Source organism: Trachurus japonicus, chromosome 11 (assembly GCF_045865225.1).
Source record: "Trachurus japonicus isolate A0001 chromosome 11, Traja_1.0".
Taxonomy (NCBI): domain Eukaryota; kingdom Metazoa; phylum Chordata; class Actinopteri; order Carangiformes; family Carangidae; genus Trachurus; species Trachurus japonicus.
Genome location: NC_140917.1, coordinates 3,636,476 through 3,707,401, shown reverse-complemented (window position 1 = coordinate 3,707,401; position 70,926 = coordinate 3,636,476). Strand labels below are relative to the sequence as shown.

Below are 70,926 nucleotides of genomic sequence, written 5' to 3'. Positions count from 1 at the left end.
ATATGAACATTGTCTCTGCAGTGGTTGATTCTGATTAATTGAAGCAGGACAAAATTATTGAGATTTTACTACAAAATATTCAGGCGAACTTTCCAAAATGTCAGTTTTTGGAACCACTTGCCATTATAAACCATTGTTTAATCTTTATTTTCACAGAATTTGCATAAACTAACTGAAAATGAATCAACCAGGACTGAATAAGAGTTGCATTCCTAACAGGATCAATTCACTGACTTTTCCCTTTAGGAAATAAACAACATTATGAATGTGATCATCCTCTTTAACTCTAACTGCTCTGCTCCACTGTCACTGACACCTTTACTGGAAACAGCTTCAATGGGATGTTTTCACCACAGGGAATGTATGGAAACATCTTCTGAGTGAAAGTGTGTGTGAAGGTGTGTATGTGTGTGTTAGTATCAGGATCAGAGAACGACAGTTTTCCTCTGTTGAAGTCCAGATTCACTCTGATCCTCTGGAGCTTCTTCTGCTCTGGGAGATCAGTGAATGAAGTTGATGGTGACTTTGCTGAGTAATTATCTCCATAGAACCATAACACCCACGATCCAGACAGTATCTTGCCTCCCTTCCTCTGCACAGACTCTGTTAACACACCCAGTGCCCAGTGTGTATTGTCTCCAACCTCGACATCCCAGCTGTGAGTCCCTGAGTTAAAACCCTCAGAGCCCAGGACAGAGCAGTAATAATCAATCCTCTCTGGATTGTCAGGAAGCTGCTGTTTGTCTCCTCCTAGTCTCACACTGGTCAGATCTCCAGACAGGATGAGTCCTGGATGAGCAGTGTTTGGGTCCACAACCACAGGACTGTAGGAGACCATGTCCTTCATCTTGTTCCAGATGTTGAAGGTCAGGTTGCCCAGGTGTTTGGCCTGGTCTATCAGAGCTCCTGAGTCCAGCTGTGGATCCTCCAGCAGGGGGTGCTGCTGGACTCTTTCCACTGCAGCCTTGTAGTTGAGCAGGAATGAGACGTCTTCAGCTCTCAGCTTGTCCTCTGTGGCTCTGACTGTGTGTGAAAGAACTGCTATCTCTCTGCTCAGAGCCTCCATCTTCTCCTTCATCCTCTGACTCTTCTGCTCCTCTTCCTCCCTCAGTGCAGCCATCCTGGCCTCCTCTTCCTCTACTAGAAACTGGTGAAGCTTCTTAAACTGCTCCTTAATCTGCCTCTCTGTGTGTCGGGCCTGGACCTTAATGTGTTCTGCTGTTTGACCAAACTCCACCTGAACTTCGTCAAAACCCTTTAACTTCTTCTTTAAGGGCTCCAGAGTTTCCTCAAGTTCCTTCTTGAGTTGTGAAGCAACTTCATCGATGGGGTTGGTGTGTGTTTCTGCTTCATTGATGGGTCTGAATCTGTGGTTGGTGTGTGTTTCTGAATCTCTGCAGATGAGACACACTGGCTGCTGATGGTCCAGACAGAAGAGTTTGAGTTTCTCAGAGTGCAGACTGCAGAGAGCCTCTGAAGATATCTGCTCCCTCTCTAGTAAGAAGCTCTCACACAGGTTCTTCAACACCAGGTTACAGGGTGGTTTCTTTCTTGAACATCTTGTCTTACAAACTGGACACAGTGGATCTTGTTTCACTCTCCACCAGCTCTGCAGACAGTCTTTACAAAAGCTGTGGCTGCAGGACAAAACAACAGGATCTCTGAAGATCTCCTTACAGACCGGACAGCAGAGATCCTCCTCTGATCTGGAAGCCATTTAGTCTGTGAGCGAAGCTGAAAACACAGCAGCCAGAAAATGGAGTCAGTCATGGCCCTCCCTCCTCTACTGACTAGACTTTAGTTTACTGTGACTCTGAGTCCAGGTTTTAGTCAAACTCACCTTCAGTGTGTGGAGTGTCAGCAGGTTGAAGCAGCAGTGTTGTAGCTGGACTCACTCTCAGGAAGTTGTTTGTTTGGTCCGAAGCTGAATCTGATCGTCTCTTCTTCAGTCTGCTTTTCCGGGACTGAAGAAGTGCAAGGAACTGTATCTTTGTCTCTGGTGAGTTATGTGAGGGGGCGGAGCTTTGAAAAGTGACTGAAGGTCAAACAGCTCAGTCCAGATGAATGTAGAGGATCAGTTCTAAGTCTCGTATTAAAAAAGCCTTTTCATGTGTTTTTAATAAATACAAAAATACATTTATTTACTGTCGTGCATATGGTTTCTGTGCAACGTCATCGCAGATGTGCACGCACAGCCTGGGGGCAGAAAGCGGGACATTTATCATTGTTTACAAGCGGAGTCAAGCAGCAAACAAAAAGGACAAGGAGTTGTTGTGTTGCACAAACCGGCAAAAAGATGGATGGAAATTGTATAATAAACCGAGGGGATCTCATCCGTTTGCCAAAAAAGAAGATTACGACTGCAGGCCATTAAAAGGGAGGATTGGGGTCCCGAAGGTCCTAAAGGCGGCGAGAGTCTGTGCATCACCGGTGTCATAAAACTAAAAATAATATACATTTTTTTGGCAACACTCGGATACTGCCCAAGCCGATCGAGTACTCAAATACTCGGATATCGGCTGCAGCCCTACAAATAAGCTGCAGACAGGAAGTAGAGTCAATCAATCAATCAACCAACCAACCAATCAATCAATCAATCAATCAATCAATCAATCAATCAATCAATCAATCAATCAATCAATCAATCAATCAATCAATCAATCAATCTTTATTTGTCCCCAAGGGGGTGATTAATTTTGGAACAGCAGGAACAGCAAGTTACAATAAATTACAAATCACAATACAGACCCAAGATAGAAAACCGTTATAGTTAGAAGGGAAGGCTATTTCACCCTGACTACCTTTCCCCCTGGCATTTAAAAGAAGAACAGCAGAAGGTACAAATGAGTGTTTATATCTGTTTGTCTTTGCAAATGAGAGTCTAAGCAGTGAACCTGATGGTAAAAACCGAAACTGTTTATGTCAAGGATGAGAGAGCAGTCGGACAAGATGGAGCTTGATTTCTTGATCAGCTGTTTGTTAAGTCATGACTCCCCTCTCTCCTCTACCGACTCGACTGAAGTTTACTGTGACTCTGAGTCCAGGTTTTAGTCAAACTCACCTTCAGTGTGTGGAGTGTCAGCAGGTTGAAGCAGCAGTGTTGTAGCTGGACTCACTCTCAGGAAGTTGTTAGTTTGGTCCGAAGCTGAATCTGATCGTCTCTTCTTCAGTCTGCATCTCTGTGACTGAAGTGGAAGTGCAACTGTTTCCTGGTTTTTGAGTCATGTGAGGGAGTGGGCCTTTGCCAGACTGAAATTTCTGCTTTTTCTTAAATCTGTGGTTTTCTGAACAGAGTTGTGTCCCTACAGATTTCTTCAGAGGCCTGTTCACAGACCACCTAACTCTAAACAACCCCCAGTACAATATGCCAATTCAGCAGTTCACACATTATGGATGGATGGATCCTCCTGCAGTCAGATCTGGACTCTGATCACATGGATGAGTTTTGGCTCACATGAGTCGGCCAGCTTCTTTAGGACTCTACCTGACGGACCTCAGAACCAGGCCAAGGAGCAGTGGTGATGGGATTTCTCTCACTGAAGGTTTACTGTGCCATGCTTAAATATTAAGGTGGTTCTTTGTAAATGGTCCGGGTCCTATATGTTAAGTTGTTACTGTTACTGGTCGACCATGTGCAGCACTGTCAAAACACCTACGGAAACAAACGTGGCTTTGTAGGAGACAAAGGCCTTTAACTCACTGATGGACAGACCTAAGAAAATTTAGTCCGTTTTTAAATACTTATACTTAAATTTAGACAAAATTCTTCATATATTCTACATTACAGAGGAAATATTGTCGCTCACATTAAGTTACTTAACACAGCATACCGGTTTCCCCCCGTGTGAACTGACTAGGAGCTTTATTTTGCTTGTATGTGTAAATAAAAGGCCACATAACAAATTAATGTGCAACAAGTCACATCTCTAAATGAATAAGAATTCAAAACGAACTGTACATTAACCAGTTAATCATTACAATGTAGAAATCAGTCAGACTGAGTTTTTCTACTTTCAGTACATTTACGTTAATAGACAGAAATATTTCAGACTCCAAAGTGTTCTTTTTTACATCTTTAGATTAAGATGTAAGACGTGTTGTGTATTCAGTGATGGAGGAACATCAGAGAACTGTTTACCTGTAATGATCTGAAATCTGATTTGAGAGAGTCTTAATTCATTAGTGGAGAACTTCAAACACAGGCCTGCAGTGAAGACATGATACCTGAGAGATGTAGAGTTAGTTCAAGACACCATGACAACAGAAACACAGCATTTATCAACGCTAATCCTTTTGCAGGATGTGCTTCATTTACAACTAGAAAAATAAATACATTTATACTAAATATGAACATTCATTCCTAGTCAAGTTTTGAGGAACTTGTACTGAAACTACTCCACAACATTTATTGTTATGTAGATACAGGAGACGTTAAAGACGAAGCTGAATATGAATTCAAGACAAGACAACATTTAATTACAGTAAGTTGATTAAAGACAGGAACGGATGTACATTCAGCTTTTGTGATGAACTGACACGTTGAAACATCTTAGATCATTTCATATAAACAGATACAAACTTTTTACATTAAACCAGAAATACATTTTAACTTTTCATGTTTGACATTTTATCATCTTGAGAAGAATTGAAAATAAAGATTGATCAATGATCACCTGATCAAATGTTCAGTAATTTATAATTTTTTAGCTCATCATTCCACAAAAAGTCATAATAAGAAACGTAATGTGAAATGACTCATAGAGATAAAAAGGGTGAAAATATTTTACAGATTAAAAGTAGTATAAAAGGAAAAGTGTAATAACGAGGCAGCAGGAGGACAGGTGCAGTTTAATTTTAAAAACCAAGCTTATTATTTAGGCCCCTTCCCGAAAATTGCATATCCATAATAAAATGAGTATATCTCTGCAACCACAAGGTCTATTTGAATACTTTTGGTGTCATAGTAAAGGGAAAAAATTGAATAATTGCTGAGATGTGTAAATTTCAGTATATCTGTTACTGGTGAAGAGTAAATGAAGATGACACACAGAAAAAAAATAATATAAAATATTATATTTTTTATATTATTATTTTTTATAATATAAAAAAAAATCATATTTTTGATGAGTGCCCTTTAGAATAATGCTAATGAAGCTCAAACTCTCTATAAAATCATTGTACAACATATGAACATTGTCTCTGCAGTGGTTGATTCTGATTAATTGAAGCAGGACAAAATTATTGAGATTTTACTACAAAATATTCAGGCGAACTTTCCAAAATGTCAATTTTTGGAACCACTTGCCATTATAAACCGTTGTTTAATCTTTATTTTCACATAATTTGCATAAACTAACTGAAAATGAATCAACCAGGACTGAATAAGAGTTGCATTCCTAACAGGATCAATTCACTGACTTTTCCCTTTAAGAAATAAACAACATTATGAATGTGATCATCCTCTTTAACTCTAACTGCTCTGCTCCACTGTCACTGACACCTTTACTGGCAACAGCTTCAATGGGATGTTTTCACCACAGGGAATGTATGGAAACATCTTCTGAGTGAAAGTGTGTGTGAAGGTGTGTATGTGTGTGTTAGTATCAGGATCAGAGAACGACAGTTTTCCTCTGTTGAAGTCCAGATTCACTCTGATCCTCTGGAGCTTCTTCTGCTCTGGGAGAACAGTGACTGGAGTTGATGGTGAATATGCTGAGTAATTATCTCCAATCAACCATATTCCCCATAATTCAGACAATATCTCGTCTCCCTTCCTCTGCTCAGACTCTGGTAACACACCCAGTGCCCATGTCGTACTGTCTCCAACCTCGACATCCCAGCTGTGAGTCCCTGAGTTAAAACCCTCAGAGCCCAGGACAGAGCAGTAATAATCAATCCTCTCTGGATTGTCAGGAAGCTGCTGTTTGTCTCCTCCTAGTCTCACACTGGTCAGATCTCCAGACAGGATGAGTCCTGGATGAGCAGTGTTTGGGTCCACAACCACAGGACTGTAGGAGACCATGTCCTTCATCTTGTTCCAGATGTTGAAGGTCAGGTTGCCCAGGTGTTTGGCCTGGTCTATCAGAGCTCCTGAGTCCAGCTGTGGATCCTCCAGCAGGGGGTGCTGCTGGACTCTTTCCACTGCAGCCTTGTAGTTGAGCAGGAATGAGACGTCTTCAGCTCTCAGCTTGTCCTCTGTGGCTCTGACTGTGTGTGAAAGAACTGCTATCTCTCTGCTCAGAGCCTCCATCTTCTCCTTCATCCTCTGACTCTTCTGCTCCTCTTCCTCCCTCAGTGCAGCCATCCTGGCCTCCTCTTCCTCTACTAGAAACTGGTGAAGCTTCTTAAACTGATCCTTAATCTGCCTCTCTGTGTGTCGGGCCTGGACCTTAATGTGTTCTGCTGTTTGACCAAACTCCACCTGAACTTCGTCAAAACCCTTTAAAGCAGATAACAGCGGCACGGCCGTTTCGGCTAATGCTGTGTTCAAGGCAGGCTTTTAAAACCGTAAGTTACAGCTTCAAGTCACAACTACGACTTGGTAGCGTTCCAGGTAACCCGTAGCTCGTGTTTTTACCGTCCTGTTGTCTGTGAAAGTTCCCTATAACGGCCACTCGTAACTTCCGACCCGTGAACTCGTACCAGATCGAACTGGTATGACTTCACAGGAAGGAAAAACACAAAGTACGAGTTTCCTTGAACGCACCATGAGTTAGCAGCCCCCGCCCTTGTCAGGCATCAATTGGTCCTCGTGCTACGTCACCACATTCACGCGCATCCCTTGGCTGCAGACACAGCCCTTCATGCCGTTCTCTCCCCTCATTGGATAACACTTGTATCCCACAAGGAAAATTTTCTCCTCGGGTTACAGCAGAGCAGAGTGACGGAGAGACTCGTGTTTAGGCTGAAATACTTCATGTAAGTGATTGCTGACGGAAAATAGGACTATTTAGGACTTATATTAACAAAAACATTCCACTGATATCTGCTTTAACTTCTTCTTTAAGGGCTCCAGAGTTTCCTCAAGTTCCTTCTTGAGTTGTGAAGCAACTTCATCGATGGGGTTGGTGTGTGTTTCTGCTTCATTGATGGGTCTGAATCTGTGGTTGGTGTGTGTTTCTGAATCTCTGCAGATGAGACACACTGGCTGCTGATGGTCCAGACAGAAGAGTTTGAGTTTCTCAGAGTGCAGACTGCAGAGAGCCTCTGAAGATATCTGCTCCCTCTCTAGTAAGAAGCTCTCACACAGGTTCTTCAACACCAGGTTACAGGGTGGTTTCTTTCTTGAACATCTTGTCTTACAAACTGGACACAGTGGATCTTGTTTCACTCTCCACCAGCTCTGCAGACAGTCTTTACAAAAGCTGTGGCTGCAGGACAAAACAACAGGATCTCTGAAGATCTCTGAAGATCTCCTTACAGACCGGACAGCAGAGATCCTCCTCTGATCTGGAAGCCATTTAGTCTGTGAGCGAAGCTGAAAACACAGCAGCCAGAAAATGGAGTCAGTCATGGCCCTCCCTCCTCTACTGACTAGACTTTAGTTTACTGTGACTCTGAGTCCAGGTTTTAGTCAAACTCACCTTCAGTGTGTGGAGTGTCAGCAGGTTGAAGCAGCAGTGTTGTAGCTGGACTCACTCTCAGGAAGTTGTTTGTTTGGTCCGAAGCTGAATCTGATCGTCTCTTCTTCAGTCTGCTTTTCCGGGACTGAAGAAGTGCAAGGAACTGTATCTTTGTCTCTGGTGAGTTATGTGAGGGGGCGGAGCTTTGAAAAGTGACTGAAGGTCAAACAGCTCAGTCCAGATGAATGTAGAGGAGCAGTTCTAAGCCTCGTATTAAAAAAGGCCTTTTCATGTGTTTTTAATAAATACAAAAATACATTTATTTACTGTTGTGCATATGGTTTCTGTGCAACGTCATCGCAGATGTGCGCGCACAGCCTGGGGGCAGAAAGCGGGACATTTATCATTGTTTACAAGCGGAGTCAAGCAGCAAACAAAAAGGACAAGGAGTTGTTGTGTTGCACAAACCGGCAAAAAGATGGATGGAAATTGTATAATAAACCGAGGGGATCTCATCCGTTTGCCAAAAAAGAAGATTACGACTCCAGGCCATTAAAAGGGAGGATTGGGGTCCCGAAGGTCCTAAAGGCGGCGAGAGTCTGTGCATCACCGGTGTCATAAAACTAAAAATAATATACATTTTTTTGGCAACACTCGGATACCGCCCAAGCCGATCGAGTACTCAAATACTCGGATATCGGCTGCAGCCCTACAAATAAGCTGCAGACAGGAAGTAGAGTCAATCAATCAATCAATCAATCAATCAATCAATCAATCAATCAATCAATCAATCAATCAATCAATCAATCAATCAATCAATCAATCTTTATTTGTCCCCAAGGGGGTGATTAATTTTGGAACAGCAGGAACAGCAAGTTACAATAAATTACAAATCACAATACAGACCCAAGATAGAAAACCGCTATAGTTAGAAGGGAAGGCTATTTCACCCTGACTACCTTTCCCCCTGGTATTTAAAAGAAGAACAGCAGAAGGTACAAATGAGTGTTTATACTGTATCTGTTTGTCTTTGCAAATGAGAGTCTAAGCAGTGAACCTGATGGTAAAAACCGAAACTGTTTATGTCAAGGATGAGAGAGCAGTCGGACAAGATGGAGCTTGATTTCTTGATCAGCTGTTTGTTAAGTCATGACTCCCCTCTCTCCTCTACCGACTCGACTGAAGTTTACTGTGACTCTGAGTCCAGGTTTTAGTCAAACTCACCTTCAGTGTGTGGAGTGTCAGCAGGTTGAAGCAGCAGTGTTGTAGCTGGACTCACTCTCAGGAAGTTGTTAGTTTGGTCCGAAGCTGAATCTGATCGTCTCTTCTTCAGTCTGCGTCTCTGTGACTGAAGTGGAAGTGCAACTGTTTCCTGGTTTTTGAGTCATGTGAGGGAGCGGACCTTTGCCAGACTGAAATTTCAGCTTTTTCTTAAATCTGTGGTTTTCTGAACAGAATTGTGTCCCTACAGATTTCTTCAGAGGCCTGATCACAGACCACCTAACTCCAAACAACCCCCAGTACAATATGCCAATTCAGCAGTTCACACATTATGGATGGATGGATCCTCCTGCAGTCAGATCTGGACTCTGATCACATGGATGAGTTTTGGCTCACATGAGTCGGCCAGCTTCTTTAGGACTCTACCTGACGGACCTCAGAACCAGGCCTAGGAGCAGTGGTGGTGGGATTTCTCTCACTGAAGGTTTACTGTGCCATGCTTAAATATTAAGGTGGTTCTTAGTAAATGGTCCGGGTCCTATATGTTAAGTTGTTGCTGTTACTGGTCGACCATGTGCAGCACTGTCAAAACACCTACGGAAACAAACGTGGCTTTGTAGGAGACAAAGGCCTTTAACTCACTGATGGAAAGAACTAAGATAATTTAGTCCGTTTTTAAATACTTATACTTAAATTTAGACAAAATTATATTCTACATCACAGAGGAAATATTGTCGCTCACATTAAGTTACTTAACACAGCATACCGGTTTCCCCCCTTGTGAACTGACTAGGAGCTTTATTTTGCTTTTATGTGTAAATAAAAGGCCACATAACAAATTAATGTGCAACAAGTCACATCTCTAAATGAATGAGAATTCAAAACGAACTGTACATTAACCAGTTAATCATTACAATGTAGAAATCAGTCAGACTGAGTTTTTCTACTTCCAGTACATTTACGTTAATAGACTGAAATATTTCAGACTGCAAAGTGTTCTTTTTTTACATCTTTAGATTAAGATGTAAGACGTGTTGTGTATTCAGTGATGGAGGAACATCAGAGAACTGTTTACCTGTAATGATCTGAAATCTGATTTGAGAGAGTCTTAATTCATTAGTGGAGAACTTCAAACACAGGCCTGCAGTGAAGACATGATACCTGAGAGATGTAGAGTTAGTTCAAGACACCATGACAACAGAAACACAGCATTTATCAACGCTAACCCTTTTGCAGGATGTGCTTCATTTACAACTTGAAAAATAAATACATTTATACTAGATATGAACATTCATTCCTAGGCAAGTTTTGAGGAACTTGTACTGAAACTACTCCACAACATTTATTGCTATGTAGATACAGGAGACATTAAAGACGAAGCTGAATATGAATCCCAGTCAAGACAACATTTAATTAAGTTGATTAAAGACAGGAACAAATGTACATTCAGCTTTTGTGATTAACTGACATGTTGATACATCTTAGATCATTTCATATAAACAGATACAAACTTTTTACATTAAACCAGAAACACTTTTCAGCTTTTCATGTTTGACCTTTTATCATCTTGAGAAGAATTGAAAATAAAGATTGATCAATGATCACCTGATCAAATGTTCAGTAATTTATATTTTTTTTGCTCATCATTCCACAAAATGTCATAATAAGAAACATAATGTGAAATGACTCATAGAGATAAAAAGAGTGAAAATATTTTACTGATTAAAAGTAGTCAAAATGGAAAAGTGTAATAATGAGACAGCAGGAGGACAGGTGCAGTTTAACAGGATTAATTCACTGACTTTTCCCTTTAAGAAATAAACAACATTATATATATGATCATCCTCTTTATCTCTAACTGCTCTGCTCCACTGTCACTGACACCTTCACTGGTAACAGCTTAAATGGGATGTTTTCACCACAGGGAATGTATGGAAACATCTTCTGAGTGAAAGTGTGTGTGAAGGTGTGTATGTGTGTGTTAGTATCAGGATCAGAGAACGACAGTTTTCCTCTGTTGAAGTCCAGATTCACTCTAATCCTCTGGAGCTTCTTCTGCTCTGGGAGATCAATGACTGGAGTTGATGGTGAATATGCTGAGTAATTATCTCCAATCAACCATATTCCCCATAATTCAGACAATATCTCCTCTCCCTTCCTCTGCTCAGACTCTGGTAACACACCCAGTGCCCATGCTGTACTGTCTCCAACCTCGACATCCCAGCTGTGAGTCCCTGAGTTAAAACCCTCAGAGCCCAGGACAGAGCAGTAATAATCAATCCTCTCTGGATTGTCAGGAAGCTGCTGTTTGTCTCCTCCTAGTCTCACACTGGTCAGATCTTCAGACAGGATGAGTCCTGGATAAGCAGTGTTTGGGTCCACAACCACAGGACTGTAGGAGACCATGTCCTTCATCTTGTTCCAGATGTTGAAGGTCAGGTTGCCCAGGTGTTTGGCCTGGTCTATCAGAGCTCCTGAGTCCAGCTGTGGATCCTCCAGCAGGGGGTGCTGCTGGACTCTTTCCACTGCAGCCTTGTAGTTGAGCAGGAATGAGACGTCTTCAACTCTCAGCTTGTCCTCTGTGGCTCTGACTGTGTGTGAAAGAACTGCTATCTCTCTGCTCAGAGCCTCCATCTTCTCCTTCATCCTCTGACTCTTCTGCTCCTCTTCCTCCCACAGTGCAGCCATCCTGGCCTCCTCTTCCTCTACTAGAAACTGGTGAAGCTTCTTAAACTGCTCCTTAATCTGCCTCTCTGTGTGTCGGGCCTGGACCTTAATGTGTTCTGCTGTTTGACCAAACTCCACCTGAACTTCGTCAAAACCCTTTAACTTCTTCTTTAAGGGCTCCAGAGTTTCCTCAAGTTCCTCCTTGAGTTGTGAAGCAACTTCATTCATGGGGTTGGTGTGTGTTTCTGCTTCATTGATGGGTCTGAATCTGTGGTTGGTGTGTGTTTCTGAATCTCTGCAGATGAGACACACTGGCTGCTGATGGTCCAGACAGAAGAGTTTGAGTTTCTCAGAGTGCAGACTGCAGAGAGCCTCTGAAGATCTCTGCTCTCTCTCTAGTAAGAAGCTCTCACACAGGTTCTTCAACACCAGGTTACAGGGTGGTTTCTTTCTTGAACATCTTGTCTTACAAACTGGACACAGTCGATCTTGTTTCACTCTCCACCAGCTCTGCAGACAGTCTTTACAAAAGCTGTGGCTGCAGGACAAAACAACAGGATCTCTGAAGATCTCCGTACAGACCGGACAGCAGAGATCCTCCTCTGATCTGGAAGCCATTTAGTCTGTGAGCGAAGCTGAAAACACAGCAGCCAGAAAATGGAGTCAGTCATGGCCCTCCCTCCTCTACTGACTAGACTTTAGTTTACTGTGACTCTGAGTCCAGGTTTTAGTCAAACTCACCTTCAGTGTGTGGAGTGCCACCAGGTTGAAGCAGCAGTGTTGTAGCTGGACTCACTCTCAGGAAGTTGTTTGTTTGGTCCGAAGTTGAATCTGATCGTCTCTTCTTCAGTCTGCTTTTCCGGGACTGAAGAAGTGCAAGGAACTGTTTCTTATCTCTGCTGAGTTATGTGAGGGGGCGGAGGTTTGAAAAGTAACTGAAGGTCAAACAGCTCAGTCCAGATGAATGTAGGAGCAATTCTAAGCTCGTATTAAAAAAGGCCTTTTCATGTGATTTTAATATACAAAAATACATTTATTTACTGTTGTGCATATGGTTTCTGTGCAACGTCATCACAGATATGCACGCGCAGCCTGGGGGCAGAAAGCGGGACATTTGTCATTGTTTACAAGTGGAGTCAAGCAGCAAACGAAAAGGACAAGGAGTTGTTGTGTTGCACAAACCGGCAAAAGGATGGATGCAAATTGTATAATAAACCGAGGGGATCTCATCCGTTTGCCAAAAAAAGAAGATTACGACTCCAGGCCATTAAAAGGGCGGATTGGGGTCCCAAAGGTCCTAAAGGCGGCGAGAGTCTGTGCATCACCGGTGTCATAAAACTAAAAATAATATACATTTTTTAAAAATTAAAAAGTTTTGCACATACAGGGCCCTAGTTTCCTAGACCGAGCGAAGTCTAAGCTCAGCGCAGCTTCGCCACGCCAACGAGGCGTGTCCAGGTCCATTTCGCAAGTTTGGTGAGCAGCGCAGTCCGATCCAGGCCAGCGCAAGCCCTCCCCTCGTCCCTCCTACCGGCGCAAACGGCAAAGGGGGAGGAGAGAGGGCGGGAGGGAGACAGGAGGAGGAGAGAAAGGCCGATTCGGATCTTCACCAATCAAATGAGCTCCTCTCCTCACCTTTAACTGCGCCGCGGGCGATGCGCGCTGCAAGTTTGTCATTTTTTATACTTTGACATGGACGGAGGAGACAGCGACGCCAGTGGCCGAACCTCTCCAAGGAGGAAACAGCTGTTTTGGTCCGGAGGTCCGAGCTCAGAGTGACCAATAATGAGTTTACTAATATCCTTAATCAGGTTTGATCTGATATACTGAGAACGGCTGCCCAGTGTAAAAAACAACAACTAATAAACTAATAAAGAAACTCACATTTATTCAATTCAATTTATTATTCCCTGTGTAAGACAGATGAGAGGTGTACACTAATCACAACATAAACAAACACCATGCGGGATGAAATCAGCGTAAAGGACGCTCTCTCTCTCTCTCTCTCTCTCTCTGTCCTCCTCTCTTTTTTTTCTGTGATGAGAGATGCTTAGTATAGGCTATATACTGACTATCTGACACCGAGGATGTTGTGGTGGGCTAAGAGAGATGATGATTTGTGTTTTGTTTTTCGCCCTCTAATAAATTAATAAGTAAATAAATAAAGCGGATCATCACAACGGCACAGTGCGTAGTCTCAACACGGCAGCAAAATGCAGTCATCCACCCTGCTATTGGGACATCCACAGCTGCTTTTCAGTGCCAGTTTGTCCCTGCTGTGTTAATTCAGGTGGAGTTTCCATTACGCGTGCCGACAGCCTTCGATCTCTGCTTTGATCTGACGTCAGATGTGACGGGACAAGCTATATAGATATAAATTAACGTGTTGGTTCCATTAGTTGCATTAAATAGTGGTTATTGTGGATATTTATTGCATTGAAATGTGCCTGCGCTGAGAGTAGACCTGGTTTGAGGTGGCGAGCTTTCAGCGCAACCTCGGCGGGACATTTTCGCACGAAACTTCCACTGCACCAAGCTGAATCTGTGACGCCTCCCCCTGCTGCGCGGCCACGCCTATCTCAGCGCAGCGCGATCTGCCAATCTGCCAATCTGACTTTGCGCTAGGCTGCGCTGGTCGAAACTTGCATTACACCGGCTGCGCTACCTTGCGCCACCTGCGTTGCGCCACCTGCGCTGCGCCACCAAACTAGGGCCCACAGACTTATATGCACCCAAATTGTCATTTGTGTCCATACTGGGCTTCTCTGTGAGATAACTGTAAATGTCGGGCCATATGCTCTGGCCTTTTGGACATATCTGAAATTCATTTGTCGCGGGGAATATTATCATATCATATTATATTATATAATATTATATGGGTCTGGCGAAAACGAAACTTATCAACCAGCGCATCCAAATGAGTTTAAACGAGTCTGTGGCGGCTGGCGACTCTCTCACACACAGACCCTTACACACACGGGCAGATGGACAGGTCGCGTTGTGACGGTAACATGCTAATGCTAGCTGTGTTCAAATTGCTATCCGCCCCCCATCAGACCGTCCAATGGTGGGGGGGGGGGGCACTGCTCCTCAGGGATGGGTTAAATGTAGAGAAAGAATTTCACTGTACTAGCTGTATATGTGACAAATAAAGTACCTTTACCTTTACCTTTACTCGGATACCGCCCAAGCCGAGCGAGTACTCGAATACTCGGATATCGGCTGCAGCCCTACAAATAACAGTTCACTCCGAAGCAGTCTTTTGCCCCCTGGTTGCGTGCGCACCTTGTATTGTTTGTACACAAGAAACCCGTCAATATTTTCAGTGACAAACTAGCCACAAGTCCTGGCAGTTAGCAGTGTTTACAAAATGGCGGAAATGTTTTCTGAATTTCTTTGTGCTTGTGTGAATGTGTTACAGTTAATATGAAACCTGCTGATTCACCAGCTTGTAGGCTACATAACTTAAAGCAGAAGTAAGCGATCCAGTCGTTTTGGCTAACTTCTTGTCAGCCGATGAAGTTAGCAGTCCCCGCCCTCGTCCCTACGTCACCACATTCACACGCATCCCTTGGCTGCACACACAGAGAGGACCGCCCCTTTATGCCGTTCTCTCTCCTCATTGGATAAAGGTTGTAGGATACAAGGAAAGTTTTCTCCTTGGCTTACAGCAGAGCAGAGCAGACAGACTCGTGTTTCAGACCAAACACTCTATATAAGTGATTGCTGTCTGAAGATATAACTATTTAAGACTTATATTAACACAAACATTCCGCTTACTTCTGCTTTAATGTAATTATTTTTGTGTTAAATTTTCAATTCATTTTTACAGGTGTAGGCTACTATGGCTAATAGGACGTTAGTGATATTCATTAAATTCACATATTCTTCATTTTCGTCTTTGACAACACGAAACCACCCACATGTAATAAACTTGGAAATTATCATCCTTTACTATTAAGGTAATTATAAACAGGGTGCAAACTCATGAGGGGTAAAAAAGGTGCCCATATACCAACCCCCTAGGGGGGTCCAGGGGCAAGCTCCCCGGGGAAATATTTTTAAAAAACGACTTTAAAGGTGAATTTACAGTCAATTTTAGCATGAGACTAGGGTCCAGATTTACTCAGCTTTGCACAGCTTTTGCTCGTGTTAAACCTGCACAATCTGTCTCTCTGTGTTTGGTTTTGAAACATGTGAAGAGGGTCTTCAAAGAGGGGCAGATTGCTCAGCCTATGCAGGTTTAGCATGAGCAAAAGCTGTGCAAACCTTAATGAATTTGTCCCTAGATGTCCATCAGATGAACCTTGCAAAAAAGTGGTTTTGGAAATCAATTGTTGAGGCATCCCAAAGGTGCCAGCTCAGGCTCAGCCTTACTCAAGCAGGAAAAGAGGTCTTGGATCTTTTAAAAAAAAAATGTATTAGTGCTTAACGTGTTAACGCCGTTAGTGCTGCGTTAACGCGAGACTCTTATCGCTCGTTAAGGAAATTATCGCCGTTAATCTATTCTCAAAGTTGCACAAAAAAACAAGAGTCGCATAGAATTTCCCTCCGCTGTGTTTTTTATTTCAATTAAATGACAGGTAGACCGCTCGGTTCATTGCTGAACATTAATTTATTGGCGTAACATGGTGATTTCTACAGCGCACCGAGGCTGTGCTGCTCTTCTGTCCAGTAAGTTTCACTTTTCACTTTTCATTCAAACAAACTCATGCGGCTTCCACAGTTGTTAGGTTTCATCAATGAGACCAACATTAATCTCCTAAAAAGAATTAAACCAGCCAGTGGTAAACCTCTAAAAACCTGCGGGTAAGTTACTCGGCTCGTTTTCTCCCCGCGGGATGACGGCAACGACGCAGGCTGACCATCACGTCAACAGACCGGTGTCACCGGCAGCAGCTACCTCTGTGACGAGCTGCTGCTGCTGCTGCTACTGCTGCTCCCGGTCGGCTGCTCCCACGTCGGAGCAAACAGGCGTTATTTGGATAAACTAACCACAAACTAGGGATCTACACGATTAGATTCTCTCCGAAAAAAATATTAAAACGTAATAAAGTGACATATTAACAGCTCTACAGCGGGAATTTAAACATCTTTTAGTTGCTTTACCACTGTCGCTTGGAGCGAATCACACATTCAGTACAGTAGCCTACATAGTACAGTCGATAAATATCCGCGCATGTACTTATACCTCCTCATGTGCTTTAGGTTGAATATGTATTTCTTATGCATAAAAACTTGAATATGAATCTTGTTATTTGTTCACGCACCTTGTAAAGCCGCATTATGTAATAATGTAATAAATCTTCAAGTCATTATGTAATAACGCCGCATTTTGTAATAATCTGCCACATTTTGTAATAAAAATCTTGAACGCAATATGTAATAAACTTTGCCGCATTTTGTAATAAGTTGTTACATTTTGCGTCACTTATTACAAATTGCAGGTGTTGCACTTTTTTATGAAGAAAATGTAATAATTTGGTGCATTATGTAATAAACCACCAACACCCGCCAATGTGTGGCACAGTAGCCTATATGAATATCTACATGGACCGGACCATGGACTCCCAATTAGGGATGCACATTTAGAATTTTCTTTCTGACCGATAACCGACGCCCATTAAGCGAATAAACCGATGAGATTACAACGCTTGCGGGGGCGATCGCTTTTTCTTTTTTGCCGTTAAACATACACGTGCTCTGCAACAGCTGATTGCCACATCCACTAAGCTCTGTCTCAGCTGATCGCACTCATATGGAGGTTAAATCATCCAATGTTTAACTGTTTTTATACTAAATGCAGCCAAACACCAGGCTGAAGAGAGAGGAACAGTTATTATTGCGCAGCACTGTTATTACAGGTGATGCACTTCTACTGTATGTCTGTGTAGGCTACATTTGTTGTCTGATCTTCCTTCACGGGGACTGCACAGCACATAGGCTACTGTCAGTCCTCCTGTATAACTTTTTGCTGGGAAATATGACTGAAGGCACATGGAAGTCTGCATGTGTTGACACGCCCCCATGAGTTGACGATATATAGCTAATTAAAAAAATAAAAAAATAACCGGTCAAAGTTCTTGTTATCAGTTAAACGGTTAAACATGTGCATCCCTACTCCCAACTGATTTGATTGTTCCTCTTGTTCCTGCATGTGGAATTGTGTGTGTACCGGTATGTTTGAGTGTGGAGCGCAAGGGGCATTGTTGGTTGACGCACATATACTTTGGTGTTGTTATGTTTGATGCCCTGCTCTCCTTGTGCTGCAGGTGAGAAAAGGAGGAGAGAAAAAAGCTTGAATGAGAATGAAAGCAGTACACAGGGGATGTAGCCTATTATAATGAATAAAGTTATATTTGATTTAGTTTAGACCATCCTATGGCTTCAGAAATGAATTCATGCTGGCAGTGTTGCTCTGATGGTCCTTATGATTTTTTTCCTTCTAATTCAGACATCCATTTTGGTGGTTTATTACATAATGCACCAAATGATTACATTTTCTTCATAAAAAAGTGCAACACCCACAATTTGTAATAAGTGACGCAAAATGTAACAACTTATTACAAAATGCGGCAAAGTTTATTACATATTGCGTTCAAGATTTTTATTACAAAATGTGTCAGATTATTACAAAATGCGGCGTTATTACATAATGACATGAAATTTTATTACATTATTACATAATGCGGCGTTATTACATAATGCGGCTTTACACGCCGTTGTTTCATCCACTTGTTTTCATCCAGATAAGGTGCACACGCCTTGAAGAGACAGGTGCATTGCCTCGCCTTTCTGCATCAGCACTGGCATGATGGATTAGCCAACATTCCTGATGATATATTCAGTATTATAAATGATAAATGGTAAATGGTCTGTATTTATATAGCGCTTTACTATACCTGAACGATACCCAAAGCGCTTTACAGTACATCGCATTCACCCATTCACACACACATTCACACACTGATGGCGGAAGCCGCCATGCAAGGCGCTAACCACGACCCATCAGGAGCAAGGGTAAGGTGTCTTGCCCAAGGACACTACGGCAGCAACCGGGACAGAGCGGGATTCGAACCGGGACAGAGCGGGAATAAAAACGGAATGGAAGAAATAAAGCATAAAGCCTTATCACAGTTAGGCTATCACTCCGCGTCAGGCACGTATGACTGGTGTGAATGGAAGTTATTGTCATGTCTCCATGACAACGGACTGTTGCAGTCCGTAGCAAAAGACAGCTGATGTTTTTATGATGTTAAAAAATGGACTAAAGTAGTTGAATTCACACGTTTAATGTTAACTTTCACCTCCGGGGAGGGTTAATAATGGTAGACTGGACCGAGCAGTGACTTTCACCTGAAAAAAAAGCGGAGGAAAAGACGAGATGCAGAGCTAACTTGGAGCTAACGTCTGGAGAGGTGGGACTATTTTTTTCACAGTGGGGCTATTTTATTGGATAATATGTATTTCTGGTTGAATAAAACTACATGAAATTGATTGCATATCCGTCTGTCATATTACTTTTATTGGTAACCGTTTTAAGCAATATATCACTCCAGTCTAAGGGGGTTGTCGTCCCTCCACTTTGCGTCTGGCCGAACAACGCCCCTTAGCGGACTGGAGTGATATATTGCTTAAATATTCAGTGCAGTACTTGTACCTGTGTGGTGTTAGTACTTCATCTCAACACTTCCTTCACCTCTGCTGCTAATTATAAAGAGAATGGGATGTTGTGTAGATGCGGGAGACGTATGACGAAGCTGAATATGAATCCAAGTCAGGACAACATTTTATATGTATGGATCGATGATCAACTGATCAAATGTTTATTAACATCATTATTTTAAACTCCACACAAAGTCAAACAAACGTAATGTAAAATGACTCATAAAGATAACAAAGACTGAAAATATTTTACATATTAAAAGTAGTAAAAAAGGAGATGTGTAATAATGAGACAGCAGGAGGACAGGTGCAGTTTAACAGGTTCAATTCACTGACTTTTCCCTTTAAGAAATAAACAACATTATCCTCTTTATCTCTAACTGCTCTGCTCCACTGTCACTGACACCTTCACTGGTAACAGCTTCAATGGGAGTTCATCACCAATGTTAATGTATGGAAACATCTTCTGAGTGAAAGTGTGTGTGAAGGTGTGTATGTGTGTGTTAGTATCAGGATCAGAGAACGACAGTTTTCCTCTGTTCAAGTCCAGATTCACTCTGATCCTCTGGAGCTTCTCCTGCTCTAGTACAACAGTTACAAGAGTTGATGGCGAAAATGCTGAGACATTATCTCCATTATCTCCTATTCCCCATAATCCAGACACTATCTTCTTTCCATTCCTCTGCACAAACTCTGTTAACACACCCAGTGTCCACCGTGTACTGTCTCCAACTTCGACATCCCAGCTGTGAGTCCCTGAGTTAAAACCCTCAGAGCCCAGGACAGAGCAGTAATACTCAATCCTCTCTGGATTGTAAGGAAGCGGCTGTTCATCTCCCAGTCTCACACTGGTCAGATCTCCAGACAGGATGAGTTCTGGATGAGCAGTGTTTGGGTCCAGAACCACAGGACTGTAGGAGACCATGTCCTTCATCTTGTTCCAGATGTTGAAGGTCAGGTTGCCCAGGTGTTTGGCCTGGTCTATCAGAGCTCCTGAGTCCAGCTGTAGATCCTCCAGCAGGGGGCGCTGCTGGACTCTTTCCACTGCAGCCTTGTAGTTGAGCAGGAATGAGACGTCTTCAGCTCTCAGCTCGTCCTCTGTGGCTCTGACTGTGTGTGAAAGAGCTGCTATCTCTCTGCTCAGAGCCTCCATCTTCTCCTTCATCCTCTGACTCTTCTGCTCCTCTTCCTCCCTCAGTGCAGCCATCCTGGCCTCCTCTTCCTCTACTAGAAACTGGTGAAGCTTCTTAAACTGATCCTTAATCTGCCTCTCTGTGTGTCGGGCCTGGACCTTAATGTGTTCTGCTGTTTGACCAAACTTCACCTGAACTTCTTCAAAACCCTTTAACTTCTTCTTTAAGGGCTCCAGAGTTTCCTCAAGTTCCTTCTTGGGTTTCAAAGCAGCTTCATTGATGGGTCTGAATCTGTGGTTGGTGTGCGTTTCTGAATCTCTGCAGACGAGACAAACTGGCTGCTGATGGTCCAGACAGAAGAGTTTGAGTTTCTCAGAGTGCAGACTGCAGAGAACCTCTGAAGATCTCTGCTCTCTCTCTAGTAAGAAGCTCTCACACAGGTTCTTCAACACCAGGTTACAGGGTGGTTGGTTTCTTGAAGATCTTGTCTTACAAACTGGACACAGTGGATCTTGTTTCACTCTCCACCAGCTCTTCAGACAGTCTTTACAGAAGCTGTGGCTGCAAGTCAGAACAACAGGATCTCTGAAGATCTCCTTACAGACCGGACAGCAGAGATCCTCCTCTGATCTGGAAGCCATTTAGTCTGTGAGTGAAGATGAAAACACAGCAGACATGAAGTAGAGTCAGTCATGGCTCCCCTCCCCTCCCTCCTCTACTGACTAGGCCAGAGGTCGGCAACCTGCAGCTCCTCTTTTGTCCCTCTGTTGTGGCTCTTATGGTTTAGAGAGGACAAGCTCATTTGGGGGAAAAAAAAAAGATAGGAGGCTAAATAATGGCCATTCATTTTTTTTGTCCATTGTAATAGTTATTTCTTTGGACATTCAGGTGCTCATGTGACATTAAAATAAAACTTGTTTCAATATTTTGTCAATCAAAATATGCGATGAGATGTCAGATGAGAGCTTGCAATCGTGATAATCAAAGTGACGTCTTACAACCCGTGCAGTGAAGTTCAGAGGCTCTGAATGGGTTTTGATATGGTGGGAAAGGGCCCAAATGGCTCTTTTAATGCTAAAGGTTGCCAGGGGCCTCATGTATCAATGTTGCGTACGCACAAAAAAGTGGCGTACGTCATTTTCCACGCCAACGTTCAGATGTATCAAAAGTGAAATGACCGTGGAAAAGTGCGGTGGCCCACGCCAACTCCATAGCTGGCGTACGCACGTTTCTACAGCCATTGTTCCTTTGGCGACACTTAGAGGTGAAGCTGTGAAACTGTTAATAATGTGAAAACAATTAGTCCTCAGAGTAATGTGCACATCAGAGACACATTTATGAACAACTAACCCATCCACATGTTGCAATTAGATAGGTGGATAGAAAAGCACGCGCAAAGTGGTACCGTCAGCTTTAGTTTTAAGATATTGCAGATGCTGCAGTGCGAAGTGAATGTACAGATGCATCACATATTAAAAAACATTGAGGCGAGATGGCTGGTTCAGCGCACGATTCATTCATTCAGCATAGTTGGGAACAGATTACAGGCTGGCACTGCAAAGTAAATGTATTTGTTTAATTGTCCTATAACCCCCGATGCACACTGAGCATGTCCGCCCAGATATCACACTGTCAGTGACTTTCTTTTTTTGCTGGTTAAACTACACAGACTGTGTGAAGTACTTAATGTCAATAAACACATGCGTAAAGTTGGACATGTGTCTTTATCAGCCTCCCTGGCGCACTTCTGCATTTATTTACTACGCGATCTGTGTATAAAAAAAGGCAGATGACAATCATAAATCCATTTCACATAATTTAATTATCGAGTACATTGTCTGCTTTCATTTGGGATGACAGCGGTCCTCCGCCTCACGTTCACCTTTATATAACACACACACTCTCCCACCCCCTTTGTGATGGTGCCGGAGGACGGCAAAAAAAAAAAAAAAAGATGTTTACACGGCTCAACTTTATCGAGGAGCACCCTCAACGCAAATTTGGTTAAATTGCTGTTCCTCACAGTTTTTCATGGTGTTATCTGACCGTAAAGAGAAGGGAATCTTTGGTGCAGGCATTATTTACATTGATTTGCATATTTAAATGGGGGCGTGGACAGGGAGGAGTTCGGCACTTCTACATGTGCGCTCAATTCCACGTTGATTGGGATGTACAAAGGAAAAGTGCTTGGATCCATGCGTACGCACACTTTGATACATCAGATTTTCTTTGTGCGTACGACAGTTTCTGGATTCTGGCGTACGCCATGTTTCAGTATGAAATCCACGCAAGTATTGATACATGAGGAAGTTTACTGTGACTCTGAGCCCATGTTTTAGTCAAACTTAACTCACCTTCAATGTGTAGAGTGTCAGCAGGTTGAAGCAGCAGTGTTGTAGCTGGATTCACTCACAGGAAGTTGTTAGTTTGGTCTGAAGCTGAATCTGATCGTCTCTTCTTCCGTCTGCTTCTCCGGGACTGAAGTGGAAGTGCAAGGAACTGTTTCTTTGTCTCTGGTGAGTGATGTGAGGGGGCGGAGCCAGGGCCGATTGGGAGATATGCGAGGCCCAAGGTGAAGTAGTGCTCCCCGGCCCATCACATCTACATAGGCTACTTGCCAACATGGTGTATAAATTGTCATCATTTCTTGCCTTGTACTTAAACCTGATGAAGGAACCTTGTTCTGAAAATCTTGTTTCTTTGATAGTCAATAAATGATTCTGTTTAGTGTTTACCATTGAGGACAATAAAAAAAATGTCAAAAGACCCTTTAGCAGGTAGGTTTGCACGTCTTTTATGGGTGAGTGAGTTTTGAGACTGTGACAGACCACATGTCAGCTGTAGGAGAGGAAAACTGTTCTCAGCTCCACCACGACAAAGGTTGTTTGTTTTTTTATAAAACCCCGGTAGCGACCCGGCTAAAATACAGGAGGACACACGGTACCGGCGCAGATCCTGGCGCTACATACGAAATGGCCCCATGTGCTATGATCAAGGCGGTGGCCAAAGTCACCCCGGTGGCCCGCTAACCCTGCCTGTAACTTGGCATAAGGGTTGCCAAACACTGTGGCCCCCCCACAATCTTACTTGTTTCCTTAAATGTAAAGTCGGGAGATTAGCTAGAGAAATTACAGACAGTTTTTTCCCCCCTCTCCTGCCGCGAGGCCTCCAAAGCGCGAGGCCCGAGGCGGTCGCCTTGTTTGTACCCCCATTGCGGCAGCCCTGAGGACAGAACACCACACACCCACAAAAGCAATCTGGTTTATGCAGTCCAATGCATCGAGGAATGCGAAGACCTCTAAATTGGAGAAACAAAACAACCACTGTATAAACGTATGGCCCAACACAGGAGAGCCAACTCCTCAGGCCTGGACTCTGCTGTCCATTTACATCTCAAATAGAAAGCCCACTCCTTTGAGGACAGCAATGTTCACATCCTAGACAGAGAGGACAGATGGTAGAGGAGTTAAAGAAGCCATCTATGTAAAAGTAGAGAAACCATCCCTCAATAGGGGAGGAGGTCTCAGACACCACCTATTTCCAATTTACAATGCTGCCCTTTCAAACAACTGTTCACAAGTGGCCTGTGACTCCAACGACTGTCATTATAACACAATAGGGCACTAATGAAGTCGAAACCAACTTTCCACCAAATACAGTCACTCTAACGACTGTCGTTGGCACATGGAGCGCAAAGGCGAGGCAAGGCAATTTTATTTGTATAGCCTGTGCATATTCTCATTTGTCCAGGTCATAGTGTCTCAAAGGAATTTTAAATCGAAAGCAACTGGACTTGGTTATTTGTCTAGGAAGACGTTTCACCTCTCATCCAAGAGGCTTCATCAGTTCATGCTCGCATCTGACCAGGCTGGGACTGGTCTTTATTTGTATAGCCTGTTTTGTGAAGCACCAGATTATTGTTTGATTGTTTGTTTGTTTGTTTGTGTGTCTGTTTTATGTTTTGCTGTCTCTGTTTGGGACCCAGTCTCTTGTTTTATCCATTTTATTGTTGGTCTTTCTCCCTAATGTTGTAGTCTATGTGCCTTAGTGACTCCCTCTCATGTTTTTAGTCTATGTGTTGTGTGCCTGTCTTTCTTGTTTTAAATCCATGTGTACCGTCTACCATCTAATAGGACCACAATGGAAACAAGCCTTTGGGCTTTATTGTGTTTTTAATCCTTTTGAACACTTGTTTGATGTTTTTTGTTCAATAAAGTATTCAATCAATCAATTTATAAACAGTTTGTCTCAAAGGACTTTACATGGCATCATAACAACATCCTCTGCCCTTTGACCCTCACATCAACTGAGGAACCCAGGGACCCAGTGACATCATCGGCCTTGTGAAAGCCCCTCCCAGAGGTTAAAAACCTGGGTCTCCACACCAGATAGTTGGACCAGTCCCAGCCTGGTCAAATGCGAGCATGAACTGATGAAGCCTCTTGGATGAGAGGTGAAACGTCTTCCCAGACAAATAACCTAGTCCAGTTGCTTTCGATTTAAAATTCCTTTGAGATAAACTCATGTAGATTAATAACACAAGCTAGGAATAAATTAAACGTAATAATTGTGTGAAAGTAAAAGTCTTTTTTGTTCAGGTAATAATTGTAACATCAAACTCTATCGTTGTATCCCTAATTTATCTGTTTATATGTCATGCATGCCATCAACATATTTTTGTCAGGTGACAGACAGTAGAAAGACTGGAGGAGATGGAGGAAGAGCGGCTGGAAATTCACAGGTGATGACTACAGCCAGAGTGTCACAGTCTGCTCTGCCCCTCCCCCTGCTCTGCTGCTCAGCCACACCCCTCATCAGTTCAGCTTTCACCTGCTGCTCTCACCTGCTCACCATCTCCAATCAAGTCAGTAGATGCAGCCTAGCCTCGCATCACCAGGCCCTCACTCCACTCACTCTTTGCCAGATTGTCTTTGCTCTCATGCCTGATGATTGGAAGACGCCATTCAACACCTCAACTGCATTAATACCTCGTAATGCCGTTCAGCTGACCGATGCCCCTGCCGTCTTCCAGGCAGTGATAAACAAAGTGCTCCAAGCCATGCTCAATCTTTATGTCTTTGTTTATCTTAATTACATCCTCATCTTCTCCCGGTCCAAGGAGCAACACATCCACCATGTCCAGTCTGCACTCCAGCACCTCCTGGAGAACTCCCTGTATGTGAAAGCAGATACATGTGAGTTCCATGTCTCTTCAGTGTCTTTCCTTTGTGGCACAAGGCAACATCCAGATGGACCCAGCCAAGGTCTCTGCTGTCACCTGTAGGCTGCTACGGCTAATATGTTAGCAATATTCATTAAATTAACATATTCTTCATTTTTGTCATTGACAACACAAAACCACCCACATGTAATAAACTTGGAAATTATCATCCTTTATTTTTAAGGTAATTATAAAAACAATCTTAGTAAAACAGACCAAAGTAATTAAGATAATGAACAATAATCAATGAACAAATGCACAAATACAACTAACCAAGCACAAACTTCCCACCTCTCTCTTCAACGACTCAACACCTGCTCACATCAACCTGTCCTCTGTCTCATGACTGATGCTGAGCTGATTGTAACTAACTATCTGACACCAGGTGGAGCCATTTGTCAGCTTCTTAGGAAACGCAGGATGGATGGGAGTTCAAATCCAGTCCAAACTCAGACCACATGCTCATTTTCTGTGAAACCAGTTATAGTTTAAGAGGAACCATGCAGGATTTTTTTACTTGAATTAAACAGCTGTGGAGTAATTATGATGGTTGAACAAATGACTTGTAACTTGTGTTTAAATCACTTTCTGGTACCTTTATGGAGTTATTTTTGTCTCATAAATATCTGTAAACGCACAGAAGGTGATCTACAAATGTTCCTTGGTTTGCACACGTGTTTTGCTATCCACAAATACAAATTTCTAATTTGTAACTTGTATTTTGGTTTTTACAAATAAATGTGTATTTGTAAATATATTGTGTATTTGTAAATGTATAATTTTCCATTTGTAAAAACAAAAAAGCCATTTGTAAAACCGAAAATTCTGTTTGTGAAGTGTGACTCTGCATTTGTGGATCACCAATCACACACACGCATCTCTTTCCGCAATGACGTATTTCTGAGACATTCCTGCTGAGATCCACACAGATCCACAAACTCACAGCTGCTGATTCACAAAGGGCCGCTCTCCTCACCAGGAGGGGCCGCTCTCCTCACCAGGAGGGGCAGTGTTGGCGAGGAGCTGAATGAAAACTAACGAAGAAGACTGCTACTGGTTTATCTCGAGAAATTATTTTAATTCCCACTGTTAATGCGTCACTTTATTAAGTTTTAATGTTTTTTCATGCGATAAAGTAACTGTTTAGATCCCCAATATTCGGTTAGTTTATCCAAATGACGCCTGTTTGGAAGTTTGCTCCGCCGTTCGCGGAGCAGTGAAGCTCCATCTGTGGAGCAGCTAAGCTAACTAGGCTACCACCGGACGAGCGGTCTATCACAGAGGCTACAGCCGGGCTGCTGTGGTGGTCGGCCGGCTAACCTCCGCTGTCATCCAGGTCTCCCCCGGCTCGTTTTTTCCCCCGGAACGACGAAGCTGGTTAGCCAGCCCACCGCAGCAGCCCGGCTGCTGTTTAGATCTGATTAGATGTTAGACTGTTTAGATCCCCAATATGTGGTTATTTTTATCCAAATGACGCCGGAGCAGCTAACTAGGCTACCACCGGGCGAGCGGTCTATCACAGAGGCTACAGCCGAGCTGCTGTGGTGGTCGGCTGGCGAAGCCACGGCGTCTTCTCGGGGGAGAAAACGAGCACTTCAGTAAACCGGTTGCTGCCTCTGGATGCGCAGATCACCACAGAGGAAGCAGCCGGGGCTGCTGTGGTGGTCGGCCGGCTAAGCCGCGGCGTCATTCCAGGGGAGAAACCAAGCCCCAACCCGGTTGCTGCCTCTGGATGAGCGGATCATCACAGAAGCAACAGCCGGGCTGCTGAGGTGGTCGGTCGGCTAATCTGCGTCGTCCTCCCAGGGGAGAAAAGGAGCCCATCAATCTACCGGCAGTTTTTTAGAGGTTTACCGCCGGCTGGATGAATTATTTTTAGGAGATAAATGTTGTCTCATTCAGTGGTGTAGTAGTCTGTAGGCTATATCAACAAACACAACTATTTAGTCTATAATGGGCTATGTACAATCACCACCGCTACATCAATAAATAAATGTTTTACAATGAAACGGTCAGTCAGTTGACATTAACAATGCAGGTCGTTTTCTCCCCTGGGAGGAGACCGCGGCTTAGCCGGCCGACCACCACAGCAGCCCGGCTGTAGCCTCTGTGATAGACCGCTCGTCCGGTGGTAGCCTAGTTAGCTTAGCTGCTCCACAGATGGAGCTTCACTGCTCCGCGAACGGCGGAGCAAACTTCCAAACAGGCGTCATTTGGATAAACTAACCGAATATTGGGGATCTAAACAGTTACTTTATCGCATGAAAAAACATTAAAACTTAATAAAGTGACGCATTAACAGTGGGAATTAAAATAATTTCTCGAGATAAGCCAGTAGCAGTCTTCTTCGTTAGTTTTCATTCAGCTCCTCGCCAACACTGCCCCTCCTGGTAAGGAGAGTGGCCCCTCCTGGTGAGGAGAGCGGCCCTTTGTGAATCAGCAGCTGTGAGTTTGTGGATCTGTGTGGATCTCGGCAGGAATGTCTCAGAAATACGTCATTGCAGAAAGAGATGCGTGTGTGTGATTGGTGATCCACAAATGCAGAGTAACACTTCACAAACAGAATTTTTGGTTTTACAAATGGCTTTTTTGTTTTTACAAATGGAAAATTATACATTTACAAATACACAATATATTTACAAATACACATTTATTTGTAAAAACCAAAATACAAGTTACAAATTAGAAATTTGTATTTGTGGATAGCAAAACATGTGTGCAAACCAAGGAACATTTGTAGATCACCCTTTGTGGATAGCAAAACACGTGTGCAAACCAAGGAACATTTGTAGATCACCTTCTGTGCGTTTACAGATATTTATGAGACAAAAATAACTCCATATGCCTTGGCGTTTGATTATTTTCTGATATTTTACTGTATAATACATAAATACCAATACCACACTGTGAAAACACCCAATGATGCATGTTTTAACCTGTTTATCAATGAAATAGTCAACAACTGATCCAGAATCAGAGAAGTAATCATTAGTTGAAGCCTTGTACCAAGTTGTTAAACCTCTTTGACCAACAACAGCAATAAAATGCTGCTTCAGCATTGACATGATGGATCAGCCAACATTCCTGATGATATATTCAGTAATATTCAGTGCCGTACTTATACTGTGCAGAGTACTTGTACACAGTGTGGTGTTAGTACTTCATCTCAACACTTCCTCCACCTCTGCTGCTAATTATAAAGGGAATGGGATGTTGTGTAGATGCAGGAAACGTTAAAGACGAAGCTGAATGTGAATCCAAGTCAAGAAAACATTTTATTATGTTGATGAAAAACAGGAAAGAATGTACATTAAGCTTTTGTGATGAACTGACACGTTGATACATTTTAGATCATTTAATATGAACAGATACAAACATTTCACATATGTAATTAAACAAGAAGAAAGTGATCAACTGATCAAGTGGTCAGTATTTTATCTTTTTTTTTTAAACTCTTCACTCCATACAAAGTCATGATAACAAACGTAATATGAAATTATTTATACAGATAAAAAAGAGTGAATATGTTTTACAGATTAAAAGTAGTAAAAAAGGAAAAGTGTAATAATGAGACAGCAGGAGGACAGGTGCAGTTTAACAGGTTTAATTCACTGACTTTTCCCTTTAAGAAATGAACAACATTATAAATATGATCATCCTCTTTATCTCTAACTGCTCTGCTCCACTGTCACTGACACCTTCACTGGTAACAGCTTCAATGGGAGTTTATCACCAGTGAGAAGGTATGGAAACATCTTCTGAGTGAAAGTGTGTGTGAAGGTGTGTATGTGTGTGTTAGTATCAGGATCAGAGAACGACAGTTTTCCTCTGTTCAAGTCCAGTTTCACTCTGATCCTCTGGAACTTCTTCTGCTCTGAGAGAACAGTGGATGGAGCTGATGGTGAACGTACTGAATATTTACCTTCATTCAACCATAACATCCATAATCCAGACCATATCGCCTTTCCCTTCCTCTGCACAGACTCTGGTATCACACCCAGTAACCACTGTGTATTGTGTCCAACCTCGACATCCCAGCTGTGAGTCCCTGAGTTAAAACCCTCAGAGCCCAGGACAGAGCGGTAATAATCGATCCTCTCTGGATTGTCAGGAAGCTGCTGTTTGTATCCTCCTCTCACACTGGTCAGATCTCCAGACAGGATGAGTCCTGGATAAGCAGTGTTTGGGTCCAGAACCACAGGACTGTAGGAGACCATGTCCTTCATCTTGTTCCAGATGTTGAAGGTCAGGTTGCCCAGGTGTTTGGCCTGGTCTATCAGAGCTCCTGAGTCCAGCTGTGGATCCTCCAGCAGGGGGTGCTGCTGGACTCTTTCCACTGCAGCCTTGTAGTTGAGCAGGAATGAGACGTCTTCAGCTCTCAGCTCGTCCTCTGTGGCTCTGACTGTGTGTGAAAGAGCTGCTATCTCTCTGCTCAGAGCCTCCATCTTCTCCTTCATCCTCTGACTCTTCTGCTCCTCTTCCTCCCTCAGTGCAGCCATCCTGGCCTCCTCTTCCTCTTCTAGAAACTGGTGAAGCTTCTTAAACTGTTCCTTAATCTGCCTCTCTGTGTGTCTGGCCTGGACCTTAATGTATTTTGCTGTTTGATCAAACTTCACTTGAACTTCTTCAAAACCCTTTAACTTCTTCTTTAAGGGCTCCAGAGTTTCCTCAAGTTCCTTCTTGAGTTTCAAAGCAGCTTCATTGATGGGTCTGAATCTGTGGTTGGTGTGTGTTTTTGAATCTCTGCAGATGAGACACACTGGCTGCTGATGGTCCAGACAGAAGAGTTTGAGTTTCTCAGAGTGCAGACTGCAGAGAGCCTCTGAAGATCTCTGCTCTCTCTCTAGTAAGAAGCTCTCACACAGGTTCTTCAACACCAGGTTACAGGGTGGTTGGTTTCTTGAAGATCTTGTCTTACAAACTGGACACAGTGGATCTTGTTTCTCTCTCCACCAGCTCTTCAGACAGTCTTTACAGAAGCTGTGGCTGCAAGTCAGAACAACAGGATCTCTGAAGACCTCCGTACAGACCGGACAGCAGAGATCCTCCTCTAATCTGGAAGCCATTTAGTCTGTGAGTGAAGCTGAAAACACAGCAGACATGAGAGAGTCAGTAATGGCTCCCCTCCCCTCGCTCCTCTACTGACTAGACTGAAGTTTACTGTGACTCTGAGCCCATGTTTTAGTCAAACTTAACTCACCTTCAATGTGTAGAGTGTCAGCAGGTTGAAGCAGCAGTGATGTAGCTGGACTCACTCACAGGAAGTTGTTAGTTTGGTCTGAAGCTGAATCTGATCGTCTCTTCTTCAGTCTGCTTCTCCGGGACTGAAGTGGAAGTGCAAGGAACTGTTTCTTTGTCTCTGGTGAGTGATGTGAGGGGGCGGAGCCAGGGCCGATTGGGAGATATGCGAGGCCCAAGGTGAAGTAGTGCTCCCCGGCCCATCACATCTACATAGGCTACTTGCCAACATGGTGTATAAATTGTCATCATTTCTTGCCTTGTACTTTAAACCTGATGAAGGAACCTTGTTCTGAAAATCTTGTTTCTTTGATAGTCAATAAATGATTCTGTTTAATGTTTACCATTGAGGACAATAAAAAAAAATGTCAAAAGACCCTTTAGCAGGTAGGTTTGCACGTATTTTATAGGTGAGTGAGTTTTGAGACTGTGACAGACCACATGTCAGCTGTAGGAGAGGAAAACTGTTCTCAGCTCCACCGCGACGAAGGTTGTTTTTTAGCGACCCGGCTAAAATACAGGAGGACACACGGTACCGGCGCAGATCCTGGCGCTACATACGAAATGGCCCCCCATGTGCTATGATCAAGGCGGTGGCCCGCTAACCCTGCCTGTAACTTGGCGTATCACTGCCTCGCAGCGCGCAGGCAGACCAGGGTTGCCAAACACTGGCAAATATCCCCTACAATCTTACTTGTTTCCTTCAATGTAAAATCGGGAGATTAGCCGGAAGGCCTCCAAAGCGCAAGGCCCGAGGCGGTCGCCTTGTTTGCACCCCCATTGCGGCGGCCCTGAGGACAGAACACCACACACCCGCAAAAGCAATCTGGTTTATGCAGTCTAATGCAACGAGGAATGCAAAGACGATCTAATTTGGAGAAACAAAACAACCGCTGCATAAACGTATGGCCCCACACAGGAGAGCCAACTCCTCAGGCCTGGACTCTGCTGTCCATTTACATCTCAAGCAGAAAGCCCACTCCTTTCAGGACAGCAATGTTCACACCCTAGACAGAGAGGACAGATGGTAGAGTAGTTAAAGAAACCATAGAGAAACCATCCCTCAATAGGGGAGGAGGTCTCAGACACCACCTATCTCCAATTTACAATGCTGCCCTTTCAAACAACTGTTCACAAGTGGCCTGTGACTCCAACGACTGTCATTATAACACAATAGGGCACTAACGAAGTCGAAACCAACTTTCCACCAAATACAGTCACTCTAACGACTGTCGTTGGCACATGGAGCGCAAAGGCGAGGCAAGGCAATTTTATTTGTATAGCCTGTGCATATTCTCATTTGTCCAGGTCATAGTGTCTCAAAGGAATTTTAAATCGAAAGCAACTGGACTTGGTTATTTGTCTAGGAAGACGTTTCACCTCTCATCCAAGAGGCTTCATCAGTTCATGCTCGCATCTGACCAGGCTGGGACTGGTCTTTATTTGTATAGCCCGTGTTTACAAACAGTTTGTCTCAAAGGGCTTTACATGGCATCATAACAACATCCTCTGCCCTTTGACCCTCACATCGACTGAGGAACCCAGGCACCCAGTGACATAATCAGCCTTGTTAAAGCCCTCCCAGAGGTTAAATACCTGGGTCTCCACACCAGATAGTTGGACCAGTCCCAGCCTGGTCAAGTGCAAGCATGAACTGATGAAGCCTCTTGGATGAGAGGTGAAACGTCTTCCCAGACAAATAACCTAGTCCAGTTGCTTTTGTTTTAAAATTCCTTTGAGATAAACTCATGTAGATTAATAACACAAGCTAGGAATAAATTAAACATAATAATTGTGTGAAAGCAAAAGTCTTTTTTGTTCAGGTAATAATTGTAACATCAAACTCTATCGTTGTATCCCTAATTTATCTGTTTATATGTCATGCATGCCATCAACATATTTTTGTCAGGTGACTGACAGTAGAAAGACTGGAGGAGATGGAGGAAGAGCGGCTGGAAATTCACAGGTGATGACTACAGCCAGAGTGTCACAGTCTGCTCTGCCCCTCCCCCTGCTCTGCTGCTCAGCCACACCCCTCATCAGTTCAGCTTTCACCTGCTGCTCTCACCTGCTCACCATCTCCAATCAAGTCAGTAGATGCAGCCTCACTCCACTCACTCTTTGCCAGATTGTCTTTGCTCTCATGCCTGATGATTGGAAGACGCCATTCAACACCTCAACTGGACACTGTACCTCGTAATGCCGTTCGGCCAGACCAATGCCCCTGTCGTCTTCCAGGCAGTGATAAACAAAGTGCTCCAAGCCATGCTCAATCTTTATGTCTTTGTTTATCTTAATTACATCCTCATCTTCTCCCAGTCCAAGGAGCAACACATCCACCATGTCCAGTCTGCACTCCAGCACCTCCTGGAGAACTCCCTGTATGTGAAAGCAGATACATGTGAGTTCCATGTCTCTTCAGTGTCTTTCCTTTGTGGCACAAGGCAACATCCAGATGGACCCAGCCAAGGTCTCTGCTGTCACCTGTAGGCTGCTACGGCTAATATGTTAGCAATATTCATTAAATTAACATATTCTTCATTTTTGTCATTGACAACACAAAACCACCCACATGTAATAAACTTGGAAATTATCATCCTTTATTTTTAAGGTAATTATAAAAACAATCTTAGTAAAACAGACCAAAGTAATTAAGATAATGAACAATAATCAATGAACAAATGCACAAATACAACTAACCAAGCACAAACTTCACACCTCTCTCTTCAACGACTCAACACCTGCTCACATCAACCTGTCCTCTGTCTCATGACTGATGCTGAGCTGATTGTAACTAACTATCTGACACCAGGTGGAGCCATTTGTCAGCTTCTTAGGAAACACAGGATGGATGGGAGTTCAAATCCAGTCCAAACTCAGACCACATGCTCATTTTCTGTGAAACCAGTTATAGTTTAAGAGGAACCATGCAGGATTTTTTACTTGAATTAAACAGCTGTGGAGTAATTATGATGGTTGAACAAATGACTTGTAACTTGTGTTTGAATCACTTTCTGGTACCTTGGTGTTTGACTATTTTCTGATATTTTACTGTATAATACATAAATACCAATACCACACAGTGAAAACACCCAATGATGCATGTTTTAACTTGTTTATCAATGAAATAGTCAACAACTGATCCAGAATCAGAGAAGTAATCATTACTTGAAGCCTTGTACCAAGTTGTTAAACCACTTTGACCAGCGACAACAATAAAATGCTGCATCAGCATTGGCATGATGGATCAGCCAACATTCCTGATGATATATTCAGTGCAGTACTTATACTGTGCAGAGTACTTGTACACAGTGTGGTGTTAGTACTTCATCTCAACACTTCCTCCACCTCTGCTGCTAATTATAAAGAGAATGGGATGTTGTGTAGATGCAGGAAACGTTAAAGACGAAGCTGAATATGAAACCAAGTCAAGAAAACATTTTATTATGTTGATGAAAAACAGGAAAGAATGTACATTAAGCTTTTGTGATGAACTGACACGTTGATACATTTTAGATCATTTAATATGAACAGATACAAACATTTCACATATGTAATTAAACAAGAAGAAAGTGATCAACTGATCAAGTGGTCAGTAATTTATCTTTTTTTTTTTTTTAACTCTTCACTCCATACAAAGTCATGATAACAAACGTAATATGAAATTAATTATACAGATAAAAAAGAGTGAATATGTTTTACAGATTAAAAGTAGTAAAAAAGGAAAAGTGTAATAATGAGGCAGCAGGAGGACAGGTGCAGTTTAACAGGTTCAATTCACTGACTTTTCCCTTTAAGAAATGAACAACATTATAAATATGATCATCCTCTTTATCTCTAACTGCTCTGCTCCACTGTCACTGACACCTTCACTGGCAACAGCTTCAATGGGATGTTTCTAACAGTGGAAATTAATGGAAACATCTTCTGAGTGAAAGTGTGTGTGAAGGTGTGTATGTGTGTGTTAGTATCAGGATCAGAGAACGACAGTTTTCCTCTGTTGAAGTCCAGATTCACTCTGATCCTCTGGAGCTTCTTCTGCTCTGGGAGATCAGTGGCTGGAGTTGATGGTGAATATACTTTGTATTTACCTTCACAGAACCGTAACATCCATAATCCAGACAGTATCTTGTTTCCCTTCCTCATCACAGACTCTGTTAACACACCCAGTATCCACCGTGTATTGTCTCCAACCTCGACATCCCAGCTGTGAGTCCCTGAGTTAAAACCCTCAGAGCCCAGGACAGAGCAGATATAATCAAACCTCTCTGGATTGTCAGGAAGCTGCTGTTTGTCTCCTCCTAGTCTCAGACTGGTCAGATCTCCAGACAGGATGAAATATGGACCAGCAGTGTTTGGGTCCAGAACCACAGGACTGTAGGAGACCATGTCCTTCATCTTGTTCCAGATGTTGAAGGTCAGGTTGCCCAGGTGTTTGGCCTGGTCTATCAGAGCTCCTGAGTCCAGCTGTGGATCCTCCAGCAGGGGGCGCTGCTGGACTCTTTCCACTGCAGCCTTGTAGTTGAGCAGGAATGAGACGTCTTCAGCTCTCAGCTCGTCCTCTGTGGCTCTGACTGTGTGTGAAAGAACTGCTATCTCTCTGCTCAGAGCCTCCATCTTCTCCTTCATCCTCTGACTCTTCTGCTCCTCTTCCTCCCTCAGTGCAGCCATCCTGGCCTCCTCTTCCTCTACTAGAAACTGGTGAAGCTTCTTAAACTGCTCCTTAATCTGCCTCTCTGTGTGTCGGGCCTGGACCTTAATGTGTTCTGCTGTTTGACCAAACTTCACTTGAACTTCTTCAAAACCCTTTAACTTCTTCTTTAAGGGCTCCAGAGTTTCCTCAAGTTCCTTCTTGGGTTTCAAAGCAGCTTCATTGATGGGTCTGAATCTGTGGTTGGTGTGTGTTTCTGAATCTCTGCAGATGAGACACACTGGCTGCTGATGGTCCAGACAGAAGAGTTTGAGTTTCTCAGAGTGCAGACTGCAGAGAGCCTCTGAAGATCTCTGCTCTCTCTCTAGTAAGAAGCTCTCACACAGGTTCTTCAACACCAGGTTACAGGGTGGTTGGTTTCTTGAACATCTTGTCTTACAAACTGGACACAGTCGATCTTGTTTCACTCTCCACCAGCTTTTCAGACAGTCTTTACAGAAGCTGTGGCTGCAGGACAGAACAACAGGATCTCTGAAGACCTCCTTACAGACCGGACAGCAGAGATCCTCCTCTGATCTGGAAGCCATTTAGTCTGTGAGCGAAGCTGAAAACACAGGATACAAGAAGTAGAGTCAGTCATGGCTCCCCTCCCCCTTTTACTGACTAGACTTTAGTTTAGCCTACTGTGACTCTGAGTCCAGGTTTTAGTCAAACTCACCTTCAGTGTGGAGTGTCACCAGGTTGAAGCAGCAGTGTTGTAGCTGGACTCACAGGAAGTTGTTAGTTTGGTCTGAATCTGAATCTGAATCTGATCGTCTCTTCTTCAGTCTGCTTCTCCGGGACTGAAGTGGAAGTGCAAGGAACTGTTTCTTTGTCTCTGGTGAGTTATGAGGGGGTGGAGCTTTGAAAAGTGAAGGAATGTTGAACAGCTCAGTCCAGATCAAGGGGGGAGTTGTTGGTTCAACAAGTGAAGACCACTTCCGCGTTCAAAAAGCTGCAGTGCCCCCCGCGGCCTCTGGGGGCTGGTGTCAGAAGTGAGCAACTCTCCATTGACCCCCATGTTAAAATAGCCGACTTTGCAACTTAAAAAAACATATTTACAGTCTCTTTCATTTTATCGTTTTGGTCTCTACCGATAGTTTCCACCACCATTAACACTTGTGCACCACAAGTGTTTTAGTATTGTTTAGTCTTTAAATTTGTGCATAAATTACGTTGAGTGACAGGTTTACAGACGGTTACCGGCCGTTAATTGGTTGTTTCGAGTTCAGTGGGCGGGTTCTCAGCCGGCTAACCGCTGCACCTCTCCAAATATGGCAAGTAGACTCCACCTAAAATCCAAGATGGCGCAGTTCAAACCCCCGTCATAGCAGCACAAAACAGACTCCCCCAAACCAATGGGTGACATCATGGGTGCTACGTCCATTGTTTTTACAGTCTATGGTCCAGATGAATGTAGAGGAGCAGTTCTAAGCACGTGCCTCGTATTCAGGGGCGGAGTGGCCATCGGGAGGACCGGGAGATTTCCCGGTCGGCCGGCGGCCAATAAACTCAAGTGAGCCGGCCCGCAAGCTGCCCTGCGTGGCCGTGTGGTGCTCACGAGTTAAAAGTAACTTTAAATGCAAGCCCCGACAATAATCTCAAAGCTCTACCTCGACACCTATGTTGAAAGTCCAACCTTTATTTGTACCCCTTCATGTCTCTCTACATTTCACTCATGGTTGCAATAGTGAATCAGACTCTCATCAATCCAGCCTACTAAATTATTTTTGTTTAGCCTCCTATCTTTATCTAATTATTTCTGTTCAATGTTACAGAACTTTAATGACCACAAAATATAAAATAACCAGCAATTTAATTTGTTTGTTTGTTCTTAAGGGCGATTCCACCAAAAGAGTGCCATTTCTGTCCCCAGCATATTACATGTATAAAAACATGTAATAATATAATATAAATTGCATTTAATTAATAAACAAAGCACCATACACATGAATCACTGTAGAAATTAAAGATATATAATTTTTAATTACTATAAAAAGGCTTTCAAAGCACTGAAACATAGCCTTTGTTGCATGTCCCCAGAGCCAAACGCTATAGTTTACCACAATGCATTATGAATAAAATCCTTCTAAAATCTCATTGTTTTTGCATATTAGTGTGACTTAATATTATATCTACACTTATATAACATTTTTTAAATTAAAACCTAATTATATTTTGGTTAAAATTCACATTTTAGTCCCGTCCCCAGGTTTTCACTCAGTGCTGTTACCGGAACACATTCTACACTCTAAAAGTTTTGGACCATTCCACCAGTGACATGTTCTGCTGGAAGTGACATCATTTAGGTCTTTTGAAAGTCATGGGAAGACCAACATTAAATTCTGTAATTTATTTTTCCTGAAATTGAATGATATTGTAGCTATGTCAGGGTCCGTCACTCTTAAAACTCATTCCTGTTACCTAAATTATCTCTAGACAGTGTTTGTTGATATCAAAAGTGAAATATTCAGTTAAATCGAATGTGCTCTGTGTGCTCAGGCTATTAGTATAGATGCTATTTGGCTAGATTTCACACAATTGCTGATTTTATGCTAAAAACTCATTGCTGTTACCCTCATTGCTGTTACTTTTTCTTCAAAAATGCAATGATAAAAGCAGCAATAAATTAAATAAAGTAGCCTGAGATTGACCAGTACTCATTTTGAATGAGTAAATGTGTATATTAAAAAATTCTATACTGAAATGGGATGAAAAATGAAGTTTAATTTTTAAGAGTTACAATGAGCAAATGGCACTCTTTTGGCGGAATGACCCTTAAACTAATGTAGAATGGTGCAAAGCCTCATGGGAAATGCGTCAGCCTGTCACTGTGAAAGTTATCATTAAACTAGCGGCTACGGCTAAAAACAGAACGACTCACGGAAGCCAACCAACAAACCTGATCAGTCCTGCCCGTGTGTTACGTTATCTACAAGTTATATTAATTTAACAAGACAACACAGTCCGTGCTTTACTGTAAGTGGGCCAGTGCGCGTCGGTACGCGGACCGCGGTACCGTTACGAGCCGGAACCTCTCACATCACAGCAGCAGCTACTCTGTCTTCTCCATGGGCACCGAAGCATGTTGGTGAGTAGGACAAGACCCGAAACGAAACCGTGGCGTTTGCAGCGCGCTGTCAGTAAAATCAATTTGCAGAGTGGCCACAAATTAGTATTTTGTGGGAACGAATTAGTATTTCGTGGCCACAAATTATAATTTTTTTCCCGCATGTCATATCTGGGGCTCCGTAGACTTCAGCATATCAACAGGTACTCCTCGATGAAGACTCCAAGAAATATACAACTGTACACACTCACAAGGGACTGTTTGTTTACAACCGCCTCTGCTTTGGTATAAACTCTGCTGTCAGTATCTTCCAGAGAATCATGGAGAACCTGATGAAGGACCTCAGCGTGGTGGTTTATCTGGATGACCTCCTTATAATGGGCAGAGACGAAGCAGAGCACCTCATGAACTTGGACAGAGTCCTACAGCGTCTCCAAGAGAACGGGTTGAGGGTGAAAGAGTCCAAGTGTGAGTTCGGCAGCCTCTAAATAACACATTATCCGCCGCAAAACTCGTTCATTTCACCAGTATTTAGTTATGATAGGCTAGTGCTATTCCCCTCCGAGCCCGTGGTGGCATGTTATCAACATCCGGCGCCTGTAGGTTGACCTACTAACCTCTGATCTGGATGATGTCATCTCCAACCGCTTCAGCATTCGGGTCCATTTAGGGGGGGAATAGCACTAGTGTATCATAACCATAGACTGTATAAAGAATGGACGTAGCACCCGTGACGTCACCCATTGGTTTGGGGGAGTCTGTTTTGTGCCGCTACTACGGGGGTTTGAACCGCGCCATGTTGGATTTGACTTGCCATATTTGGAGCGGTGCGGCCGTTAGCCAGCCGAGAACCCGCCCACTGGCCTCGAAGCAGCGGTCTCTGGACCTGTCACTCAACGTTTCCGCGCCCTAATTGGCCAGAATTTTAAACCTAATAACAGTAAAACGGTAGAGTTTAAAAAAAATTCACCCCCCTCAGAGTGTGTGCGGGGGTAGAAACTATCGGTTGAGACCAAAAAACGTAATGGTACCAGGCTTTGATCATGTTTACTGAGGATGTAAAGTCGGCTATTTTAACATGGGGGTCTATGGAGCATGCTCCCTTCTGGTACCAGCCCCCAGAGGAAGCCGAGGGGATTGCAGTTTTGAACACGGAAGTCAGCTTCACTTCTCAGACCGACAACTGCCCCCATGATCATAACAAAATATTATTAAATGAACGAGTTTTGTGGCGGATAATGTGTTATTTAGAGGCTGCATTGCGTGCCCCTTGTTCTCGCATTATACGGATACGCGCCGCTCCACTGGGGCTAATTTCGTCAAAACAACTCCAAATGACACCAAAGTTATCTGGGTGAGTAAAATGATCGTATTTTATGCTAGAAATAAGGTCCAGGTTGTAAAAAACGGAAATTATCCTTTAAGAGCTTTCCTGGGGCTGGTTAACTATGATGGACGTTTTGCACCACAGCAGAGCGCAGGGCTTGCATCGCTCTACAGTCTGATAAAAGATGAAGCCACCTGGAAATGGAGCAAGGCTGAACGGGATTCATTCAAGAAGTGTAAACAACTTTTGACAAGCAACAAAGTGTTGGTGCACTACTACGATCCACACCTGCCACTAACCCTCGCATGTGATGCTTCTGCTGATAATTAACAAGTGTAGCCAGTAAATAAAAGAAATAAATAATTGCAGTTGCAATCAACACCCAAGTAATCAATCCTGTTTATAGCTTTCTATCATACTATGTTTTAATCTGTTTCTAAATTGTATTATGTGTTTGCTTTGTTTGAGATCCTCTGTCAAGCTATTCCACAGTTTTACTCCAACCACAGAGATACACATGCTTTTTAATGTAGTGTTTATTCTTGGTTGTTTCAAGTTACGTTTCCCTCTTAACTCATATCTCCCCTCTCTTTCTTTTAACAACAGCTTTGTATATTATCTGTGCAGTTTTAACTTTTACTAAGTCAGCAAACTTTAATATCTCCATTTGATAAACATCTTATTGGTGTGGTGATTGTATCCTGCATGAAAGACAAAACATTTAATAAGAACAGCACAAAAACAAACTATTTTTTAAAGATAAAAAAGAGCAAAGAAGCATAAAAAAGTAGAATAAAATAAATAACATTTAAAGTTCTTAACAAGAGCTCAGCCATAACCTTGTTTTCACTTTTAGCACTCCCCTCCCCCTTCCCCTTAAAGGAGAATTCCGGTCATTTATGACCCCTTCTAGATACAAAAGTTTTCTCCTCGGCTTACAGCAGAGCAGAGTGACTGGCAGACCCGTGTTTCAGACCAAACACTCTATAGAAGTGATTGCTGTCAGATGATATAACTATTTAAGACTTATATTGACACAAACATTTCACTTACTTCTAAGTAATTAATTTATATTGTGGCAATCTAGGGTTCTAAATTATAGATAGCTCTAACAGAGACTACGTCCAGCTTTATCTGCAGCTCCTGTGACCCATACACTGCTCAACTCCAGGAGATGCCACTTTATTATGCTCTGAACACAGAAGACACATGAATGAAGGGAGGTCTCTAACCACACACATAACCTCACGTATGGTGTCAAGGTGATTTCCTAACAGTAATTATAACTACATAGATCAATAGTATGTCTCTGCAGACCCGGAGACCGCAGATTCAGACCCGCACGTTCAGACCCCTTGTAGAGACCCCTACTGGTTGACTTTAAAACTGCAACTCCACAGTCTGGACCGTTCAGACCCCTTCTTATGGATTTTCAACAGGGCAAAGTTGAAATAAAACACCAAGAATCTAATTGTTTGTGAAGTTTGGATTACTTTTAAACATTTTAAAAAGATTTTGGACTAAATAAATAAATAAAACACGAAGATCTAATTGTTTGTGAAGCTTGGATTACTTTTAAACTTTTAAAAAATCTTTTGGACTAAATAAATAAAATCCAAATAAAACACCAAGATCTAATTGTTTGTGAAGCTTGGATTACTTTTAAACTTTTTTAAAAATATTTTGGACTAAATAAATTATTAACCTCCAATGAAATGACATGCTTTTATGTTCTATTTTTATGTTCAATGTTCTATTGCATGGGGTTATAATGACAAAACAGTCTTAAAATAGCCTACAATGAATTGAATTGAATGGAATGAAATGGTTTCAAATGTTTTATTGCACAGGCTTTCATAAACAGTCTTTATATTATGGCAGTGCTCCTTCTTTCCTCATCTGCCTTTTCAGCCTCCTGCAGAACTCGCCCACTTCACTGAAAACAGACAAAATGATAATACTGGAATGGAAGAACCATTAATTTACATTGTTGACTGATGCAGTGCGTATACTTTCACAAGAAACCTTACCATGAGAAAAAAAAAATCCCACAGTCGTTCCCACATGTCTGGCGAGGCAAGCCCTAAAATGAATAAAAATAAGTGGACATTACAGGCAATAGTCAATTTTTTCCCACACAAATCATGTATTTATACTTACTGGAATTTCATGTCCTGTCCTCTCTGTCCAGGATGAATTTGCTGAGCAATTTGTCTAGAGTAAAAAATACAAACGTCAATAAAAACAACATGTTGTAGCATAAAGTTGCACTTACAGTACGTGAGTCTACAGTGGCAGTACCAATGACCTACACATAGGCTGTTTAATTTTTGTTTAATTTAATGCACACGGTATTAACAGTTTCAGTTTCATTAAAAACAATATGCCAAGAGAGCTTCTAGCTGAAAAATGCTAAGCTTGGTTAGCATTTGACGTGCATAAGGCTAATTGTAAACGTATTATAAGTCAAACGTTCGTTAAAAACTTTTATGACATGAAACGAACTAAGTGATTAACGTTCAATACCTTTTTCCGTGGTCTGCACGTCCATGTTCCGAGTAGGTAACATTAGCATAACACAAACCAGGGGGCACTGTAGCAGAAAACCAAGGGGTCTGAATGTGCGGGTCCAAACGTGCGGGTCTGAATCTGCGGTCTCCGGGTCTGCAGACACATGCTACTCACATAGATCAATGAATTAGAACTTAATCAATAAGACAGTAACACTGAAAGTTGCCAAACTGCAAAAGATAACATTTATGGTGGTTTAAAACAGAGTTAACACTAACTTAAACTCACAGACACACTGTCACAAAGCTTGCTGGGAAACCCCTACATCTACCCTCCCCAACACGCTACAATATTATGTATGTATTAAAGCAGAAGTAAGCGATCCGGTCGTTTTGGCTAACTTCTTGTCAGCCGATGGAGTTAGCAGCCCCCGCCCTCGTCATGGATCTATTGGTCCTCGTCCCTACGTCACCACATTCAGGCGCATCCCTTGGCTGCACACACAGCCCTTCATGCCGTTCTCTCTCCTCATTGGATAAAACTTGTAGGATACGAGAAAAGTTTTCTCCTCGGCTCAGAGCAGAGCAGAGGGACTGACAGACCCGTGTTTCGGTCCAAACACTCTATGTAAGTGATTGCTGTCGGAAGATATAACTATTTAAAGCAGAAGTAAGTGGTCCGGTCGTTTTCGCTAATGCTGCGTTCCAGGCAGGCTTTTGAAATCGTAAATTACAGCTTCAAGTCACAATTTATGACTTTGTAGCGTTTCAGGCAACCCACTCGTGTTTTTCCGACCTGTTTTACCGGTGAAAGTCACTATAACGGCCACTCGTAACTTCCGACCGGTGAACTCGTACCAGATCGAACTGGTACCACTTCACAGGTCGGAAAAATACGAGTTACGAGTTTCCTTGAACGCACCATAACAGTCCTCGTCCCTACGTCACCACATTCACGGCGTTCCTTGGCTGCACACACAGCCCTGCATGCCGTTCTCTCTCCTCATTGGATAAAAACTGTAGGATACGATAAATGTTTTCTCCTCGGCTCAGAGCAGAGCAGAGGGACTGACAGACCCGTGTTTCGGTCCAAACACTCTATGTAAGTGATTGCTGTCGGAAGATATAACTATTTAAGACTTATATTAACACAAAAATATCGCTTACATCTGCTTTAACTCATATCTCCCCTCTCTTTCCTTGGACATTTTTTGAATAGGGAGTAAATTATTCTTGGCTTTGTATATTATCTGTGCAGTTTTAACTTTTACTAAGTCAGCAAACTTTAATATCTCCATTTGATAAACATCTTATTGGTGTGGTGATTGTATCCTGCATGAAAGACAAAACAAGAACAGCACAAAAACAAACTATTTTTTAAAGATAAAAAAGAGCAAAGAAGCATAAAAAAGTAGAATAAAATAAATAACATTTAAATTTCTTAAAAAGAGCTCAGCCATAACCTTGTTTTCACTTTTAGCACTCCCCTCCCCCTTCCCCTTAAAGGAGAATTCCGGTCATTTATGACCCCTTCTAGATACAAGGAAAGTTTTCTCCTGGGTTTACAGCAGAGCAGAGTGACTGGCAGACCCGTGTTTCAGACCAAACACATAAGTGATTGCTGTGGGAAGATATAACTATTTAAGACTTATATTAACACAAACATTCCGCATACTACTGCTTTAATTTATATTGTGGCAATCTAGGGTTCTAAATTATAGATAACTCAAACAGAGACTACGTCCAGCTTTATCTGCAGCTCCTGTGACCCATACACTGCTCAACTCCAGGAGATGCCACTTTATTATGCTCTGAACACAGAAGACACATGAATGAAGGGAGGTCTCTAACCACACACATAACCTCACGTATGGTGTCAAGGTGATTTCCTAACAGTAATTATAACTACATAGATCAATGAATTAGAACTTAATCAATAAGACAGTAACACTGAAAGTTGCCAAACTGCAAAAGATAACATTTATGGTGGTTTAAAACAGAGTTAACACTAACTTAAACTCACCAGGGTATCCGCGGGGTCTTGAAAAGTATTAAAAGGTGATAAATCAATTTTGGGAAAATTAAGACCCTTAAAAAGTATTAAAAAGTATTTTCACAACTTTATAAAGTCTTAAATTTTCAAGGTATTTTTTCTGAATTAGCTAGTTTGAGTCCTAAAAACATTGTAAAAGTGTGTGAACCAAAGATGAACTGGTACATAAAAAAGAAAATGTTGTTTTTGTTCTTTGAGTGGAGCAATGTTTTTTTGTTTCGTTTTTTGATAAACTTCGCCTTGGATTTATTATCCTAGCCTATTTTGAATTCTGTTGTATCATAGTGGTCTATAGTCTTTATCACTAAACTAAAACTGTTAAGTTAAAAGTGTCACTGATGTAAACGGTTACAGCTTGAAGTGGCAGTGAGGTATTGAAAAATATTGAGAAGGTCTTAAAAAGGTATTAAAATTAACTTCAAGATTCCTGTATACCTGTATTCCTGTATTCCTGTATACTTCAAGATGCCTGTATACTTCAAGATTCCTGCTCACAGACACACTGTCACAAAGCTTGCTGGGAAACCCCTACATCTACCCTCCCCAACACGTGACGCTACAATATTATGTATGTATTAATTTTTCATTTTCATCTGCATCCATTTCATTTTTTTTTTTTTTGATTTTTGCAGTAAATCAACCTTAAAAAAAAAAAAAAAAAGTATCTGATAGTGTGATTGTTGGTCAGGGTATCCGCGGGGTCTTGAAAAGTATTAAAAGGTGATAAATCAATTTTGGGAAAATTAAGACCCTTAAAAAGTATTAAAAAGTCTTTTCTTGACTTTATAAAGTCTTAAATTTTCAAGGTATTTTTTTCTGAATTAGCTGTCCAAGAGTTTGAGTCCTAATTGAGAAAGTGTGTGAATTTATTCATTTTATTAAAAAACAAAGATGAACCGGTACATAAAAAAGAAAAGAAGATTGTTGTTTTGGTTTTTTGAGATTGGAGCAATGTTTATTTTATTTTTTTATTATAAACTTTGCCTTTTATTTATTATCCTAGTCTATTTTGAATACTGTTGTATCATAGTGGTCTATAGTCTTTATCACTAAACTAAAACTGTTAAGTTAATAGTGTCACTGATGTAAACGGTTACAGCTTGAAGTGGCAGTGAGGTATTGAAAAATATTGAGAAGATCTTGAAAAAGTCTTAAAAAGGTATTAAAATTAACTTCAAGATTCCTGTATATACCCTGCCCACAGACACACTGTCACAAAGCTTGCTGGGAAACCCCTACATCTACCCTCCCCAACACGCTACAATATTATGTATGTATTAATTTTTCATTTTCATCTGCATCCATTTCATTTTTTTTTTTTTTTTTTTTTGATTTTTGCAGTAAATCAACCTTTAAAAAAAAGAAAAGAAAAAAAGTATCTGACAGTGTGATTGTTGGTGTTTATCAGTGTCAGTTCCGCTCCACGCCGCTGGGGGGCAACGTGGCGCGGACCGGCCGGTGTGTGAGCTCAGCTGAGCCGCTGAGCAGCTGCAGTCAGTCCGTGATGCGTTCACTGTCCGTCCGCATCATCCGGAGTCTGACGGGAAAAACCATCACCGGGGAGAAAAAAAAAGAAAAAAATTAGATTAACTGGATTAATTTTTACAGACGAGCGACAGAACAACCGGAACCAGCCTCATTCACTCGCTAATAACAGGTCGGTGTGAGTTTATATCATCAAACATCCGCTCTCTTCTGTCCGTCAGCGATAATGTTGAATATCACATTGATTGTTTATGGATTCACAGCTAGCAGCACAGTTAGCAATGTAACGCACAGCAGCAGCACCTGCCTGTTTTTCCTTCTTCTTCTTTTTTTCTATAAATAAAACAACTATTCTATTCTAGTTTAGTCTAGTTTTTATTGCTGCATTGGTGAGTTTGTCTCTGCATCCTCTGGGTTTTTCTGCGCAGCACTCAGTGTAATTAGATTTCAGCTGATGGTCTGTTCTGTTCTGCAAACCAAACCCCTCCCTCTGCTTTTTAACAACAGGAGCAGAGCCTTCAGGTTTTTACAGTTTATAATAATAATGATATGGAATATAAAGAGATAAATGCACATGTAATAGCCTATAAACTGTGTGTATTAATGCTAATAAATACCATAATAATGAAATGAGAGTGTTTAATTACCAGGTGGAGCTCTGGTGTCATGTTTTCTGTTGTTGTGTTCATGTTAAAGAAGCAGCAGCAGCAGACATGTTCTACACCTGTGGTCCCAACGAGGCGATGGTGGTGTCAGGTAAAATAATAATCACCTGTATTACATACAACACTGCTTTTCATTCATCACATGTAGCTACTGTTACAACCAGTTAATGAAATATAAACACAGTAGGACTGTTAGGAGATGATGCACATGATAAAACTCTGTAAAATAGACACAGATACTGATAATTAAACCATAAAATAAACATAAAGAAGTAGCAAGATAACAAGAATAAGAATTAAGAACATCAACTGAACAGTTAAAGGGACGACTAGAGACAAACAAAAGGAAGATAAATATAGAATAAGCTGTGCAATATATAAAAACACATCTTTGTTTCATCTGTAGTTTTGAATCTTTGGAGTTGGTTCATGTTATTTATGATTGTTGAGCCATTAAAGTGGTAATTAATTAAGATTTTGTGATTTGAATTGTATTATAAGATAATTAACAGTTCCATAGTTAATTGCAAAGTGCTTATTTAATACGAATAAAAACTGCAGTTTCCTTATCGGTTAAGACCTATAATGTAATATATAATATGTGTTTTGGTTAATAGAGTGAAGCTATGGAGAGAGCACGCAAGTGTTTGCACAACATTTTTTTATTGTTTTTATCAGCTCACTGCACAGTTTTTGATTTGTAACATAAAGAACAGTTTTTCAGTAAACCTTTTGAACAAAGAACACGGACTATTAGGTTTTATTTTGAAGCACACGTCAGCTACATGCTCGGATGGGCTCTACAGCTTTAATGGGCATTTGCAGAAAATAGACGTCTTGTGTTTTGCTGGTTCACAGACAAAGACCAGTCACACACTTAGAAAACGTTTTTTATAATAAATAAATTGTCAAAGTTTCATTGATTACACCTTAGTTGAATTTTGCAGTGGTGGCATTTTATTGTTTTGTTGTGAACATGTGATTTTTAGGATTAGTTATTTGTTATTATGACAGATCATATCATTACTGACTGGGTGGCCCGGCCTCAGACACGTACACTCTGTAATAATAAGGTTGAAAATACGGCTGAATATTTAATTCTGAAGTAAAACATGTCACAACAAATAATTCAATTTGTCGATATTTAATTTCTCACTCAATAATCAGTAAAACGTCTCGACGACTCTGATTTGAGCTCTGACCCGCTGCAGGTTTCTGTCGCTCTCCTCCTCTGATGATCGCCGGAGGCCGAGTCTTCGTCATCCCCTGTGTCCAGCAGTTACAGAGGTGGGTCAGCTGTGTCTCGTCTCCCACGGTTACCGTCAGCCGGGAGATGAAACGTCCTCACGTCGATCTCTGCAGCTCCTGTTTTATCTGACCCTGCACCATTAGAGCATCTCACCCTGGAGGATCAATAACCATCTGTCTCTCCTCCTTCCATCTTTCTTTCTTTCTTTCTTTCTTTCTTTCTTTCTTTATTTCTGTCTTTCTTTCTTTCTTTCTTTCTTTCTTTCTTTCTGTCTTTCTGTCTTTCTGCAGGATTTCCCTGAACACTCTGACTCTGAATGTGAGGAGCGATAAAGTCTACACCCGTCACGGCGTTCCCATCTCCGTCACAGGCATCGCTCAGGTGAGTGAGGGAGAAGCAGAACAGGTGAAGCTGATCAGAGGGAAACATTTAAACAGTGTGATTATCAATCAGTCAAACTAGTATTTCTATGTCTAGCACTTTTCATACAATTAAAATGCAACAGAAAGTGATTTTCATAATAAAAACACCACATACCCCCCAACACCCACATACAGCATGAAAGCAAACATGGAACTGAACTGAACTACTTACTTTTTATTCGGTTTCTTTTAGTAACATGCATATATGAGCCAACTGGGCACAAAACATACAACAAAACATAACATAACATAAGACGAGGGAAGGATTTGGGCATTAAATAAAACAGCAGAGTCAATATAAGCACATCAGGCATAAAAATATAAAGATGTTGCTTGGAAATAGGGAAAAAAACATTTCCCATTAAAGGATTTGACCTCATCTTTGCCGTCTGTATGAAATCAAGTCTTAGAGTTGACACATAGCTGAGCCCTGTTGACCAGTTCTCTTCAAAATATCAATTTAGTTCCTTAGTTTGAATGTAATTCTCTCCATAATATATATTATAAATTATGTCAATCCACTCATTTATTGTTGGTTTGTCTTTCTTAAGACATTTTCTGGTCAAAGCCTTTTTACACCCCACTAACAACACACTCAAAAGGTTATTTATCCTGCTTTGTATATTCAAGTCCAGATCACACGGAGGAAACACGATCTTAATGGTGATGACTTATGGGTAAACACTGGAGGTAAATAATACAAATAAAACAAATAAAAGGAATAGAAGAAATAAATAGGTACATAACTAAATCAAATAAAAACCTGCTAAAACATAGAGTGATAATGATAAGATCAGTAAACTAATAAGACAATAAATAAGTAATAATGAAACAGTGAGCAAGTAAAATAATAAAACAGTAAAACTAATATTAATGATAATAATAATTGAAATGATAATAAGAAAAAAAAGGGAAGTTAAGTTAAAAGCAAGACTAAAGAGGTGAGTCTTCAGTTTGCTTTTACAGATGTCAACGCTCTGCTGCCTTCAGGAAAACAGTCGAGGGTCGTAACGACAGAAAGACGCCTCGCCGCGTGTTTTTGTTCTGACTTTTGTTCTGACTCGAGACGGCTCAAAGTGTAAAAGTATATCTGAGAGATAGCTAGAGTTGTCTTCCTCTTCGTCACTAACGCGCTGCTGTTTCCTCCAGATGAAGATCCAGGGTCAGAATAAACAGATGTTGGCTGCAGCCTGCCAGATGTTCATGGGGAAGTCGGAGGCGGAGATCTCTCAGATCGCCCTGGAGACGCTGGAGGGCCACCAGAGGGCGATCATCGCCCACCTGACCGTCGAGGTGCGACCCGGCATCACACACACACACACACACACACACACACACACACACACACACACACACACACACACACACACACACAGCTGTGGCACTTTTACCCCTTGCACTTTAAAGGACAATTCCGGGCGAATTCAACTCGGGGCTGTATGTTCCTAACATTTTAGGTCTAAAAGAAAGAATCTGAAGATTTTCAGTTTAATGTCTCCTGTTTTGCGGTAGTTGTGTCTGTCCCCGCGTCGCCACGGCAGCGATGAATGGGAGCGGATGGTAGTTCTGCTGCTTAGGCTGTTTACATCCCTCAAAGCCACAGACAGCGTCAGATGGAGACTCAAACATGCACCCAGAAGTTTATTTACTTCAAGCAAGCCGACATGTTTGTAAAACTAGATCTAATTCAAAGTCTCCCGGAGTCTCGCGCGAGACCCAGTTGCCGTGCTGGTGTGTTCAGGTGCAGTCAGAAAGCTCCCGTTTGTGTCATAAACACAGGAATATCAACTCTTGACTTGCTTGAAGTTTAAAAAACTTCTCGGCGCATCTTTGAGTAGCCACCTGACGCTGTCTGTGGAAAAAAATGTACACTAGAAGCAAGTCAAGAGTTGATATTCCTGTGTTTATGACACAAACGGGAGCTCCCACTGCACCTGAATACACCAGCACTGCAACTTCGGGCTCGCGCGAGACTCCAGGAGACTTTGAATTAGATCTAGTTTTACAAACATGTCGGCTTGCTTGAAGTAAATAAACTTCTGGGTGCATGTTTGAGTCTCCATCTGACGCTGTCTGTAGCTTTGAGGGATGTAAACAGCCTAAGCAGCAGAACTTCAATCCGCTCCCATTCATCATCGTTGCCGTGGCGATGCGGGGACAGACACAACTACCGCAAAACAGGAGCAATTCAACTGAAAATCTTCAGATTCCTTCTTTTAGACCTGAAATGTTAGGAAAATACAACCCCGAGGTGAATTGCCTGGAGTTGTCCTTTAAAACTGCTTTTATCTTTTTTGTCCACCATCGAACACATCCAACTTGTTTTTCATCCAGAAAGCAGAGAGCACAGTATTTATAAGTATTATGTGTTGTATATTTTGTACATTTTATATAGCTCATGATATATATTTATTTGTAACAAAGTTTAACATTTTGAACTGATCTTTATTGTCCCAGAGAGGCAATTGGGTTTAGAGCAGCCGCTGTCACAATCAAACACATAAAAACACTAAAGTACAGTAAAAATTGTGTGAATACAAAAATACAATTAACTACGACAGAGTATCAGGGCCACATTGACAAATAAAAAAATCACAAACTTCGAGAATAAAGTCAAACATTTACTTTATTTTTGTAATGTTATGACTTTTTTTCTTGTAGGAAATGTACGACTTTATTCTTGTAAATGTACGACTTTATTCTTGTAAATTTACGACTTTATTCTTGTAAATTTATGACTTTATTCTCGAAGTCTGTGGTTTTTTTCTCAATGTGGTCCTAATACTCCGTCGTAATTAACACATATTGTCAATAATAAGCAGGTGGAACGAATGATCTCAGAAATCTGTTGGACCTTGTCTTCCTAGAGAAGGAACTAACCTCAACCTATAACACACACACACACGGTAGCTAAGCGTTGAAACGTTGTGTGACTGACGAGTGGTTAAACACCACGTCTTCGTCTTCGTCGTCTTCCCGTGCTCAGGAGATCTACAAGGACAGGAAGAAGTTCTCGGAGGAGGTGTTCAAGGTGGCGTCGTCCGACCTGCTGAACATGGGCATCAGCGTGGTCAGCTACACGCTCAAAGACGTCCACGACGACCAGGTGACGCTCATCATCATCATCATCACCTGACACACGAGCTGGGTTTCCATCCAAATGTATCGAATTTAAAAGCGGATTTTGTGAAAATGCGCAAAAAGCAAATGCGAATTTATGACTGTTTCCATTCATTAGTGTTTTGCGATTAGGAGGAGTCAGTGCACCGTGAGATTACGTCATAAGAGAGCGTGAATGTATCCAACAGTTGACACTCAGCTGACACTCAACATCATGGACAATTTACGTAGCCTACTTTCCGGACTATAGATGCACCTGTATAAGCCGCACCAGCTACATTTTAAAAGAAAATACTGTACATATAGGCCGCACTTGAATATAAGCCGCAGGTTTTCATGTTGTAACATGAGATATTTACACAGAAAGACAGTCGGGAACGGTGACAGTCCGCTCGCGTTTCCGCTGTTTTGGTTACACTCCTCTCCTCCATGTGCATCTGTTGACAACAAAGCCGGCGAAAAATCAATAAATGAAGCGGTGGATAAAGTTACATAACATATACGATGTTACGGCGTGTGATTGTGTAGTCTTAAAGGACAATTCCAGGCGAATTCAACTCGGAACTTACATCCACTCCCATTCACTGCTGCCGTGGCGATGCGGGGACAGATGCAACCACCGCAAAACAGGAGCGATTAAACTGAAAATCTTCAGATTCCTTCTTTTAGACCTAAAATGATATGAAAATACACCCCTGAGTTGAATTCGCCTGGAATTGCCCTTTAACCGTCATGAACAAAACATTATGGGTTACAGAGCACGTTTGTGTTGCGGTGCAGCAGAGACGAGAGCTGGGAGACCGGGCCGTCGTTCTCCATTTGTTTGAACGTCGCCGGGTGAAGTCCAGCAGCTTCACCCACAAACTCTGCCTCAATTCGCATAATTTATTTCCATACCAAAAAGTCGCATTTTCCTTTAATCGATACGCTGAGAAATCCCCCCCCCCCCCCCCCCCCAAAGCGTAAAAACTTTATGCGCATTTACCTACTGCCTTTTTCCGAATTTCTGGCGTTTCCATCCAAGTATTTATTCGCAATTTTTGAAAATGCGAATAAAAAAAGGTGGATGGAAACGCAGCTACTGCTGATGATGATGATGATGATGAGGATGAAGACGACCTGTGGTTTTCTGTGTGTCTGGCAGCATTACCTCCACTCGCTGGGAAAAGCTCGGACGGCTCAGGTCCAGAAAGACGCTCGGATCGGAGAAGCTCAGAACAAGAGAGACGCTGTGATCAGGGTGAGAGATCAAAACCGTTTTTTTAATTTATTGGTTTATCTGATTGTTAAGGCGCTGGATTAAGGCTCCAGTGTCTTCAGCTGGGGGGGGGGAGTGGGTTCGAATCCCACCGCTGCCAAGGGTTTAACATAAGGAACACGTAATCGTAGTTTAAAATACAAATCACATCTGCAGGAGAAAAATTACTTGGAAATTTCAACATCATGGGATGAATAAAGGGTTATCTTATCTTATCTTATCTTGTTTTATTTTATATCATTTTATATTTTCTTATCTTATTTTACCTTATCTTATCTTATTCAGTCATTCTCTCATTCAGGCTTTAATAACTTGCTAAATATTTAAAAAACGTTCTTCTTTTTTTTATTCTCAGGTCACTTTAAATCTTTAATCACTTCATACTTTACCTCCAGATGTTTCTGTTTCATCCTAAATGTAATATTTTAATTGATTATTGTTCTTTTTTTTAAAAAATTCATTCTTAATGTTTTATTGTTGTTTTTATTTCTTTGTACTTTTTTGACTTTTATCACGTTTGTGTCTCCTGATACTTTCATGTAGAAGCTCAACATTGTTTCTTGTGTCTTTAAACTTGATTTATCTTAGTTTTAACTCAGGAAACGCAGACCGAGGTAGAGATTCACTGACAACGTGGCCACGTAAAGAAGTTACAAAGTCCCAGATCAGAAATAAAAGGGTCAGGAAGTAGAAAGAAGAATAAAAGCAACAAAAACACAGAGATGAATCTGATCTTCAGACGTCATCTCTTCTCCTCCTCCTCATCTTTCTCCTCCTCTTCTCTCCTCTTCCTCTTCCTCCTCCTCCTCCTCTTCTCTCCTCCTCCTCCTCCTCCTCCTCCTCTTCTCTCCTCCTCCTCTTCCTCCTCCTCCTCCTCCTCCTCTCTCTTCCTCCTCCTCCTCCTCCTCCTCCTCCTCTTCTCTCCTCCTCCTCCTCCTCTTCTCTCCTCCTCCTCTTCCTCCTCCTCCTCCTCCTCCTCTCTCTTCCTCCTCCTCCCCCTCCTCCTCCTCTTCTCTCCTCCTCCTCCTCTTCTCTCCTCCTCCTCCCCCTCCTCCTCCTCCTCCTCCTCTTCCTCCCTCCTCCTCTTCCTCCTCCTCCTTCTCCTCCCTCCTCCTCTTCCTCCTCCTCTTCTCTCCTCCTCCTCCTCTTCTCTCCTCCTCCTCTTCCTCTCTCCTCTTCCTCCTCCTCTTCTCTCCTCCTCCTCCTCTTCTCTCCTCCTCCTCCTCTCTCCTCTTCCTCCTCCTCCTCCCTCCTCCTCCTCTTCCTCCTCTTCTCTCCTCCTCCTCCTCCTCTTCTCTCCTCCTCCTCCCCCTCTTCCTCCCTCCTCCTCCTCTTCCTCTTCTCTCCTCCTCCCCCTCTTCTCCCTCCTCCACCTCTCTCCTCCTCCTCCTCACTCTTCTCCCTCCTCCTCCTCCTCTTCTCTCCTCCTCTTCCTCCTCCTCCTTCTCCTCTTCTCTCTCCTCCTCTTCTTCCTCTTCCTCCTCCTCCTCCCCCTCTTCTCTCCTCCTCTTCTCTCTCCTCCTCCTCCTCCTCTCTCCTCCTCCTCCTCCTCCTCCTCCTCCTCTTCTCTCCTCCTCCTCTTCCTCCTCGTCCTCCTCCTCCTCTCTCTTCCTCCTCCTCCTCCTCCTCCTCCCGCTGCAGGAAGCCCATGCGATGCAGGAGAAGATCTCGGCTCAGTACAAGAACGAGATCGAGATGGCGAAGTCGCAGAGAGACTACGAGCTGAAGAAGGCGGCGTACGACGTCGAGGTCAACACCAAGAAGGCCGAGTCGGAGATGGCCTATCAGCTGCAGGTTCATCAATCAATCAAAAAGCACTTTTCATGCCCACGGCAGCTCAAAGTGCTTCACATGATAAAAACAAGCAACATAGGGAACACATATTGGGAGACACACATACATTCGCATACACATTCACACAATAATTTTAAAACATTGGATTTTAGAGGCAAGGCAAGGCAAGGCAATTTTATTTGTATAGCCCGTTTTTACCAACAGTTTGTCTCAAAGGGCTTTACATGGCATCATTAACAACATCCTCTGTCCTTAGACCCTCACATCCACTGAGGAAAAACTCCATAGAAAACCCTTTTAACAGGGAAAAATCGGAGAAACCTCAGGGTGAGCAACAGAGGAGGGATCCCGTCACGACTTACGACTTTGTAGCGTTCCAGGCAACCCACTCGTGTTTCTCCGACCTGTTTTACCTGTGAAAGTCACTATAACGGCCACTCGTAACTTCTGACCCGTGAACTCGTACCAGATCGAACTGGTACGAGTTCACAGGTCGGAAAAACACGAGTTACGGGCTGCCTTGAACGCACCATAACCGCCCTCGTCCCTACGTCACCACATTCAGGCGCATCCCTTGGCTGCACACACAGCCCTGCATGCCGTTCTCTCTCCTCATTGGATAAAACTTGTAGGATACGATAAATGTTTTCTCCTCGGCTCAGAGCAGAGCAGAGGGACTGACAGACCTGTGTTTCAGACCAAACACTCTATGTAAGTGATTGCTGTCGGAAGATAGAACTATTTAAGACTTATATTAACACAAAAATATCGCTTACTTCTGCTTTAAAACATTGGATTTTAGAGACATCGAGGAAACGCTATCTTAAACTCAATCATTTGCAATGGGGAAAACACTAGATAAAATGAAGTAAAATAGACAGGTGTAGTAGGATAAAATAGAATAAAAATGGATGAATTAATGTAGAATAAAAAAGATAATAATAAGAAATAAATAAGAAATAAAATAAATTAAATTAAATGAATGTTTTATAACAATAAGAATACTAAGAATCAGTTAAAAGCAAGGCTAAAAAGGTAGGTCTTCAGTTTGCTTTTAAAAATGTCCAGATTCTCGTCTCTCCTCATCACACTCAACACGTTCACTGTGATGCTACAACGTTTTTGTTTTGTTTTCAAACTTCTCGATTGATCTTTGACCGATTGTTTTTTTTTGTTTTGCGTCCAGGTGGCGAAGACGAAGCAGCGCATCGAGGAGGAGCGGATGCAGGTGCAGGTGGTGGAGCGGGCGCAGCAGATCACGCTGCAGGAGCAGGAGATCACGCGCAAGGAGAAGGAGCTGGAGGCCAAAGTGAAGAAACCGGCCGAGGCCGAACGATACCGACTGGAGAAGCTGGCCGAGGCCCAACGGTGAGGAGCAGGGAGGAGGAGAGAGAGAGAGAGAGACCTCCTCCTCCTCCTCCTCTTCTGCTAGTGACACTATCCCTTCTTCCTCTGTTTCTTCTTTCTCCTCTGTTTCTTTCTCCTCTTCTTCTTATTGTCCACCTTTTCCCGAATGTCAAAAACGTAGCCTGTTTTGCCGGTGTTGCTCTTCTGGTGGAATTTTATGTTTACGTTTCCATGGTTTCGGTAGTCTCTGTAAATGCATGGATTTCTTTTTTTTCTTTTTTCAATGAAAATCTGTAAAACGCATGGATCATCACAGCAGCTTTTAACAGTGGATATTATCACACAAATTGACAAACGTGTTAAAAGCCAGCGTTAATAGATCCATGATGCGTTTACCGCAACTATGACAACGACTGAAAACCATGGAAACGTACACGTACAATTCCACCAAAACCATCAATAGATCACGTCCGGAAACTTATGGATACTTCTTCTTTTTCTACTTGTTCCTCCTCTTCCTCTGCTTCTTTTTCTCTTCTACTATCTCGTCTTCTTCTCCTGCTTCTTTTGCTTCTCCTAGTTTCTTCTTTTACTCCAACTTTTCTTTTATTCCTCCGTCTTCTTCTTTCTCTTCTGCTGTTTGTTCCTCTTCTACTTTTTCTACTCCTTCTACTTCTTGTTCTTCTTCCTCCTCTTCATCTGCTTCTCCTTCTTTTTCTCTACTTGTATTTCTACTACTTCTACTCTTCCTTCTTATTTTACCCCCTGTACTCCTCCACCTACTTCTAGTCCTAATCCTTTTCTTCTGCTTCTTCCTCATCTTCTACTTTTAGTCCTTCTTCCTGTTCTTCTACTCCTTCTACTTCTTCTTTTCCCTCCTCTTCCACTTCTACTCCTTCCTCCTTTTCTTCAGTTTGTTTAGTGACAGTATTGATACAGAATAAAATAAAACACTTGTTTTTCCTCCGGTTGTTCGTTCTCTCCAGTCTGAAGCTGATCATGGAGGCCGAGGCCGAGGCCGAGTCCATCAAGGTGAGTCTCTGAGTCTTTGAGTCTTTGAGTCTTTGAGTCTTTGAGTCTTTGAGTCCTCAGCTCAGCTCCTGTGGCTCCTCTGGTAACAGGAAGTCACGTCTGCCGATTTAAGAGCTGTATAGGAAAGTTTTATTTTCTTTACTCAGCAGCTGTGTTGTGGAATGGCCTTCCTTTAAACCTTAAAGCTGATAAATTAAATCAAAAGAGCCGTGTAGTACTAGATTATTGTATTGTTTGTTTGTGTGTCTGTTAAATGTTTTGTTGTTTCTGTTTGGGACCTAATCCCTTGTTTTATCTATTTCATCTTGTTCTTTTTCTTCAATGTTGTAGTCTATGTGCCCTAGTGTCTTTCTCCCATGTTTTTAGTCCATGTGTTGTGTGTTTGTCTTCCTTGTTTTTAAATCCATGTGTACTGTCTACCATCAAATAGGACCACAATGGAAATAAGCCTTTGGGCTTTATCGTGTTTTTAATCCTTTTGAACACTTGTCTAATGTTGTTCAATAAAGTAAAAAAAAACAAAAAAAAAACTTGTCCTCGTGTCTCCTCCTTCAGATGAAAGGCGAGGCCGAGGCGTTCGCCGTGGAGGCCAAAGGTCGCGCCGAGGCGGAGCAGATGGCGAAGAAGGCCGAGGCGTTCCAGGAGTATAAGGAAGGAGCCATGGTGGACATGCTGCTGGAGAAGCTTCCTCTGGTCAGAGACACGACGGCCAATCACAGCTCAGACGCACAACGACCAATCACAGCTCAGACACACGACGACCAATCACAGCTCAGACACACGACGACCAATCACAGCTCAGACACACAACGACCAATCACAGCTCAGACACACAACGTGCTGTTGACTTTTTATTCTGTTACTGTCGTTGTTCCACTTCCTGCCTCAAACTTCATCTTTCACAGTTTTTCTGAATCGACTGTTTAACGGCTGCTGGTTGATTTCGTTCAGTAACGAGACTTTAAACTAAACAAACATCAGCCAGGTTTTTGCTTCACGTTCTTCGTGTTTTTACGTTTTTCACGTTCTTTACATTTTTCACGTTCTTTACGTTTTTTCACGTTCTTCATGTTGTTTCCGATTTTCAGGTTTTTCACATTGAAGTTCTTTATGTTTTTCATGTTCTTCACTTTATTTATGTTTTTCACGTTCTTTACGTTTTTCAAATTTTTCACGTTCTGTACATTTTTCACATTCTTTACGATTTTCAAGTTCTTCGCATTCTTTACGTTTTTCATGTTCTTTATGTTTTTTACGTTCTTTACATTTTTCACGTTCTTTACAATTTTCAGGTTTTTCACATTGTCCAAGTTCTTTATGCTTTTCACGATATCTACGTTTTTCACGTTATTCATGTTCTTTACGATTTTCAGTTTTTTCACGTTCTTTAAATTTTTCATCGTTTTCACATTCTTTACGTTTTTCAAGTTTTTCTTATTCTTTACGTTTTTCATGCTCTTTACTATTGTCAGGTTTTTCACGTTGTCCAAGTTCTTTATGTTTTGCACGTTTTTTTTTTTTACGATTTTCATGTTTTGCACGTTTTTCAGGTTTTTCACGTTCTTTACGTTTTTCACGTTCTTCACTTTCTTTACATTTTTCAAATTCTTCGCATTCTTTACGATTTTTAGGTTTTTCACGCTGTCCAAGTTCTTTATGTTTTTCACGATATCTACGTTTTTCTGGTTTTTCTCCGTCACCTCGTGAAGCTCCGTCTCTAACGTGCGGTTGTGTTGTGTTTTTCCGTCAGATGGCCGAGGAGATCAGTAAACCTCTGTGTGAGGCCAAGAAGGTCACCATGGTGTCGAGCGGAGGGTCGGAGGTCGGCGCCGCCAAGCTGTCGGGAGAAGTTCTGGACATCATGACCCGCCTCCCGGAAACGGTGGAGAAACTGACCGGAGTCAACATCTCCCAGGTAACGGAGACGTAACGTAACGTAACCGTAGCACCAAAGTGCTTTTCAAAATAAAATGCTTTTGGAAAAGAATGGAACTTTATCGAAACACAGTAGATTTGTAAAATATCTGAGTGAACATGAAAAAAAAAACAGAAACTGGTGAGAAAAGTAAAATGTGAGGTAATTAATGAATATTTAAATAAATACTGTGACGTTTAAAGGGATAGTTCAACATTTTGGCAAATTGGTCCATTGCCATAATCCCTATAGTCATAGCAGCAGGTTCGTTACCTTTAATTGTCGGTGCAAGCTATTTTTTAGAACGGCGGAGCAGAGCCGTGAGCTGCTCAAAGCTACGCTACGGAGGCTCATGGGATTTCTTGGTTTCCCTCATCAAACTCATCAAATACACAATCCAACAACTCCACAACGCTCTGGTGGACAAGTTGTGACCTGCACATTCACCACGCTATGAGATAATAACACAACGTTACCAGAAAGAGTTGTTTTAGAGATAAATACAGTCTGCTTGCTGAAAAACTGTCCCTGAAGGCAACGCGCATCAGCAGTTTTGCATGAATTTCCCTCTAAAACAACTCTGTCTGGTAACGTTGTGTTATTATCTCATAACGTGGTGAATGTGTAGGTCACAACTTGTCCACCAGAGCGTTGTGGAGTTGTTGGATTGTGTATTTGATGAGTTTGATGGAGGGAAACCAAGAAATCCCATAATGAGACTCCGTAGCGTAGCTCTGAGCAGCTCACGGCTCTGCTCCGCCGTTCTAAAAACAGCTTTCACCGACAATTAAAGGTGACGAACCTACTGCTATGACTATAGGGATTATGGCAACGGGCCAATTTGCCAACATGTTGGACTATCCCTTTTAATGACAACTCTTCTGTCTCCAGGTGACCTCTCGTACCGGCTGAGAAGAACCAACAGATGGAGACCAGGCAGCTCCTCTTCCTCCTCCTCCTCTTCCTCCTCCTCCTCCTCCTTCATCATCATCAGTATCAACCTCTCTGTGCTGTGAAAACACCTCAAACCACTTCCTCCTGTTCGTATTGATCACTGATCAGCAGCTACAGTTACACCTGTTGTTTTACCTCATCTGGTTTAATAGATAATCCATACACAAACTATAGATAATCAATACATTACAGTATATAATCTAGAGACACAGTGAGACCTCCTGATATCTGATAATATGGAATATCTTGGTATTTCCTGCTATATGCAATACTTTCTTTTAACTTATTTATTGATTAATTTATTGTCTTTTCTGCTTCAGCATCATTTAGACCTGAATATATCATAATTTTTTATTTTTTTTAATTAATACTAACAAGCAGCAGCTGTAACTGTAGTCTTTCTCTCGCTCTCTCTTTCTCTCACACTCTCATATTGTGTGTGTTTGTGGTCGTTGTGTTTACCTCGTGTGTGTCGCTGCCTCGCTGCCAAACCTTAAGTGCATCTTAATCTGAAAGTCCAAACAGGAAGTCGTACATTTACTAAAAGTTACTAACATAAATAACATCACCGTCACTTCTCTCTGACAGATTAATATTTACTTTATTATTAATAAGTTCATGAACAGTAAATCTCTGTCACTTTATTATTGTTTTATATATATATTTTTTAATCTGTCAGTATTTTATATTTTGAGTTCATCCGTGATGTTTGTTTTACAGATTTCTTCTTTTCCTGCTCAAGCATTTAATGTATTTTGAAGAATAATATTTACTGAAGGTGAACCAGTATAATAATAATAATATTATTATTATAGTGTGAGGTATTAAACACCTGTGCTGCAGCTCTGCACCACTTTTCTCTCTCTTACACTTATTCTGATGCATCTTCACTAACGTAACTTAGATTTTCTATCTTTTCTGCAGTGATGCGTTCACTGTTACATCACTGTCTGTACAGGCTCAAAGCATGCAGCACGTTTAGTGTCAATACAGTTGCATGTTAACAAGAGCATGCAAAGGTTCAGCTGCTCATTCTCAACAGGGGGGTCACAGGCACAGGTAGAGGTTGACCCTGCAGCCCAATAACTAACACTACATGTTAATAAACCTGAGGTAAAGTGGTGCCTTCTGTTTGTTTCTTATAGATAGATATAACTTTATTGATCCCCAAGCTGGGACATTACAGAAGCTGGGAAATTACAGTTTATTATGGCCGTCCATGTAGCAGCTGTGGTGACGCTGTAGCTCGTAGAACTGAAAGTAAACGTGGTGTAAAGTGCAGCTTTAACCTCCTATAACAGCAAAGTTGTTGTAATTGTTTTAATTAATACTGAAATATGTGGTGTTAATTGTTATTTATCGCTAAGATAAGCTAGGCCGGCTGTCTCTCGGCGGCTCCGCTTCTCAAATATGATTTCAGCCACTTAATCAATTAGGAATGAAGCTAATTAAATGGTCCCAAAGAGCCTTATGTCATAATAACACACTGCCCCCCCTCTACCTCACCATAACGTCCTACATCCTGTCTGATGAAGGCACGGAAACTTTCTTTTTTTTCCGTTTTGACACTTAGATATTTAAAGGAAATTAATTTAATGTTTGATTTTGTTCAGTTGTTTCCTGTGTGAGACCCTGAACGCCTCACAGTTTGTCTGTGACGTCTCTGCACTACTGATCTTTTTTTTAATTATTATTATTTATCTGTATTATTATTATTGAATAGAAGTTGATCACTATTGTCACAGTTTTAGCTTGACGCTGCTTCGCCGTTGTGTGGAGGAGAAATGACCTGTTGGTTCGTTTATAGAAGAGTAAACATATATAATGTTTGACACTACATATAGATATACGTAGGCGTATTTATACAGTATGTATTTGCTATTTGATACAGTGTGAGCGTTGCACTAACTGATACTAACAGACGTACGTAGCTGTCGTTTCACTTCAGGAAGTTTTTGTGTTTGTTGCAGGTTGTTGCTCCTCAGTCGTGTTCACCGTCAATGTGTCGTTATTAAACTGCTGAAAATAAAACACCTGTGTTCTTTACTGTGTCTGAAAACAGGAAATACAGTGAGTCCTCATTAGTCTTACTGCATTATATTTTTATTGTTTTATTATCTGCATGCTGGAGTCCTAATAAACACATTTTATTGAATAACATTTTCCAAAATATGGATTTTTTTTATAATTTGTCGGCTCAGTTGTGGCCACAGTGCTGAATGAATAATAATATTCATAATATTGTGGATGCAGGAACACTGCAGCACCTGTAAATGGGACGTGTTGCTTTAATCAAACTGACTGACAGACAGAAAACACTCGAAATAAAACCCAACTTTTACAGGTAAACGTGATTGTGAATGTGATGCTCTGAACTATACACACCGACCGGATCATTAATACACCGGAAGGCACCGTGTGGTGGACAGTGGCAGCTGCGTCAAGTCAGACGGACAGAACCAGTCTGATACAGGAAGTGGGATTTCTTTCTTCACAATTAAGACAAAACACCTGCACTGAACTACAGGGCAAAATTAGAACCAATCCATAAGATATACAGAGTGTCTATTGACAGATATGAATAGTCAGCATTTCAAGGCCTCATTAGCATATGCAGAAATAAATATTATTTTGTGTGTGTGTGTGTGTGTGAAATAGGACAGTACAGTGATACAGACAAAAACAAATTGTGAAAAACAAACATTTGTGGGTTTATGTATATGTGTGTGTGTCGCTTGAGAATATAACTAGCAGTAGTTGTAGTCAACATTTCAAGGCCTCATATGCAGAAATAAATATTCTTGTTATTTTACGTTATTATACTTGGCTCAACTAGTGAAAAATTAAGAATTAAAACTTGTAAACTCAGCCTTTTTGTTCATCTATTTTTTATTTACTTTTAGTCAACATTTCTGAGAAATAACATTTCAGAGAAATAAAAAATAGATAAACTATATTATAGTTGTTGTTATAAGTGTAGCTATAACACTATAACCCTCTGAAAAAAAAAACAATACTGAGAACAAAATAACAATAACATATCAAATCAATAAACATTACAATTTGAAATGTCTATATCAGTGGTTCTCAACGTGGGGTCCGGGGACCCCTAGGGGTCCTTGAGAGATCTGAAGGGGGTCCCCAATTTATTTCTTGAAAATGTACCACTTTTTTCTGGAAGTTGTTTTTTTTTTAATTTTACCACTTTTTCTAGATTTTTTAAAAACTTTTTTGGTTTGGAAATTTTACCACTTTTTTCTAGAAAATTTTTACTTTTTTATTTTTATTTTGAACATTTTTTACAAGAAATTTTACCACTTTTTTAAAGAAATTTTTTATTTATTTTTATTTTTGACTTATTTTTTTGAGAATTTTTACCACTTCTTCCTAGAAATGTTTAAAGCAGAAGTAAGCGATCCGGTCGTTTTGGCTAATGCTGCGTTACAGGCAGGCTTTTGAAACACTCTATGTAAGTGATTGCTGTTGGAAGATATAACTATTTAAGACTTATATTAACACAAAAATATCGCTTACTTCTGCTTTAAATGATTTTGGAGAAATTGCACCACTTTTTTCCAGAAATATCTCTATAATATTCCAAAAATTCACGCCATTGGCCCTAATTTAGAAGTATATAAAAGTAATGTTCTTCAGTCTCAGAACAAATATTTGTGTATTTCTGGTGTTTACTTCTAAATGTGGTCCAATGGGGGTCCGTGGTCTAATTTGTGTCAATTTAGGGGTCCTTGATGTACAAAAGGTTGAGAAGCACTGGTCTATATAATATACTACCTAGTACCAAAGATATTCAATAAATGGAAAGATACTCCATGAGCGGCTGCTCCAATGATATGAAATGGTATACACTTCCTGTCTCTCTAAGTGGGCGTGGCCAACCGTCACCCCACCTCGTCTGTGAACGTGTGTGTGGATTTATACAATTTGTAGGTAGATGAAAGTGAGATATTTATATTTTCTTATGATAACATTAAATATTTACACTACTAACAGTAATATTTAGCATGCCAAAAATAATTTAAATCATTTTCACGGGAGTTCGCGGCCGTTTGTTTGACGTTGCCTAGGAGATCTGTGCCAAATCTCGCGAGAGTGTGTCGTAGAGACAGAGACAGGTCTGGAACAAAGTGGATTTTCTCCGGATCTCTCCGTCTGAAAATTACCATTTTGGTGTCAAACTGTTCAGAAGAGATGTGGCTTGTGAAAAATGAGTCCAAAATTTACTTCAGTGACCGTGGGGAGAAAGGCCCGACCATAATCGGTGTTCACATTAAATTGTCCCATAGGAATCAATACACTCCAAACTGCCTCTGGTCTCTCTAAAGGGGCGTGGCCGTGCAGAAGCCCACGTGACATGCATACAGGAAGCTAACTCGTCATGAAAGGTCTTGGTTTATAAACCGTCTTTGCTAGTACCTATATAATTTCATGATAGTTTCGTGTCGGATGTGTTGGGTTTTATTTTGAAATACAGAACCGGAAGCGCGGCCATTACAATGCGGCCGGCTTGACGCAGCCGAGGAGAAGCTGGAGGGGGAAAAAAAGGAAAAAAAAAATACGCCGAAGAAAAAAACGGCTGATCTGAGGGTTTGAGGGCGGATTTTGGACAAAGTTTCCTCAACTGTCCCGACCCGAAGAAGCTCCGGTGGGGGGGGTTGTTGAAGGGGAATCGCTTCCACCGGTAATTACCAACAGGACTTACTATTATTATCAGTCGGTTGTTGATAATGAACTGTTGGGTTTTTTCAGTGTGTCTGAGAGCAGCAGCAGCAGAGCAGAGCACCGTCGTCGTCGTCGTCGTCCCAACCGCCGGAAGTCTGCATGCATGAAGCAGCTACGGCGGCGTCGACGTTTTTTTTTTTTTTTTTTTTTTTTTTTCCTCTCTGTCTTCGTTTTTTTTTTTTATTCGAGACTTTTTTTTTTTTTTTTTTTTTACTCTTTTTTTTCTAGAGCGAGATGAGCAGGCAGTTGAGTGAGCGAGTGAGTGAGTGAGGAGGAATGAGGACGTTAACTGTGTTTTACACATGAACAAACAGGCCTCCGTCGGTCGGTGGTGTAACGTTAGCTTAAGAGCGAGCCAGCGAACAAAAGGAAGAGAATTAATGGAGGCGAGTTAGCAAGTTAGCATTAGCTTCGGTTAACACAAGGGGGGAAGAAGCTAACAACCAGCTAGCTAACGGTATAGCTTCTTCCCCCCTTGTGTTAACCGAAGCTAACGGTAGCTCACGTTTGTTTTATAACACAAATGTCTAATTTCAGCCCTTTAGCCACGGATTAGCTCATCATCCATCATAACGGCAGCTTTATTTCGTAGCATTCACACGAATCCTTTCATCAGTCAATCAATCACTGCTAGCACTGTTAGCCACCGCAGCTAGCTAACATTTTTTCTTTTTTTGGAGGGGGGGGCGGAGGGTGGAGGGGGGGTCTGTTTGTTGTTGTTGTGCCCCCTCGAACCCCCCCCCCCCCCTTAAAAAAAGGCTCTCAGGACACTGAAACATTGACTTTTATTTTTTCTTCCTCCTCTTGTGTTGCACTACTAGATAATATGGAAGCCCATATCTGCCAATATAAGACTCAATAACTCAAAATAATGAGTTAGTATCTCATTGTTTTGAGTTATTGACTCTAAATAATGTTATTCTATCTCAAAATAATGAGATACTTTCTCAAAATAATGACTTAGTAACTTTATTTTTAATTTAATTCAGTTTATTTGATAGGCAGGTTAACATAGTGACACTTCCACTCGTTACAAACAAGTCAATGTGACTGATGTTCTGCATACAGAGATTATAGCAAATGCTAGTTTCCAACTCCCGTCCCTAGTTAGGCTTTTAGTAGAAAAAAAGAAGGTAAGAAGAAAGACATCAAAATTACATACAACACTATAAAATGTACAATACATCTAAAATCATACCAAGTCATGACACATTAAAAATGCATACAGTTCTGATTTTGTTTCAGCCAGACTTTAACTTTTGTATTAAAAATTCTAATGTCTCGGGTTAGTTTTATTTCAGTCGGTAGTGAATTCCACATCTGGGACCCTTTATAGAGAAGGCTGATTGCCCAAAGGAGGTCTTACGGCGTGAGATTTTACAGTTGCCATTTGCCACTTATCTCATTAACTTTCTACTAACTAAAAAATAATGAGTTATTTTCTCAAAATAATGAGTTAGTATCTCATTATTTTGAGTTACTAACTTAAAAATAATGAGATACTTTCTCAAAATAAGATAAGTCGAAATAATGAGATACTTTCTCAAAATGAGATACTTAGTATGCTATATAAATACTACCGGTATATAAATACATTTTACTTACTAAGTCAAAATAATGAGATACTTTCTCAAAATAATGAGGTACTTTCTTAAAAATGAGATACTGAGTATACTATATAAATACTATATAAATAACTTTTACTTACTAAGTCAAAATAATGAGTTAGTAACTCAAAATAATGTGATACCTTCTCAAAATAATGAGATACTAAGTCAAAGTAGAAGAAAGTATCTCATTATTTTGAGTTATTAAATCTCTTTTCCCCCATCAATTGGCAGAAATGGGCTTCCATAAAATAACGACCCTGCACAGCCACACCAGTCTGTGAGGGAAATTAAATTAAAGTGAGACACTACTACAGGTGAATACAGTAAAAAAAAAACTAACAGATATCACCATGAAACTTCCTAAGTCCATTACTTGGATTAAGACAATTATTTTTGTTAAGTTTTGTCAAATTTAATGTCTAAATATGTAATGAGGCGACATCTAAATAAATATGTGCTAAATTTGCATACATTTCCAGAACAGAAACATCTGAACATTGGATAAAGCTACTGTCAAAATTTTAGTTTTATTTTGTTGACATGTTGGAGTCAAAAGTTTTTACAGAGCGGGGGGGGGGCAAGCACAGTTTGCCACAGTAGGATGTTAACTTTTGGTGGATTTAGGAGAAATCTAAAGACAAAATAAAGTGATATAAAAAAATTTGAATGTGAATTTTCTACCATTTCTTTCCACTATTCTGAAAGAAGACATCATTAGGAAGAGAAAGCCCGAAATCGGCCCCAATCTCAAAATTAGCTAATCAGTGCACGAAAAAACAAAATGCCTGTAGTGTCTCGCCTTAATTTTCCCTAAGATGATCATCCCCCTCCTCCACCCCTCATCATTTTATTTATTTATAGGTTGTGCAACAGCAGAAGAAGGGGAGATAGAGGAGGAGAGAGGCTCATGAAAAATAACGTTACACATGTATTGAGCTGTGCATTGCTGCTAATATGTTGCATGAAATATATAACATGTCTCCTCTTAATTGATCACATTGAAGTTTATTTTTGATGAGCCTGAGGGGTTCGACGCTTAAATCTCAGCTCGTCTGTACTAACCTGTAATTAATATTACATGCATGCTTTTTTTTTTTTTAAATATACAGTGGCATGTAGAAGTTTGATCACCCCCGGTTTAAAATGTCTGTTAATGTGAAACAGTAAAACAAGTGGAAGATGAAATTATATCTAAAAGACATAAAGCTACAGATGACACATTCCCTTTACATTTTAAATAATATAATTTGGATTTTATTTTCATCTTTTCCATTTTCAAACTGCCAGAAATGGAAAAAGGCCCTCACAGTGTGTAAATAGTAAATATCTTGTCTGATACCTTGGTGAGAGCTCAAGTCTCCTGGGTTTCCCATTCTTTTGCAGGCTGCTGCTTTGTTTCCCCTTTTTCACTCTGAAACTGTAGAAAACTAAAATAATACACTGAGATTGATTAAAATATTGCAAAAAAAGAGTGTTTCATGTTTAACTTTATGTCTTTTGGAGATCGTTTCATCTCCCACTTGATGAACTGTTTCAACATTAACAGACGTTTTAAACCAGCGGTGCCTGAACTTTTGCATGGTGCCGCTGTATCTCGGTGTGTGTGAGCGGTATGGCTATGCATGGCGTTCACAAACAAAGAAAAAAAAAAACCTACACATGCATACTGTGAAAGTCAGAAACTCCACAAGTCGGTTTTTTTAATAATAATAATAATATTAATAATAATAATAACAGTTGTATGAAGTGCTCATGCATGCATGTCAGCACAGAACGATGAAAAATATGAAACTTCCCTTTTTTGTTGTGTGCTACAGAGAAACATGTTGCCCATGTGTCAGTGGGAGATGGCCAGGAGACAGGATCAGAGGGTTCATGCTGAAAAGATAGATGGTAGTCTTTTAAACAGTGAGTGTTGTTCTCAACAAAACCAAACAAAAAAAGAAAAAAACATACGCAACTCTTAGAAAGGACATTGTCTTCACCACATACTGTTTGGCTGTGAGTTATGTTTTCCATCCAATAAACATTTTTGACACGTAACTTGACTTTTCCCAAAGTGTTTTAAACCACCAACCAACCAGCAGCAGCAGCAGCAGCAGCAGCAGCAGCCTCCTCTCTAAGATTGTGAAATTTCATTTGTTAACGGCAACACATACTGTGTAAGAGACTGGTGAGGCAGTGCATGGGCTGTGTGTACCTACTACAGATATTATAACAAAACAAAACAAAAAAAAGCTTCACAGACTGATAATCATTAGTGTTTCTTGCCTCTTCTGTCCTCATATATCTATCTATCTATTTATCTATCTATCTGTCCGCTCTGGGATCGATCATCTTGGCTTGATTCCTTTTTATGAATCCGATCAGATATTGTTAAAAACAAACTTAATTAATAAACCATAAACATGTACAGATGCATCTCAGTAAATTAGAATATCATGGAAAAGTTAATTTATGTCAGTAATTCAATTCAAAAAGTGATACTAACACATTATATAGATCCATAATTACACACAGAATGAAGCATTTCACGTCTTTATTTATTTAATTTCTTTAAATTGTAATAATTATGGCTTATGAAGGCCTACATTTCAGTATCTTAAAAATTTTGATTATGATATTCTAATCTATAGAGATGCGCCTGTGTTTTTCCTTCCACCCATAGATATTTTATTTGTTAAAAGCCACGTTAACCTGACTAGTCTTTGAACGCCACACTGATTCAATGGAAAGGAAACGAGCTAAGATGATTGAAACGCGGCCGAAGAAGCAAAAGCAAAAGAAGAGGAAGAAGAAGGAACAGGAGAGTAAAGAAAGAGGAGGATGAGAGAGGAGAGAGGAGGAGCAGGACGGGTGTTTTCTAAGTGTGTTGCTTTTTAATTACAGAAATAATGGACGATTCCCATTTCAACTCATCATACTTTTGGTCTCCCGTCCCCACTGTACAAGGACAGGTAGAGACAAACTTATTGTTGGAATTGTCTTCAAATACACATGGTTGATTTAAAGTGACACCTGGAAAAGAAAAGAAAAAAAAAACATTGTTTAAGGCTGTAAAGATGTTGATAATAATGATGATGACACACCACCACTGAATGAAATGATGATAATAATAATAATGCTCGCTTTTAGTCCGTGACCTTGGCTTCTTTCTATTTTTCTTCTTTTTTTTTAACATCACAAAGTTGAGTTTGTTGACGAGGAGGCGAAGTTTTTTAAAATGATCACTCCTCTCCTCTCTCTTTCTCTCTCTCTCTTTCTCTTTCTCTTTCTTCCTGTTTGCATTTTTACTTTTTTGTGCATCTCATCTCTCTTTTCTCTCATTGTCTCCTCCTCCTCCTTCTCTTCCTCTTCCTCCTCTTCTCTTCTCTCCCGACATGGACCAAACCAAACCCATCGCTCCTCCATCCTCCATCCTCCATCCTCCTCTTTCTTTCTTCACTTAAACCCACTCTCATCCCTCCTTTCCTTCTTTACTTGTGCATTTTTACTCTTCATCATCCTCTCGCCCCTCCATCCTCCCTCTTACCCCCCCCCTCTACTCCCCCCCATCCCTCCCTCCCTCCCCCCTTTTGTCTCTCTCTGTAGATCGAGAACGCCATGTTTCTGAACAAGGCGAAGGAGCAGCTCGGTCAGGAGAAGACCAACGCCGGCTCCTTCCCTCACCCGTCTGCGTCTTCCACCTCCTCCCCCCACTACCCGACGGCCGTGCTCGCCATCCCCGGCTCCGTGGAGGGGGGGGGGCCAGGGGGAGGGGGGGTGAGGGTGGTCCCCAAACAGGAAGGAGGAGGAGGAGGAAGTGGCGGTGGACCTCTGGGAGGACACCTGCATCAGTCGCACACGTCACAGAACGTCACCGTCGTCCCCGTTCCCTCCACGGGGATCATGACGGCAGGTCAGTGAATGAAGTGAAGCGAAGTGGCGTTCAAGAGCCGAGCCGAGCCACACGCTCTTAAAGGGATAGTTCAACATTTTGGCAAATTGGCCCATTGCCATAATCCCTATAGTCTATATAGCAGTAGGTTCGTTACCTTTAAAGCAGAAGTAAGCGATCCGGTCGTTTTGGCTAATGCTGCGTTCCAGGTAGGCTTTTGAAACCGTAAATTACAGCTTCAAGTCACAACTTACGACTTTGTAGCGTTCCAGGCAACCCACTCGTGTTTCTCCGACCTGTTTTACCGGTGAAAGTCACTATAACGGCCACTCGTAACTTCCGAGCCGTGAACTCGTACCAGATCGAACTGGTACCACTTCACAGGTCTGAAAAACACGAGTTACGAGTTGCCTTGAACGCACCATAACAGTCCTCGTCCCTACGTCACCACATTCACGCGCGTCCCTTGGCTGCACACACAGCCCTGCATGCCGTTCTCTCTCCTCATTGGATAAAAATTGTAGGATACGAGAAAAGTTTTCTCCTCGGCTCAGAGCAGAGCAGAGTGACTGACAGACCCGTGTTTCAGACCAAACACTCTATGTAAGTGATTGCTGTCGGAAGATATAACTATTTAAGACTTATATTAACACAAAAATAACGCTTACTTCTGCTTTAATTGTCGGTGCAAGCTGTTTTTAGAACGGTGGAGCAGAGCCGTGAGCTGCTCAGAGCTACGCTACGGAGGCTAAAGGGAATTTCTTGGTTTCCCTCATCATCAAACTAATCAAATATACAATCCAACAACTCCTAAACGCTGATGTGGACAAGTTGTGACCTGCACATTCACCACGCTATGAGATAATAACACAACGTTACCAGACAGAGTTGTTTTAGAGGGAAATACAGAGACTGCTTGATGAAAAACTGTCCCTGAAGGCAACGTGCATCAGCGGTTTTGTATGAATTTCCCTCTAAAACAACTCTGTGTGGTAACGTTGTGTTATTATCTCATAGCGTGGTGAATGTGCAGGTCACAACTTGTCCACGACAGCGTTTTGGAGTTGTTGGATTGTGTATTTGATGAGTTTGATGAGGTGA

At 41.6% G+C, this 70,926-nt stretch overlaps 7 protein-coding genes across 14 annotated transcripts in view; 2 read left to right on the top strand and 5 right to left on the bottom strand.

Moving 5' to 3' along the window:
• Positions 1-286: 286 nt before the first annotated feature.
• Positions 287-1,722, bottom strand: LOC146977911 (nuclear factor 7, brain-like). Its single transcript, XM_085790534.1, has one exon. It carries the CDS (start codon positions 1,715-1,717, stop codon positions 287-289), a length of 1,431 nt encoding a protein of 476 aa, XP_085646660.1. The 5' UTR covers positions 1,718-1,722.
• Positions 1,723-10,637: 8,915 nt separating this feature from the next.
• Positions 10,638-12,068, bottom strand: LOC146977910 (zinc-binding protein A33-like). The gene has a single exon (XM_085790533.1). It carries the CDS (start codon positions 12,066-12,068, stop codon positions 10,638-10,640), a length of 1,431 nt encoding a protein of 476 aa, XP_085646659.1.
• Positions 12,069-19,489: 7,421 nt separating this feature from the next.
• Positions 19,490-20,889, bottom strand: LOC146977909 (nuclear factor 7, ovary-like). Its single transcript, XM_085790294.1, has one exon. It carries the CDS (start codon positions 20,887-20,889, stop codon positions 19,492-19,494), a length of 1,398 nt encoding a protein of 465 aa, XP_085646420.1. The 3' UTR covers positions 19,490-19,491.
• An 8,222-nt stretch (positions 20,890-29,111) lies between these two features.
• LOC146977908 (nuclear factor 7, brain-like) lies at positions 29,112-30,535 on the bottom strand. Its single transcript, XM_085790293.1, has one exon. It carries the CDS (start codon positions 30,533-30,535, stop codon positions 29,138-29,140), a length of 1,398 nt encoding a protein of 465 aa, XP_085646419.1. The 3' UTR covers positions 29,112-29,137.
• Positions 30,536-34,420: 3,885 nt separating this feature from the next.
• Positions 34,421-35,945, bottom strand: LOC146977907 (nuclear factor 7, ovary-like). The gene has a single exon (XM_085790292.1). It carries the CDS (start codon positions 35,943-35,945, stop codon positions 34,545-34,547), a length of 1,401 nt encoding a protein of 466 aa, XP_085646418.1. The 3' UTR covers positions 34,421-34,544.
• A 9,910-nt stretch (positions 35,946-45,855) lies between these two features.
• LOC146977901 (flotillin-1) overlaps positions 45,856-70,926 on the top strand; it is a 364,493-nt gene continuing 339,422 nt past the window's right edge. Inside the window, exons 1-13 of one of the 4 annotated variants that reach the window (XM_085790691.1) lie at positions 45,856-46,014; positions 46,542-46,598; positions 47,719-47,794; positions 48,047-48,137; positions 49,328-49,471; positions 51,165-51,284; positions 52,443-52,538; positions 54,198-54,350; positions 55,537-55,718; positions 56,684-56,729; positions 57,285-57,422; positions 58,480-58,644; positions 59,536-59,590. In XM_085790691.1, coding sequence (XP_085646817.1) covers positions 46,556-46,598; positions 47,719-47,794; positions 48,047-48,137; positions 49,328-49,471; positions 51,165-51,284; positions 52,443-52,538; positions 54,198-54,350; positions 55,537-55,718; positions 56,684-56,729; positions 57,285-57,422; positions 58,480-58,644; positions 59,536-59,556 — 1,275 coding nt within the window. In that variant the 5' untranslated portion in view covers positions 45,856-46,014; positions 46,542-46,555 and the 3' untranslated portion in view covers positions 59,557-59,590. Of the gene's footprint in view, positions 46,015-46,538; positions 46,599-47,718; positions 47,795-48,046; positions 48,138-49,327; positions 49,472-51,164; positions 51,285-52,442; positions 52,539-54,197; positions 54,351-55,536; positions 55,719-56,683; positions 56,730-57,284; positions 57,423-58,479; positions 58,645-59,535; positions 61,632-70,926 lie in introns of those variants that run through there. The other 3 variants (XM_085790688.1, XM_085790690.1, XM_085790689.1) reach the window with 3 other exon arrangements.
• znf384a (zinc finger protein 384 a) overlaps positions 64,124-70,926 on the top strand; it is a 21,581-nt gene continuing 14,778 nt past the window's right edge. The window contains exons 1-4 of one of the 5 annotated variants that reach the window (XM_085790682.1): positions 64,135-64,297; positions 67,766-67,856; positions 68,838-68,905; positions 69,540-69,846. In XM_085790682.1, coding sequence (XP_085646808.1) covers positions 67,772-67,856; positions 68,838-68,905; positions 69,540-69,846 — 460 coding nt within the window. In that variant the 5' untranslated portion in view covers positions 64,135-64,297; positions 67,766-67,771. Of the gene's footprint in view, positions 64,298-67,765; positions 67,857-68,837; positions 68,906-69,539; positions 69,847-70,926 lie in introns of all 5 variants that reach the window. The other 4 variants (XM_085790683.1, XM_085790679.1, XM_085790680.1 and 1 more) reach the window with 4 other exon arrangements.

Excerpts from the sequence above, each read along its gene's own strand:
- LOC146977911 (XM_085790534.1), bottom strand. The coding sequence starts at position 1,717 with ATGGCTTCCAGATCAGAGGAGGATCTCTGCTGTCCGGTCTGTAAGGAG.
- LOC146977910 (XM_085790533.1), bottom strand. The coding sequence starts at position 12,068 with ATGGCTTCCAGATCAGAGGAGGATCTCTGCTGTCCGGTCTGTACGGAG.
- LOC146977909 (XM_085790294.1), bottom strand. The coding sequence starts at position 20,889 with ATGGCTTCCAGATCAGAGGAGGATCTCTGCTGTCCGGTCTGTAAGGAG.
- LOC146977908 (XM_085790293.1), bottom strand. The coding sequence starts at position 30,535 with ATGGCTTCCAGATTAGAGGAGGATCTCTGCTGTCCGGTCTGTACGGAG.
- LOC146977907 (XM_085790292.1), bottom strand. The coding sequence starts at position 35,945 with ATGGCTTCCAGATCAGAGGAGGATCTCTGCTGTCCGGTCTGTAAGGAG.